The sequence below is a fragment of the Cryptomeria japonica genome, chromosome 3 (assembly GCF_030272615.1).
Source record: "Cryptomeria japonica chromosome 3, Sugi_1.0, whole genome shotgun sequence".
Taxonomy (NCBI): Eukaryota; Viridiplantae; Streptophyta; class Pinopsida; order Cupressales; family Cupressaceae; genus Cryptomeria; species Cryptomeria japonica.
The window spans coordinates 340,863,550-340,929,953 of NC_081407.1; the positions used below are offsets into that span (position 1 = coordinate 340,863,550).

The 66,404-nt window shown below is 33.8% G+C and overlaps 1 protein-coding gene across 1 annotated transcript; it reads left to right on the top strand.

The window, feature by feature from the left end:
- Positions 1 to 45,978: 45,978 nt before the first annotated feature.
- On the top strand, positions 45,979 to 58,982 carry LOC131029369 (uncharacterized). Its single transcript, XM_057959831.1, has 4 exons — positions 45,979 to 46,388; positions 46,521 to 47,658; positions 55,626 to 55,775; positions 58,854 to 58,982. The coding sequence occupies exons 1-4, from the start codon at positions 45,979 to 45,981 to the stop codon at positions 58,980 to 58,982; spliced, it is 1,827 nt and encodes a 608-aa protein (XP_057815814.1).
- Positions 58,983 to 66,404: the final 7,422 nt, after the last annotated feature.

Here is a 66,404-nt window from a genome sequence, read left to right on the forward strand (position 1 = left end):
AAAATACAATCAATGGAAACACCCAACATAGGGGAAATCAATGAAATAAATAGATTAGAAAATCATAAGCTGCGATGAAAGAATACTCAAAACAAGCATTCATGGCTTCTGGGAAAATAAGACCCAGACATAGTCATAAGAGTCAATACAATCCCCAATAAACTCTCTGAATGAATTCAATACTCCTAAAATACCATGGAATGTAAAATCTCCAATTCTAATAGCCATACATAGGCACAAAATGAAAAATAGAAAAAGGAGACTTCCGACAATGTCTGGCTATGAGAAATCACAAAGATAAGAATATTACAACTCTCGACAATCACAATCACCACAATACTTCACAAAGATAAGTATAAATTTTCAAATCCCACAAACTTCATTCAGAAAGCCAAGAACACACAACCCAAAAACTCACAGAGCCATCTATTCATGAGAATAACAAAATCATGAAAATAATAATTTTCCCCAGACTATTAAATAAACTATATATTATAAATTTTATGAAAATAAATTTACCTCCAAAATTTATACTATATGAAATATATTTTCCCCAAGCTCTCGAAGATAATCTTTTCTACATACACGGTGCATACAATTTGAAACAATCCAACTTGCAATCCTCAAAATCAAAATCTTCAATCTCCCAATCCATAATCTGAAGTCAAAATCAAATAAACTGGGAGAAGAATTCCTAAATGGTGACCCGACAAAATGCATAACTACTAATTAAATAGAAATTCATTCCAAACCTAGCCTCAAAGTCGGCCAATCAAAATAATAGAATAAATAATATTTCTTACCAACCCTTCCACATACCAAGGTAAATGTTAATATAATAATATTCAATTTACTTACCCAATAAACTCAAGCAATCATACAATAGGGTAGGTAGGATAAATAATTATTGAGATCAACCCAAGAGGGTAAATAACAAATAACAATATAAACAACCAATCATAAATAAACCCATGGGCATAATTAAATATAAAGCCCAATAAATAAAATAATCAAAGGTTGTATAGTTAAATATTCCAAATTAATATTAGAGCCCTAACTTTACAAATAGATAATAATTCCAAAAGGCCAATTAATAAATAATAAAATAACTACTGAATATTTGATAATATAAAATCACTTATCAAATAGAAATCCAATATTGCTCTTCCCATAATATTATATATTAATACCAACTATTTATTATTATAAAATAATGTACTCATTAATTTAATTCGTCATTATTAAACTATATAAATAAATTAATCAATAATCATAACACTCCAAACAAACTAAAAAATGATAACTCAAGAGACCACTTGATACAACTCACACCAAGACACTAAACTAATAAGGGCGAACAACTTAAACCTAGATTGTAGAATGAGTTTTCATGTCATTTCTGATCAACTTGTCATTGGAATAAGAAACACTCAGACATATGAAGCTAGGTGGCATCGATGTCTTGTACCTACAAACCTTTCATCACCAACACAAGTGCAACAACATATAGCATAACATATATCATAAAATAGACAAACAAGTGAAAGGAGATCACAACATCATATCATGCTCACGAATGAGTGATATGAAATTGAGTCCCTTATCATGAATGTAGTGGAAGAAACTCACAATCAACAAGCATTAACATCCTCATCATCATCATAGATAGGATTAGTACATAATAAAATACCATCAAAACATCATTAAGTAGACTACGCTATATAAAAGAGATCTATTGTTATTCAAAAGAGCTAGATGTCTTAGGGAGAGGCACTACAGTGTACTTGGTTATTTATATTATGAGTGTAATTCTCAACATGGTTTTTCTCACCTTGGGTTTTTCACATATAATAATGGTGTTCGTATGTTTTTTGTTTATCTCGCATTAATGTTTAGCTAGCTAATGGTAATTGATAAGCACTCATTATTAAAGAAGTTTAAGGATTTCATCAAGATTGATTCACCCCCCTTCTTAGTCTTGTGGTGTTTTGAACAACTGGTATCAGAGCAAGGTTCTTCCAAGATAAGTATAACCACTTGAAGAAGATCCAAGATGGCATAGGAGAATAGTTACAAAGCATCAAAGTTTGATGGCACACATTATTTAGCTTGGAAGATGTGGATAAAATATCATTTGAATTCTCTTCCAACTGGAATATGGGATAGTATTAAGACTGGTTATAATATTTCAACTAGTGGTCCTTCTACTTTAGATGAGGTCAAAGATCATGAAAATGATTCCAACGCAAGATATGTAATTCCTATTACTTTAAGTGACACAGAGTTCTTGATTGTCATGGGAAAAAAATATACAACTAGATATTTGGGATAAGTTGAGAAACATCTAGAATGATATCAAAAGACCAAGCAAGTCAAGATGAAAAAAATCTAAAGTATAGATTTGAGACATTGAGGATGTCTAAGGATGAGAATATTGAAGGTTACCTACACCGAGTGAATTAGATAGTAAGTTCTATTAGAGGTATTGGAATAACATTGACAAAAAATGAAGTTGTGAGAAAAGTAATAAGGATGTTACCTAGATCTTATAAGCATAAGTTGTATGCTATTCAATAAATCCATAACATGGATACATATACATTGGATAAACTCTATGGATTCATCTTTGCCTTTGAGATATCGAAGCTTGTGGAGTTGCACAATGTCAAGAAGGAATCTACATTCAAAGCCACCAAAAGGATTGAAGATATACTTGAAACAAGAAATGATTTGGGTGGTGTTGAAACAAATTTGTGAGAAGATTGAAGAAAGGATATGAAAAATACAAAGGTAAGTTTCCTTTCAATTTTTTTGTGGAAGAATTGTTCATTATCCTTTTAGATGTACTTTCAAGGAAGATAACTATAAGAGCAGATGATGATGAAAAGAGAAAGGATAGATAGTTATAGAAGAGATGACAAAAATAAAAGGATAGATGACAATGACAAGCCTAAAAAGATTTTTTGTTCAATGGAGACCTATTCCTCTGAAGAAGAAGATTGTGATGACTCAAATGATGAATCATTATTTTTTGCCATAAAAAAAAGGATGGTGAAAAGTTTAGTAATCTACATCATGATAAGCTTAGTGACATTCTTCTCATCATCCAGAGTACTAGACTTTTCAATATCCTCTTATTTTATGGTGAAAAATAATGATTCATCACAATCTTCTTCTTTAGAGGAATAGGTGTTTATTAAACAAAAATACTTTTTATGCTTGTCTCTATAATCTATTGTTTTATTTATGTCATCTCTTCTATAATTATCCATCCTTTTTCTTTTTATCATCATCTGATATCTTATGGTATCTTCTTTGAAAGTACCTCTAGTAGCATAATGACCAATTCTTCCATAATTAAAAAAATTGAAGGGAAACTTACCTTAGTACTTTTTGGATCCTTTCTTCAATTTTCTCACAAATTTTGCTTCAACAACATCCAAATCATTTGTTGTTTCAAGTATATATTTAAAATTCTTGGTGGATTTGAATTTAGCTTCCTTCTTAACATTGTGCAACTCCTCAAACTTCAATATCTCAAAGATAGAGAGAAATCTATTAATATGATCCAAGGTAAATGCATCCATGTTATGGCTTTATTGAATAGTAAACAACTTAGGTTTGTAAGATCTTGGCAGTTCCCTCATTACTTTTCTCACAACTTCATATTCAGTCAGTGTCATTCCAATACCTCTGATTGCACTTACTATCTCATTCACTTGGCTTAGGTAACCTTCAATGTTCTCATCCTTAGAAATCCTCAGTGTCTCAAATCTATACTTTAAATTTTGTATCTTGACTTTCTTGGTCTTCCAATCTCCTTCATAATTTTTTCTCTACTTATCTCAATTTTCCTTTGCAGATTTGTAGCCCATGACCTTCAAGAACTCTGTGTCACTTAAAGTATTAAAAAATTGCACTTCTTTCCTTGGCATAACTTTTATGATCCTTGACCTCATTTGAAGTAGAAGGACCACCAGTCGAAGTAGTATAACCAGTCTTAATAATTTATCACATATCACATAAACCAAGTAGGGGGAATCAAACGATATTTTATTTGTGCCTTCCAATCGAAATAATTTGTGCCATCAAACTTTGGTTATTTGTAACTATTCTACCATGCCATCTTAGAACTTCCTCAAGTGTTTAATCTTATCTTAGAAGAACCTTGCTCTGATACCAATTGTTTAAAACACCACTAGACTAAGAGGGGGGTGAATAAATCTCAACCAAGTCCTTAAAATTCTTTAATGACAAGTACTTATAAATAATAATTAGCTAACTAAACATCAATTATTGATAAAAAAACAAACAACAAACACATGAACACCAAGTGAGTGGGGGTAGGGTCATAAGGGAATCAAGTGGTAAAATGATCCTAGCCTACATGGCTAACCTTAGAGTTCAAACCTCAAGCTTTATAGAGGTGGTTGTGGTATATCATGGAATGGTGATTGCAAAGGATATGGGATTAAAATGAATCATTATTGAGGGTGATTTTAATAACACCATAATTACTCTTCAAAGGAAAGTTAAGTCAAATTGGAAATCAAGACACCTCATCTCCAAATGTCTTGATATTCTCCCCATGCCAGGCCATGTCAAAATCAATCACACATAGTGGGAAGGAAATAAGTTAGAATTAATCTTAACCCTTTTTCCAATCACATTAAAATATGGATAGATTTGCATGAAGTTCTTGCTGATATTCATGCCACTATCCTAACTGACATAAGTCCTAATGGTTTAGAATAATCCCCAAGATCACCTTTTTACTTCTTGTCATATCCACCTTATCTAATAATTATTTATTATTTTGGTGGAATGTATTTAATATTGGGATTACTTATGCCTACCCCAATAATGACCTATGTTGTCCATTTCTTACTATTAGTTTTTATTTTCCATCTATGGTTTCAGCCTCAGGTTTCTCTTTGAAAAATATCACTGTGGGTGGTGACCTAATGCAAAATGAACTACAAAGCTATGATGACTTAAAGAAAAATGGAAAGTTGTGGCTTAAGATGGTGAAAGTAATCTAGTGGACTATGTGGATAGAATGAAGGGTTTTGACCCTACCCTCTTAGAGTAATTTTCTCTTTCATGGGAGAAAGGAGAAGTTAAAATTAGGGCATGATCTTTTCAATTTTTGTGGAGACCATTACTGCTATTATGGTCTACCATTAGATGGTGTGAACTTCCCAAAAAATCCTAAGGGAACTTATAAGGATGATTTTAAGAGATTTTTCAAGTTGGGTGAAGTTGTTTTGAGGCTTAAGAGTGGCTACAACAAAGAATATCTTCTAGGGGTTTAGAAAGATGTGACAATTCTGCTCATGAATTATTTCATATTAGATGGGAGGTTCAAGTGATTTCACACCCAACTCTTTCCCATGTTGAACCATCTGAGGTATGGTATTTAAATTAATTTCTCATTCTAGGTTTTCTCCTTATCCCAATCAGTTGTTTCAACTAGAGCCAAAAATACTCTCCCTCTTCATCAAGGTTTAATTTTGAGACTTTATAAGCTTCATTTGGTTGTGACTTTGTCTACCGAGACCCTTTTGATATCCTCTAGCCCCATTTCCTATTCCAACTTGGTGGGGGAACCTTATAGAACCCATGTTGCTAATACTGACCCTAATCGAGCCTCTTCACCTAAGAGTAAACAAATCCCTACCCATTTCAACTCTCTTCATGTGGCCAAGCAAAAACATATCGTTACTCTCCCTCCTAATAAAATTTATTTACTAGGCTCTGAGGAGGAAGAGTAATTTTAGGATTCTAATTCTTCCTTGTCCATGAGTTTAGAATAGTTTTTGGTTGAATCTATGAAGAAGGCCCCTTTCACACCAAATCTAAGCTCGTCATCCCCTATCTCTAGCGTTTTTATCCTTAAGTTGGATTCCCCTACTCTAGTAGATAAAGTTAATGGTTTGGGAGAGGATATCAAAAGACAAGATGTTGCCATCCATTAGCTCCTCTCCCAACTAAATCTAGCCAAGAAAAAAATTGACTAGTTGGATGTGGTTGCTAAGGCGTAGGATTGTGGCAATAGTTGGGCTATTCCATAAAAATATGTGAAGGTGTAGATAGTCATCAACAACATGGTAGAGAAACAAGGACATTGGGTGATAGTGGAGGAGAAAACTAAAGAGATCAATGCAAAAATAAACCTGAGAGACAAGAGGAAGGACATTGAATATTTGAAGGAAAACCATAAGTCCTTGAAATTAAAAGTTGAGGAGATGACTACCCTGAGAAAAGAAATGGCATTAAATAACTTTGCCTCTCTACATGCCATACATGAGAAGATTGAAAGGAAGAAGGTAAAGAGGAAGAGACATATGGATTCTATTTCTATGTCCTCTAGGAATGAATCCAACAAAATTTATCCTTTACTGATAAGTTAAAGCGTTATGCCATGAATGGCATGATTATAGTTCCCCCACTTAGTAGACCATTCCTTTGTGTCTGTGGCAGGTGATAGGTTGTCTATTTTTTTCTACCTAGTTGTTTGCAGTTTTGTTATGGTTTTATACCATTTTTTTAATGTTTTTGGTTTGGTTTGTCATTAGGCTTGCATCCCTCATGTACCCCAAGTAGTTGTTGCATGTTTAGCAGTCATGTAAAAGGTTTGAGTCTATCCCACTTTAATCATTCAAAACATAGAAATTTTATGTGGAAAACCTAATATGGTAAAAAGTATGGTGTGAATCACACTCACTATATAAATAATTGAATACAAAAATTTAGGCTCAAGGCAAAGAAATTATACTGCTCCTAATTCAGATTTGTAGGATAAGGTGCACAACCTTACGGAAAGATAAAAAGGAATTGCATATTGAAGCTCACTGCTTATGGGAAAGATACAAAGGACTAGCTGTATTGAGACACATAATGCCAGAAAACATATAGATCTTCACAAGCTACCAAAAGGAATCACTATCTTTCAGCAAGCATAGATAAAAGATGAATTAAACTGAGTAGGATCTCTTGATCATAAACACATCAAAAATTAATATTTTCTCTTCTCCTTCCACATATACACTTCTACATCACCCTCAATCAATCCACACACCTATTTATATTAATTTGTTCACCAAAATACTCAATTAGTTCAGCCACGGACAAAGTAAGCCTAAATTAGATAAAGTTGGCCACCATGAGAAATTGCATTAAATGTAGACCAATTGAAGAGATAAAGGGGGCCCAAATACATCACAACATGTATTCCTAAGTTTATTCTAGTGAACTGCACCCACCAATACATTCTCCAAAGTCAACATCAATTGTAACATGTAGATCAACAATAAAACACATTAACTAGTTGGCCCAAAAAAATTATCCAATTCAAATAACTCAAAGAAGATCTTCACATGCCATGATAAAACCCATAACAATACTTATACTCAATCTCTAATGCATATCTAGATGAAAATAATATGATCAAAATAAGATAAACCAACTAAGTAAGTCATAGATCAATATAACAAATAATGCCAAACCACAGATCAACATATCTTCACTTGCAGAGAAAACCAACACTTAAATTCTAAACTAGAACTGTACACAATCAATATGAATGTCCTCCAAGATACAACACATGAACCAACACTGGTCCAAGTAATGTGATGCATTTTGTGAGCCAGTTCTAAAAGATAGCCTCATTGTCAGCAAACATCAACAACTAAATTCATTATTTGAAGAACAAAGCACCAAAAAATATACTAGTACAACATCCATAGAGCATAGACATTAAATCCAAAACTACAAGACATCAACTACAAAGGTGGTAGAATGATGAACATTCTCCCATAAAAACTTTAAATACCCTTTCCTACATTTCAACTTTCACTATTGCTAGCTTCCAAAAACATCACATACTCACTCAATGTCATGACCAAACACCAAAACAACATGTGAACACTTATTTTTGAATTAACATTCCAAGCAATAATCACATTGATAACAATGACTACAATTAAACTAAGACATAGTTGAACATCAACAACTTTTTCATCACCTTTGTCATCAATACACACAGGTGTGACACCAATGACAAGATCATACAAACTATAAAAAATCTCCCATGACAATAATTTGACATTAATGACAGCACATACTCATATTTGTAATAGAGAGTTGTAATTGTACCAGTTATAGAATGTGTATAACTTTTATTGAGAGAAATTGTTACTCTGTTATATGATATTTTTTAATAACCTTAATGTTAGTGTCTATCGGATACTACGTTGGTTCTCATATTAAGGAGTTGGTGCCCTTAAATTAGGTATTTGGTGATTCCTTTAAAGGATTGGTGTACTTAAACATTGTAAGTGGTTTTTGTTAGGATTCTCATAGATACTGAGAGGGGGGTGAATCAGTATCTGACTGGTATGAGCAATTTCTTAACTTAAAACATGCAGAACATATTAATACTATATACCGGCAAACAAAAAGTAATGCAATAAACAGAGATAGAAACAACCACATGAAAAACACACCATAACACAAAGGTTTAACGAGGAAACCCGATGTGGGAAATCCCTCGGTGGGATTTGTGACCCACAATATTCACTTATTGGCCAATAAGAGAATATTACTGCTACAAGAGGGGTTTGCACATGCAGGAAGGCCAAGTGCCTAGAGCTCACTACTCAAATACAAAATAGGAAGTCTCATTGACTTACAAAATGGATTATATAAATCCAGTGTCTTATACTGCTTCAAAATAGCAACTATAATGCCAGATCCAGTACCGATTTCTGCTCTGCTTCTTACATAAACCCTTAACCTAAAATTCGCATAATAGGTCTACCTTATTTCACCTAATTACATTCTTCCATGCTTACTTAAATGTTCTACAATAATCTCTTATATATGTGAGTCATTTTACAATGTTACCAAGTTGGCTTATAATGATTTTACAATAATAAACAAAATATATTACAACAAAAATCCTATCAGCCTCTGTACCGGTATGCTTCCTTTCACTGCCGGTGCCAGTGGTCTGAGTGCTGGTGTAGAGTCTGATCTTGCTACTACCAGTGGAATGCCTTACTGGTGTCATAGGATTGTAGGGTTGGCATCAATGACAAAACCTTCAATCACCTACGGTGTCTCATTGGAGTGTGCATTTGCCAACAATCTCCCCCTTTGGCATTGATGGCAACACTCATGAGAAAATTCAAAAAGTGTATCCAAAAATTGTAATCCAAAAATGTTAGTGTACCAAGAATATGTGAGCTCCCCCTGAGCAGATGAGTCTTTTGCTGATTATATTCTCATACTACTACTCCCCCTTTGGCATCAATGACAAAGGTTGTCAAAGTGTCAATAGAGTTGTAGTTTCCTATCTCAACCTTGTAACTGGGTGGTTACAATTTGAAAAACATTCACCAAAACCAAATTTAGGGTTTCAAGAAACTTTTTACTATCTTTTATTGCTGCCTTTGTTCTTTGAACTGTACCGGTGAGGTGCTGCATTTGCTCTGCTGGTGTTTTTTGTCCTTGTACTAATGCCTCAGATATTTCTTTCCTTAAGCATGCTAGGTAGTCCAATTTTGGACTTAGTCTTAATCTTAGATCCTTAGCCTTATTTTTTATTCTCTCCTTTTCTCTTTCTAGCTTTAGTAATTCTTCCTCAAAACCTGTTATCTTTTGCTCAAAAACTAATAATGTATTAGATGAATTAATAAATTTGTCAACAAGTTCATTAATTTCTTCCTGTATCTTGCTCATTTTCTTGTCTATGTCAACTATCAAGAAGTTAGTCTTACAAATGTCATTGTATCGAGTCTTAAATTCCTTCAATGTGCTGCATAGTTCAGGTAGAAGTGTATCAAATTGCCTTGTACACTTCTTTATTTGTTCCTCAAAGAATTTCTGTTTTTCAATTTCCAACCTCTCTTTGAATGCTTCCTCCTTTATTTGTTCAACTGTCACTGTGTTGTCCGTAATATACATAGGTAGAATGTCAAGTTGACTCAGAGAATCCTTATTATCTACATTGCATTTTGGAGCTATCATCTTCAAAATTGGAATTGTGTCATCTATAGCTTTATATGCCTATGAACTACAATCTGTTATTTTCTTTATAGAATCTAAAAGAACTTTAGTTACATTTGTTGTCTTGAATCCTATAGAGGAAGAGCCAACATTCTGAATTCCACTGGTGGGGGAAATAACCTTGCTTTTAGTGACCTCTGATAGGTCAATTTGTGTTTCCATTTCCTTAAGCAAAGGTTTTTGTTGCTCTCCTATTGTCGGTGGCATTGTTTCCACATTAACCTGTTGCTATTTTGGAGCCTGTTGCTCTGCTTGTTTCTCTGTTTGTTGATCTATTTCTATTTTTGTTTGAGTCTCTACCTATTGCCTCGTGTTATCATCTGCCTCTTTTCCTTTAGTGCTATCAGTGTTATCAGTTATCGGTGGCTCACTAGCCATATCTGTCTTACCGGTTGTGTCCTTGTCTATCATAACGTTGACTTTCTGAGTATCAACATCAACTGTGTATAGTACCTCAGAATTAGGATTTGTATCCTCTTGTGATACATCCATACTCTCATCTGCTAGTTGATCTTCATTTGTTGTTGTCAGTGGAGTAATCAGAGGTGGTGGGGATAAATTATCTCTTATTTTGATGCTTGCAGGTCCACCAACCTTTCCTTTTCCCTTATCCTTGTCTTTCTGATATACCTTGATTGGTTTAGGGTTTCTATACTCTTCCTATTTTTTCTTCTCAACAAGGAATATATCCCATGCATTTTCAGTTTCTTCTATAACCTCATTTACTCTTCCAACCATTAGTGTAATATGTCGATGTGCAGTAGAGAATACTAATCGGTTAGCCTCTACAATTAGATCATCTATCTCCTTCAATGATTTCACTGAGTAATTTTAATTTTCTTGTCAAGCTCTACAACAACTTGCCTTCTTGCTTCCAGTCTCTTGAATAGTTCAATTGGTAGTTCATCTACAACTTGCATCAAGAACTTCTTGTAGATATCCAAGTGTAAAATAACATTGTTTTCAACTTGCTCTTCATCATCAGCTGATAATGTATCATATAAATTTTTTATGTTCTTAAGCTTTCCTTCCTCTGTTATTTCATCCAGTAGTTTGTCAATTGGGGCAATGTTTTGTTTAGTTTTCTTCTTGGGTGTACTTAACTTTTTCTTCTTTGTCGGTGGCCTTACTGCTTGTTGTTTTTGTCTGGTTCTTCTAGGTGAAGGTGTTGATACCGGTGAAGGTTCCCTTTTCCTTACAACTCTTTTAAATGCTGCAGGCATATCACTCTCTGAAGAAGTTGCTACTAGTGAAAGGTGAGTTTCAGGCTGCAATGCTTCTAGCTCATCTTCAGTGATACCGGTTTTCTTGAGTACATCTTCTTTTATAGCCTTTGCCTATTGGGATCCTCTTCTTACGGTTGCTTCAACCTTCTTCACTCTCTTCTTGGATTGAATTTGACTTTCAATGGTTTCAGCACTGCCAAATACCTCTTCCTTAGGTTCCTTGGGTGCTTTCTAGAAGGGCTTTTGCATTTGTTTCAATGATGTGATCATCGGTCTCATAACCCATTTTAGTAACCCAAATTGTTCTTGGGATAACTGCTTCCATCCAGATCTCATCCTTCTTAATCACAAAGCATATATCATCCTTATATTTGTTAACAATTTCCAGTGACAGTCTGACTCTTGTGTTCATTCTGGCCTTTAATGCTAGAAAATACTCATTGATATTCTTTTCTTTGTTTTCACGGATGTTGTTCAACAAGTCAGATAGCTGTTTCCCTACCGGTATGTCAAATCCAAGGTTCTTGTTACCTATACCAGGCACTTGTTTGGTTATATGTAGCATTAAGCATACAAGTAAATTGCCAAATCTAAATGTCCCTTTCTTATCCTTCTTGATCTTTCCTATATTATCAATCAATTCATCCTTTAGCCATTCACATACATCAATTTTCACATTATCCTTAACCATGTCATGAGCACTTTTTATGCATAAGCTAGAAACTCAATTATGTTTGTTTGCATGAGTTGTTTTGTAACCTAGAATCATGCTAATAAATCTCACATTTATGTTAGTTACATCATTAACCCTCAAAGATCTTTTGTCGGATGTTGCACCTGTTAGGTTCATTACCAGGTCATTTGAGACCTTCTTTGTCTTGTCTGGTTTGTTACTGGTGGAGGGTAACCCTATTACAGCTTTCACAACTTCCTTGGTAATTTTATGAACCGAATCTAGCCAAAAGAATGCACCATGTACCCTGCTCAATACTATCCTAATAACTTCCTTAGGGAAATCTGGAATGCTGAGGATTTCAGTGAATCCTAGGGTTTCAATAATTTTGTGTTTAGGTTTCACATTACCAGAATCATCACATATGACAGTCTTGTACATTTTTTTGATTTCCTCATCACCTAATTCTTCTATGTGGCAATGGGTGTACATTCTAGGGTCTTTTGCAAAAACTACTCCTTTGGGGATTTGGGAAAATGTACCAACATTATCATCCTTTTTAGCTATCTTGGGAACTAGCTAAAATACGGGCCTAGGGCGTTTGATTACTTGAACTACAGTAGGGTTTGTTATGAATTTAGGTATAGAAGAGGATGCCATGATTATAAATACCTTTTTCTGCCTTTGGAAGGATTGATTGCTGAAATGTTTTGCCTCTTTGCTTGAAATACCTTAGCTCTGGAAATTTTGCGCTCTTCGAATGTTTGAATTCTTGGTGAAGTGAAATGGAGCCACAAACACTAATTTATAATGTTAATTTGCCATCTACCACATTTAATGCATGTCGGTTAAGTAGTCACTTAACTTTGTCTGCTAGTATAGAAGTAATTTCAACTTCTTACCATCAACCGAGGGAATAATAGCATATATCTTATTTGATTGCCAAACCCTCAAGGGAATTTTCTTCAATTAGATGAAGAGTCTCCTGCCGATGGAGTGATACTCTATTCTGCTGGTGGAGGATTATTCCTGTCAACATTCAGTTCTGATTTCCTAATCCATTATTTTGAAAATTCATGCTTAATTTCTTCAACCTTTTCTTTTCCTTTCAAACTAGGACCTTTGTTGTTTACCGGTGAGGACTTGCTTCTACAAAATTTAGCAATATGCCCAATTTTGTTACATGCATAGCAAGTCACATTATTTTTTTGAATAGCCTTTCCATATCCTATGCCGGTTTGTGTTCTGCATTGATTAGATAAGTGTCCAAATCTTCCACAAAGATTACATCTTACATTCATTCTGCAATTTTTAGAATTATGACCAATTTTGTTGCATTTTGAACATTGACTGGTGGGTGTATTGGTATTCAGATAATTTATAGATCTACATTGATTCGCTCTATGACCATACTTATTACAGTTAAAGCATTTTCCATTGAATTTATAAGTAGTAGGTTGTCTTACTAGTTTGCTAAGATCATGTGTGTTTGCAGTATCAGAGGTTTCACCAACTTCAAAGCCAATTCCACAAGTGTCACCATTAGGTTTCTGAATCTTCAAAAAGTCACCAAGTTCTTCTGAGCTTTTCTCAAATTTTTCTTTGTGCTGATTTGCAATATCTAGTTCTCTTTCTAAGATCTCTTTCTGCATCATGAGTTCATTGGAGTCATTTTGTGTATGCATCAGATTTGTCTTCAACAAATCATTTTCATAGCTAAGTCTTGTGTTCTCATTTACTGCATCACTTAGTCTTCTAGTCAAATCTTCTTCATTCTTCTTTCTATCTTCAATTTCCTTACAGAATCTCATAGTCATATTGCGCATCTCATTCTTCATTGTCATGTTCTCTTGTTTCAGCTTGCATATCTAATCATTAAGCGATTCCTTTTCATCATTCTCATTTTGCATCTTTTCACATAGTTCTCTTCTCTTATTTCTTACAATAGTAAAATTCTCTTGAAGTGCTTGAATGATATCCTAAGCTGCCTTTAGATCATCTTCAAGTTTGATATTTTTCAATTTTTCTATATCATAGTCTGAGAGAGCTGCTTCAAGTTGCTTCATCAGATTTTCCATCTCTACCAGTGTCAAGATCTTCCTCAAGCTATTAGGCTTCTGAAAATAGAGGACCAAGCTCTTATACCAATTGTTAGGATTCCCACAGACACTGAGAGGGGGGGGGGGTGAATCAGTATCTGACTGGTATGAGCAATTTCTTAACTTAAAACATGCAAAACATATTAATATTGTATATCGGCAAACAAAAAGTAATGCAATAAATAGAGATAGAAACAACCACATGAAAAACACACCATAACACAAAGGTTTAATGAGGAAACCCGGTGTGGGAAAAACCTCAGTGGGATTTGTGACCCACAATATTCACTTATTGACCAATAAGAGAATATTACTGCTACAAGAGGAGCCTGCACATGCAGGAAGGCCAAGTGCCTAGAGCTCACTGCTCAAATACAAAATAGGAAGTCTCACTGACATATAAAATGGATTATATAAATCCAGTGTCTTGTACTGCTTCAAAATAGCATCTATAATGCCAGATCCAATACCGGTTTCTGCTCTGCCTCTTACATAAACCCTTAACCTAAAATTTGCATAATAGGTCTACCTTATTTCGCTTAATTACATTCTTCCATGCTTACTTAAATGTTCTACAATGATCTCTTATATATATGAGTCATTTTACAATGTTACCAAGTTGGCTTATAATGATTTTACAATAATAAACAAAATATATTACAACAAAAATCTTATCGGCCTTTGTGCTGGTATGCTTCCTTTCACTACCAGTGCCAGTGGTCTGAGTGTTAGTGTAGGGTCTGATCTTGCTAGTGTCGATGGAATGCCTTGCCGATGTCACAGGATTATAAGGTTGCCATCAATGACAAAACCTTCAATCACCTACGATGTCTCATTGGAGTGTGCATTTTCCAACAGTTTTTAGATTGTGAGGCTAGATGAGGACAATAGTTTTGGCATTTCATATAGATTGCATTAATAAAGTATAAGTGTTGTCATTGATGTCATTTGTAACCATTGATGGAGTTGTATTACAACCGGTAGTGATGTAGTAATGCAACTGGTAGTTGAGTAGTGATGGAAACCGGTATTACTATTGTAGTAGTGAGATCAACTGGTAACCCTTATCTATTTATATGCCAAACCCTAACTGATGGAGCTTGGTGAATCGGTTGTGCTTATCTATGATCAAATAGTGATCAAATATTATTATGTCACATATACATGTTGAGCGTAATGAGTTTCAAATTGGTTTTTGGTACATATAGATAGCTATTTTATCTTGGGAATGAGCGAGTACATTGCATAAAGTGTAAAACGGGTGATGAGTTATAGTATTCGATGAGCAGTGATCAAGGAGTAGTCGAGGTTATCTAGGACAATGTGTAGATGATTGCTATGTAATCCAACGGTCATGTTTGAACTGATTTGTTTGTAATCTCTATGAGATGTTATATTTTTTGATGTGTTACCAGCCTATTGTTTTGCTTATAAGGTCGATGAGTTGTTTTGTATTAGTTTTGGCAATTTTGGTTAAGTGTCAATGTGATTGATTGTCGAACCAGAAGGAGTATCTACACAAAAAAGGATCTAATCAAGCAAAATAGTTCTATTACTAGATCAACATAAATCATGTTGTTCTCTAACAATTATAATAGTTGAATCCCTTAACCGAGTAAGTTTTAACAAGCTTGGAGTTTTCTAAATCCTCTAACTAGGTGATCCATTAGCTTGGATTTTAAATCCTCTATCAAGGTTACTCCTAACAGGGTATTTTCCTTTAATAGGGTATTGTAGTCAATTCCTTAATTGGATCTATTCCTAATAGGACATTTTTGTAAAGTTTTTAACAAGGCTTGGCTCTTAATAGGGCGAACTTCAAAAGAGTTCAAAATAATTGTGGGTAGTCATCCCCACCAAGGTTTTTTCCATTTGGTTTTCCACGTCAAAAATCATTGTGTCAAGTGGTGAATGGTTTTTGTGGTTATGTTTTGATAAGGTTAATATGTTTAACTGGTAAAGCCGCTTAGATATGTTAAGATGACTGGAAGTGATCTGAAATGTGCTATTACTTATGTTGGTAAATTTCTTTCATGTTTTAATTAAATGGTTTGATAGTTTCAGATCTATTACACTGTTATTTTGGTATTCTAGTCAACCAATAAACTTGACAATGTTGTTGCAGTTTATTGTTCAGTGTTTAAATTGATTAGTTCAGTAATTGATTCATGAGTTGGGTTTGAGTTTGGTGAAAGTTTAGTCTATTTTCTATCTAGTGATTCACCCTCCTCCCTCTCAGTAGTTTTCCAGATCCTTATTGATTCATCATATCATCAAATAGATCATAGCAAAATTTCTCACTGTGGTTTTTCCCATCTTGGGTTTTCCATGTATATCATGTATTATGGCTCCTGTGTGTGAATGATCTCTTTTTGTTTAAATCTATCATGCTTATAATTTTTTTAAAGGTTTGAGGATTAAAATTTTAATTGGTCTATTGATTCACCCCGTCTTTGTAGAAAGTTGTGTTCAACAATGTGTTAAAATTTCCACTATGCACATTCATGCAAGCTTACTTCTATATGATGAAGTTATAGTTCATGGATGGGATGACGATCCATTTTTTGTGAGGGATTATCAATTTGTATAATTGGGTGAGACCTTTTTTCTATTGATCCTTATTTCTATATCTTTATAGTTGTCCTCTAAAGAAGAAAGAATACTAAGTTAAGGAATAAAATTCAACATTTTCAAACTCTTTAAGGCACGTGTTAAAATTTGTAGTATGCATATTCATGCATGCTTGCTTCTATATGATGAAGTTATAGTTCTTGGTTGGGATGAGGACCCACTTTTTGGGAGAGATTCTCAAGTTTCATAATTCATTGAGACCTTTTCCATTGATCCTTATTTTTTTATATATTTATACTTATGTGTTTCTTTTCATATGTTTTTTTTGGTTCTCTATTTCACTTATGGATTTGGCATGATTTGATGTAGTGCTTTGCAATCGTTCTCATCATGTTGACAAAAATAATAGGTTTTTTTCTTTATATTTTTACTCACTTTTCCTCTAATTAAGTCATTTATTTTGCATTCCTCTATCATATCTTCTCTTGTCTCATGTTTTCTCTAGATTTATCCTTGTGTTTCAAATTTTCTTGGTATGATTCTTCTTCTCTCATTCACATTTCATCTATATTATATTTTACCCCATTATACTTTTTGTGTTATGTTTCCCCACTTGGGGGTATTTCCTCTAGATTTATTGGCTCTTCTACTTTTATTTTGTACTTTAATGTTCTTCCCTATGCTTTTAATGTCATTATCTTATGGATAAATGCTCAATTCTCAAGTATATATATATACCAGTTTCACAATCTTATCTCGCAAAATTATTATATATTTTTGTCATATTTTAATGCTCTTAACTTATGGAGCTAACAATCTCATCTATGTTTATCATGTATAGATATCTTATGTTCTTATGAGTATGTTACATGTATGATCGTGTTTACATAATACGCAAAGTCCATATTTTATCTACATTTTTCATTTGCAATCTGACATTTATATTTATAATCACATGGTTATTACACATGTATGTAATAATTTATGATAGACCTATTTTGGAGAAACATGGGGGAATCATGATTTTACCATATAAGTTATTTCATATTCATATTTCATTACCTTATTACATGTTTGTCTCATAATGTTATTTTATATGATGATATCTTTACTTTTCTCTTCTCCTCTAGTTCCTTGCATTTTTCATTTACAACAAACTAGAGGGACATACTATATCAATGTAATTATTTAATAGCTATGGTAAAATCATGGCTATAGTGATTCTTCATGGATTCTAATTTGCATGATTATGATTATAGTGGTCAAAGGGACACCCTCTATAGTTAAGCTTATTTACTTATGTAGTGACTTTTTGTAAGTTGTACACTATCTTTTGACTTTTGAAGATGGGTATAATGGTCCATGGAGAGATCTTACATGTTATCCTCTCATGATTGCAGTGATCAACTTATTTTCATCTTGTCTCTATTCTTTATGTTGATGGCTTCCTGTTACCCTTAAAAAAAATCACTTTAAATTTATAGGCATTGGTAATCATTTATGCTAGAGACCAAATTTCAACTCATTGTTATAAGCTACTCAATAAATTCCTTTTATTTTCTAGTTTATGAGATGGAGTTCCCATTGCAAAGAGGATGCATCAAATAGTTATTTCCTTATTTGTCTCCATTTATGAGTGTTTGAAATGATTAAATTCACGTTGATTGTTTTCTTTACTTTGGCATGCATCTTGATAGTTAGTCCTTATCCAAGTCAAAGTCTAGGAAAAATTGACAATCTTTCCCATTAGCTTTGGACTCATTTTGACAATTGGCATATTTTTTCACTAAGAGTTGGAATTTTCCTTGAACCTAGCTTGATTCTACCTCTATAAATTATTTTCTACAAAGTTTTATTTTGCAGTGTGAAATTGCACCTAATTTGATTTTGTAGCATAATGTTGTTTTCCTCTGGCAAATCATTAGGTTGTTATTTAGAGGATCCAGTTAATATTGAAGGGGGGGGGGGGTGTTGGGGGTGAATCATTATTAACAATAAACTGAAATCTTAAACCAAAATAGATCACAATCAGTACTGATAGCCACTAAAATCAATCTAATTAGATTTACCAAACTGCTCATTTAACCGTTCCATATCATGCATGCAATAAAAATATATCAACTTAACACAAACACAAATCAAACACCATATGAACACCAAGATTTTCACGTGGAAACCCAATGGGAAAAACCAAGGTGGGAATTGGTACCCACAAGATAATGCACTTTTTTGGAATGCACAATGTTAGGAGCCTATCTCGGTTAGGAGCAGACCCTGTTAGGAGTCATCCAGTCAAGGGATTTACAATATGATCTCTATTAGAAGCTTTGACCTGTTAGAAGAAACCTCATAGGAGGATTTAAACTTAAGTTATTAAGCTACATGGTTAAGGGATTTACATGGACAAGGCCTATTAGGGCCTACCTAGTTAAGGGATTTTCAACCTGCTGTAACTATTAGGGAACAATAGATGAAAGATATGGAAATAGAACTTCTTTCTTGCTTGTTCAAATCCACTTCAGCTCCAATCTGATTCACTCTTGCATAAACACACCTCTGGTTTGGCTACACGCTCTTTTCTCAGATTACTGACATAATAAACTTCATCAAAACTGACCTAAATACACTTTACATCTTTGTCGGTTATAAAAAAATAGATACATCAAGATGAAAATTAATTTACATCATAGATCACCATAGATCATTACAAATCATCATACAGATTATTAAAACAAATATCAAGACAATTTCAACAACTGAATAATCATAACATGATATCGCACATCGATCTGATAAGCAGTAAAACCCTTAAAATATTCTTCTATTCTCTTCATTTTTTCCCAAGAAATTTCATCCTTATTAATGCCAAAATAGTATTTTAATTTCTCACATGGTTTATTACACATCATCGTCAAGTTATGAACATAATGAAATTCACTGTCAAACCATAAAGCATCACCGGTTAAGAGATCTTGTTACTTGTTCTAAAACCCTACTGAAAATAGAATAGTAAATCACAAAAATGACCTTTGGTTATCAAAACATGATGTGGTTCTGGTCATAGACTCATTACAATGATATAAACACATGTTTCAAACCGCAAACCTAATTCCTCATCAATATTCATAACCAATTGCTTAAGTATAACACTATTTCATGTTTACTAGTTAAAGTCTTGTTTACCAGATTTTCTGTCAGCTGCACAGTTCATTTCAGCAACTTAATCCATTACCAGTTAGGTTACACTAGTAAACCTAGATGACAAAGTAATCAAGAATAAACAATTGCCATAGTTGCCATCAGTGACAACACAAATAACTGATCACCAAGTCACCAACCAATATCTCAATCTATACCGGTCATACATCACCACGCCATCATTCTCCTTATTATATCAATTATATCATCATCAATGATCCTTTAATATATAATCACAAATAGTCCTTCAATATATCATCACCAACAGTTCTTCAACTGATATGTCAACATCATCATCAATTATGCCAATTATGCCAACATTCTCCCCCTTTGGCATTGATGGCAACACTAAAAGAAAATTCATCATGCTTCACTTTCTCTTCTCCTCTTTTGTATGATCTTTTGCTTGTTATATTACTTCTCCCATGTCTACTCCCATTCATCTTACTTCTCCCCCTTTGATAGCAATGCCAAAGGTGCAAATGCATCTTATAACATCATTGGTCTTGTTGATGTCTCCGTCATCTCTCCTAACCTCATCTTAGTTGCTCCCCCTGAGGAGTATCACACATCTCATCAATCTATAGTGAAAAATATACAATAAGTCCATTGGATTGATGCATCACCTACATCTTAGTTGATCTTGTGAAGAGGTCTCACCCCTAATTTACCTTTGAGATATTCAAAGATCACCTTAGGAAAAGGTTTAGTGAATATATCTTCTAACTGCTCTTTGCTAGACACATGTTCCAATCTCACTTGCTTCTCCTATACTCTCTCCCTCAGAAAGTGATATTTCAACTCAATATTTTTAGTCCTTGCATGTAGCACAAGATTTTTAGAAATATTTATAGCACTAGTGTTGTCACAATAAATAATCACCGGTTCAATCATATTCCACTTAAAACCTTCCAAAACATGTCTCATCCAATAGCTTGTGTACAATTCATAGATGAAACCACATATTATTCTTCTATAGTTGACTATGATACACATGTTTTCTTTTTACTAGTCCAAGATACCAGTCTTCCTCCAAGAAGAAAAGCTCCACCGGTTGTGCTTTTCTAGTCATCAATATTTCCAACCTAGTCTACATCTGTGAAACCTTTCAAAGAAAAGTTACCTCTATAAGGATACCATAAACCATAATCAATTGTTCTTTCCAAATACCTGAATATCCTTTTTACTACAACCATGTGTCTCCCCTTGTGACTCTTTTGAAATCCAGCAACTAAACCAAAAGCATGTGCAATATCCAATCTACTATGAACAACATAATGCAATTTTTCAATCATAGACCTGTATTCTTTCTTATCTACAGAGGCTGAATCATCCTCTTTTGATAATTTGCAACTTGTCACCATTGGGGTACCAACCAGTTTGTAGTCTTTCATCCCAAAAGTCTTCAAAACTTCTTTCACATACTTATTCTGACAAATAAAAATTCTGCCTTCTAGCTATTGCACTTGTAACCCTATGAAAAAAATTATCTCACTATTCATAGACATCTCAAACTCTTTCTTCATTTAATCAGCAAAAGTCATACAGAAATCATCATCTCCACCAAATATTATGTCATCAACACAAACTTCTGCAATTAACATTTTGTCTCCTTCATTCTGTAAATAAACATTACTATCCTCATTGGTTCACTGGAATTTTCTTTTAATCAGATGTGCATACAGACTCTCATACCATGCTCTTAGTGCTTGTTTCAATCCATATAATGCCTTGTGTAGCCTACATACCATATATTTATCCTCTGTCAAAGAAAACCTATCTGGTTATTCTATATACACTTCTTCTTCAATAATATTGTTCAAGAAAGCTGATTTAACATCCATTTGATAGACCTTAAAAATTTTAAAAGTTGCAAAGGCAAGTAAAATTCTAACACCTTCAAGTCTTGCCACCGGTGCAAAGCTTTCACTATAGTCTTCACCTTCTTCTAATGCATACCCTTTGTATGCAAGTCTTGCTTTATTTCTCACAACCTCACCATCTTCATTTAACTTGTTTCTAAAGACCCACTTTGTAGCAATCACATTTTTGTCTTTCAGTCTAGGAACAAGAGACCATGTGTTGTTTTTCTCAATATGATCTAGTTATTCATTCATTTCATTAATTCAATCATCATCTTTCAATGCTTCTCTAACTATCTTTGGTTAAACAGTTCAAATTAGATAGGAATTTCCTCTAATTTTTCTTCTAGTTAGCACACCAGCATTCTTGTCACCTATAATCTGGTCTTCAGAATTATTTATCTTTAAATATCTTGGGATTACCAATTTTGGTGAAATGACTTCTTCTTTATGTTCATCATCTTCCTCATCATCTACCAGTTGAGCACCTATTTTTCCACTTCCGGTTCAATAAACACTAATTTTTCTTCAACATCGGCAGGCTTAGATCTATTGATCTCATCATTTTTGTCAAAGAATTCATCAACCTTAACATTCACACTCTCAAATATCTTCTTTGTCCTTCTATTGTAACACTTAAAAGCTTTTCTCTTCATGGAATAGCCAAGAAATGTTCCTTCATCACCCTTTGCATTAAATTTACTAGTAAAATCATCTCTTTTAATAAAACATTTGCTCCCAAAAACTATAAAGTAACTGACATTATGGGTTTTGACATACCAAAGATCATAAGGTGTTTTATCATTACCTTTCTTCACAAGAACTTGGTTCAAAGTGTAAATAGTAGTGCTAACTGCTTCTCTCTAAAACATCTTCGGTACATATCCTTGTATCAACATAGTCCTAGTTGCTTCCAAAATTGTCATGTTTCTTCTCTCAGAAATTCCATTTTGTTGTGGAGTCCTAGGTGCAAACATTTTCCTCTTTATTCCATGCTCATCACAATACTTCACAAACTCATCAAAAATTAATTCACCACTCCTGTTAGATCTCAAACATTTTAGGCTATTCCTGGTTTCCTTTTATACTAACACTTTAAAGGCCTTAAATTTACTAAAAGCTTCAGACTTTCTTTTAAAAAAGTGACCCACATCATCCTTGAAAAATCATTAGTAAAAATCATAAAATACTTATCACCATAAAAGATCCTAGTCCTCATAGGACCACATAAGTCAGTATGCACTAAATCAAGAATATTCTTAGAAGAAAAGGATTTACTCTTAAAATATGTAGAAGTCATCTTACCCATCTAAAATTCTTTACATAACACATTGTTTGGTTTAACAAGATGTGGCATAACTCTCAGCATACTATATTTGCTGACCCTTATCAATTTATCAAAGTTCACATGACAAAGCCTTTTGTGCCATAACGAGCTATCCTCAACTCTAGCCACCAAACAACTATTCACATTAGCATTCAGATGAAATAGATTACCTCTTGTTTCTTTTCCAGTAGCAATCAAATCTCCTTTGCATCCCATGATCTTGCACACTCCATTATTAAATTCAAGGTGATATCCTATGTCATTCAATTGTCCAACACTTAGTAAGTTAAATTTTAAGCCTTCTACCCAATAAGCATCATCTGCATTACATTTACCATTCAAAGAGATAGATCCTTTACCTTTAACCACACAAGGTGAGTTGTTACCAAATCTTACCACACCACCATCAGATTATTCAAGAGATATAAATTTTCTTTTATCACCAGTCATGTGGTGTGAACAACCACTATCAATTATTCATTCATCACTAGAGTCAAACGGAGATACCAAATCCTTTTCATCAGACAAATCTTCTTTTACAACAACAAAGACAATCTCGTCATTGTCATCAACTTCAGATTCCTCATTAGTCACTCCTTCATCAACCGCAACATAGCATTTTTTCTTCCTTTTTCCTTTATATTTCTTAAACTTCTCCTTTCTATCACTGTTAGGACAATTCACAGGTATATGTCCAATCTTATTGCAAGAGAAACACTTAAGAGGTAGTTTACCTTTATATTTACCAGCTCCTTTCGAAAGTCTCTTAGCTAGAAAAGCTTCAAACTCCATCAAGTTGTCTTCATCATCCACATCTGCACTGCTACCACCATGACTTGATTTGCAATCATAATTGTGACATACATCTTTTCCTTTTATCACAGGTGTACCGGTTACAAATGCCTTTAAAGCTGATTCAAATGACTTAGAAACACTATTTTCAAAACTATTCAACTTAAATACAGTTAGTTTACCAATAACTGAATCAACAGTGACCTTATCACTACTCACTGACCTTAACTCTTGAATAGTAGAAACTCTGATTGCATAGGCAGGTAAAAGAGTTCTAAGCATCTTACTTACAATAGTATCATCCTCAATCTTTCCTCTAGCACTTTTAAAACCAGCAACAACCTCTTTGATCCTCTGTCGATACTGAGCTATATTTTCATCTTCTACCATTATCATATCATCAAATTTACCTCTAAGGTTCTCTTCCTTAGCTTTTTGAACATGTTTATCACCACTTGAAGATTATTTCTAATTTTTCCCAAACTTCAAATGAAGTTTCTAATCCATGTACATCAATGTAATCAGTATCAAACAGTACACTTACAATGGATTCGAATGCTTGATTATTTTCTTGTTTCTCCCTAAGTTGATCTAGAGTTAGAGGACCGATAGGGGGAACATATTTAGTAGTAACATGTTGCCAAAACTGAGAACACATACCTTTGATATAAATCTTCATTCTATATTTCCATATTGTGTAGTTGTCCTTAGTAAATTTTAGACCCTCTATCATTTTCTTTTGGATCATTTCCTCAAGTTGTTAATCTTCCTACACATAGAGAAACTATTCCTCTAATACCAATTATTATTTAGAGGATCTAGTTAATACTGAGGGGGGTGGGGTGAATCAGTATTAACAACAAACTGAAATATTAAACCAAATTGATCAATACCTCACCTAAACACATCATAAAAGTATTGATAGCCATTGAAATCAATCTACTAATCAGATTTACCAAACTTCTCATTTAACTATTCCATTTCATGCATGCAATAGAAAGATATCAACTTAACACAAACAAAAATCAATCACCATATGAACACTAGGATTTTCATGTGGAAACCCAAATGGAAAAAACCACAGTGGGAATTGGTACCCACAAGATAATGCACCCTTTCACAATGCACCATGTTAGGAGCCTAGCCCAATTAGGAGCTTACAATGATGCCCGGTTAGGAGCAGACCCTGTTAGGAGTCACCCGGTCAAGGGATTTACAATATGACCTTTGTTAGGAGCTTTGCCTTGTTAGTAGCAACCTTGCAGGAGGATTTAAAATCAAGTTGTTGATCTACTAGGTCAAGGGATTTACATGAAAAAGGCATGTTAGGACCTACCCAGTTAACGGATTTTGAACCTGTTGCAACTATTAGGGGACAATAGATGAATGATCTAGAAATAACAGTTCTTGCTTTCTTGTCTAGATCCACTTAAGCTCCAATCTACTTCACTCTTGCAAACACACACCTCTCATTCAGCTAGCCACTCTTTTCTCATATTACTAACATAATAAACTTTATCAAAACTGACCTAAATACACTTTACATCTTTATCAATGATAAAACCCTAGATACATCAAGATTCAAATGAATTTACATCATAGATCATTACATATCATTACAAATCATCATATAGATTATTAAAACAAATATCAAGACAATTTCAACCATTGAATAATCATAACAGGACACCACATATTGATCTGATAAGTAGTCAAACCCTTAAAACATTCTTCTATGCTCTTCGTTGTTTCCCAAGAAATTTCATCCTTAATCACACCAAAACGGTATTTTAATTTCTCACATGGGATGTGACACGTCACCATCAATTTATGAACATAATGAAATTTGCCACCAAACCATAAAGCATCACCGATTAAGAGATCTTGTTACCGGTTCTAAAACCCTGCTAAAACCCTACTGAAAATACAACAATAAATCACAAACATAACTTTTGATTATCAAAACATGATGTGGTTATGGTCATAGACTCATTACAATGATATAAACACATGATTCAAATCACAACACCTAATTCCTCATCAATCTTCAGAACCAATTGTTTAAGTACAACACTTTTTCATGTTTATCGGTTAAAGTCCTATTTTCCAGGTTTTCTGTCAGCTGCACAATTCATCTCACCAACTTAATCCATTACCGGTTAGGTTACACCAGTAAACCTAGATGACAAAGTAATAAAAAATAAACACTTGCCATAGTTGCCATCAATTACAACACAAATAACTAATCACCAAGTCACCAACCAATATCTCAATCTATACTGGTCATACATCACCATGCCATCATTCTCCTTATCATATCAACTATATCATCACCAAACAATCCTTCAATATATCATCACCAACAGTCCTTCAACTGATATATCAACATCATCAGTTATGCCAATCATGCCAAGATAGGTATTGTGGAGTGACATGCTTTATTTTTATAAAATTGTATATATGACACTGTAAGTTATTAATAAACTATAAAAATTCATTAGAAGTAAAGAAAATATACTAATCTAATTTATAATTTTAATATCTATTATTTTATAATATTAGTATAAAAAATATAAATTGATTTAGAATATTTTTAAAAAAAATAGATTTAATTATTTCTAACTTTTTAAATAATTGGATATAAATTTTTAAAATAATTTCTATTTTTTTATATAAATTTAGAAATTTTATTAATTTAATTTTTTAAATAGCATTTAATAGCATTTAATATATATTTTTTATCCAGAATATATGTTTATATTACTATTTTTGTAAAAAGATACATTCCAAGTTTAATACCATTAGAAAATACATTCCAAGTTTAATACAATTAGAAAATTCTACACCAAACCCTACCACCCCCACACATTTCACCACCATTAACATAGCAACATACACATACTACCCCTAACCAAAAAATGAGAACATTCTCTACATTGCCCACAAGTCTAGTAACCCCCAACATTTACATACATAAAAACTCCAATTTTAGTGAAATTATTAATAATATTAATAATTATTAATTGATTATCATTATTTTTATTTTATATTTTTAGTTCGATTTGAAATTAATAAAATAGGATACATCCTTTCTTTCATATTAGATCATGATATATTTTATTTTTTTAGTGATATTTTTAAAAATTATAATTTTTATGAAAAATAATTACTTAATTTAAATTATATAGAATAATATTTTAAAATAAAATAATTCAATTATTTGTATTATGAAATTATTTTAGTGAATTCTTAAATCAAAAATAAAAAATGTTTTTTCCATAATTAATATGTATAATTGAAAAAATTCATAAAAATATTTATAAATAAAACATTCAATATAAAATTGTTCATATTTTAAATATTTTTTGACAATTACTATTTTTCTTAAAACATTGAATGAAAGACATGGAAATGACCAAGCCGTCATAAAATTTATTTTTTGACAATTAATATTTTTCTTAAAACATCAAATGAAAGATATTGAAATAACCAGACCGTCATAAGAAAAATTGGCGGTTAATATTTTTCTTAAAACATCAAATAAAAAAACAACATTGAAATGACCAAAGCGTCATAAATTTTTTTGATAATTAATATTTTTGTTAAAACTCAAACGAAAGACATACCATACAAATTTCATTTGATAAAAAGGATGACCGTCAAATTGTAGGCCTGGACCCTTTTATCCTTATTAGTAAAACGTAATGCCGAAATAAAAAAGTTGACATATAAAACGTAATGCCGAAATAACATCAAATTTGAACGACAATTGCAAAAGCACGGGAGAAAACGGGAGAGGAAACGAGGAGTTCATAGAAATATAAAGAGGTATTTCACAGCAGATATATGCTTCATAGAAAAATTTTAAAACCTGTTGCAGAGAGAGGCGAGGTGTTTGAAATGGAGGTTTGAAAAATGTTTGAGCAAAGATTAAAGTAAAGAGATGTTTTTATTAAAGATATTAGATTTTTGCAAGTTTATGATATTGTGTATTGGAGTTTGTAGATTTCACTATATTATTTCTTTTAAAACCAACATTTCTATCATCTATTATAAAAGCAGATAGTTTTTTTTGTTTTTTTAAGTTTAATTGAAGCGGGATTCTAATTTCTGTGGAAAATGATCTTTAATCCTGTAATATTTTTACCTCAGAAACAAAAATCTTCACCAAACCTAGTTTTTTCACTTTTGTTTTTGTTTTTATTAGTATCCCTTTATCCTCTCCCTATGTTGTAACCAGTAGATATATATAATAATATTATTGGAGATGAGGTTGAAATTCCCGAGAAAAGAAAAGACATCAATTTACTATGTACAAATACAGTCAGAAGTGAAATACAACCCTATCAAAATTTGAGCTGTACCGATAATTCTTTAATCATTTACTCTTTGATATTGTTATTTGCAGGTTATTAGCTGATTAACTGCAGACTGTTATCGACTGAAGAAGACTTATGTGTGTTCTGGGGGAAGCAATAAGGTAGATACCCTCTTACTGAATTGGGATTCAAAGAAAAAGATATTCATTTAGAGCAAGAACACATTATATAAAATAACACTAAGCCTCCAGAGAGAAATTCCAAGGAATTTGTGCACGGAATGGATGCATATCGAGAATTTCGCAGATTTTCTGTCGTTAATCGTGGTCTCAACCTTCCTCAGACGGGGTTCGTTTTAGACAATAGGCCTATCATTGTAACAAACCAGCATGATCCTGAAGAGGATTCCACAGCAGAAAGTAATATATCTCACCAATCCTTTGTCGGGAGTAGCAAAAATTTATACCCAAATCAGCATGTAATGAAAAAACAACGGACGAGTGACATTGGAATGACTTTTCAAAAGAATAACCTTTTCCCAGAAGCAAATCAGCGTCTAACTGGGATACAGATGGATATGGAAGGATTTTCCCAGAGTAATATTCCATTCCAAAACCCTAATGGTAACAATCAACAATGTCTTCCTAGAGTAGAAAGCATTAGAACCCCAACAGGCCGGTCGGGAAAGAGAATCCCATGGAGCTTGAATGAGACCAGAGATCTTGTCAAACTCAGAGTAGAAATGGACAAGGATTTCAAGCTTAACAAGAAAAAACATCAACCATTGTGGGAACATATTTCTTGTGTATTAAATTCCTTGTACCCATCTTGCCAAACGACAGCAATTACTTGTTCTGATAAATGGAAAAACACTCGAAGGGAGTATATCAAATTGAAGAATTGTGGGAAGCCAATGGAGGATTATTTTAAAATCATGGATATGCTAGAGAATACTAAGAGCAATAATCCTGCAGAAGCCATTGGGGCTGTGACATGGACATTGGCTGAGATATGTAAGCTTGTGGAATGCAGGCTAGAATTGGATCCAAAATTCAGAAGTTTCCAACATTACCATAAAGATATATGGGAGGAGCTATCTAACAGATTGCATAAGAAGCTCAATTTGGCCACTTCTGATAAGAACCCAACTGTCTGCAGTGAAAAATGGAGAAGTATTGTTAAGGAATACAAGCAAATGAAAATTGAAGGGAAGCCAATTGAAGGTTACATGGAACTGGTACAGATACTTGCTGAAAACTGCAAATGCATTGTAATACAATATGGCACAAACAAACATCAGATTGCTATTCATAAGACTGCAACAGTTGATGACATTAAGTTAGCTATTAAAACAGTATGTGGGTTACAGAATCATGAATTGCCTTTTTGGTTGGAAGACCAGAATGGAATTGCTCAACCAATTGACAAGGCCATGCCTGGCAATAAAGTATATAATCTACGCCTTGTAAGGTGACCTCCTGTCTGAGAACATTATCATCAGCTTCAAAGCAAACTTCATTATGCATTGATCTGGAACACAACTATCTGCATGCTGGATTTCAACCATTTCTAGTAATCTTATATAATGGATTGTTTTTTATTAGTTATTTTGAGCATTAATTATCAGTCAGTCAAATTGACAAGTTATCCTTGATTAATTCTATTTTTTAATTTGTTGAGCTTTGTAACTAATCTATTATCTATTAAATTTTAGAATTTTTGTTACATTGCCACTTACAAATCTGGTTGTCCACTTCCAGATAAGCATAGATTTCGTTAAAACACTAGTGTTGAACTCGGTTAAAATATATTTGGTTTGCTTTTGCTTTGATTATTATAATCAGTTTCTATTAGATTGAAATTTATTTATAGATGTTTATTTATTTTAAACAAAATTAATGATGATGATGGTGGTTGAATTTCACATGTTAGGTACGAGAAATTTAACATATATTATATAAATATAATTCAAGGCTCTTTATAACAATGTATGGAAATGAAAATTGATCTTTTTATAGTCTATAATATTGAGAAATCTGTTTTATTATCTACAAATGATTTATAGTACTCCCTGAGAGTTCTATAACTGACATGCAATAAATAAGAATAGTTGTACTTTTTTTATCTTTAGTACTATTCTATGATCAATTAATATGTATATTAATAGTTTTGTGCATATTCATGAAACTAAAATACGTGTAGTGTTTGATCAAAAAGATTATAAATATATATGCCTATCAACTATTCAATAGAATGTTTAGGTATTGTTCTAAATTATATGACATTGTTTTTAGTTATTGATGTATTTAACACATTATAATATAACTTTTATGTTATGCGGAAAAAGTATTCTACTCTATGATATAAGATATTTTTCTTGAACATAGAAAAAAAAGCTACATTATGGAACATGTGTTTTTTTGCACTTAAGTATTCGTTTGCAAATTTCCTATGTTTCATAGAATTCCTAGGATGAAGATGAGAGGGGATGGTCAAGAACATTTTGAGATAGTAGGGGATGAGAAGTATTTTTTTAGGGGTTAGTAAAAAACAGCAATGGAAAAGTTGAAATATATAGGAAATTTCAATTATTTATATTATGATGTTATTTTAAGTTGGGTTATTCAAATTCTTAGTTTATGATTATATTTTGATTATGTGCATGTGCAAAATGATTTGAATATGTTTATAGATCTTTAATACTTAAAATAAATTTGAAAATGAATATATATTGAAGAAGATAATGCATGGTGATTTTGTATGGTGAATGAAGTTAATTGAAATGCTTGGTGTTATATGATAATTATAACTTCATGTTACTTTGGCTATGATGTTATGTTTTATTGACAATTTTAATTGAGTGTAATCTGACTTTAGACTCACAATTGTACCATTAAATCCTTATTAGAAATTATGTACTAAAGGGAACATATTAATCATCAAGTGGGAGCAAGAAGTTGAGTTAAAAATATGGGGAAAAGATCATTTGATGAAATAAATGTGTTCAATAAAATACAGATATAGATATATATATATAGATAAATTGGATGCCTAAATTAAAATAATATTTGGTTCTAACTACAATAGTGTATGTCAAGTGGTAGGTTATTCACTTATTGATAGCATCTATATTTGGTGCTCTCTTTTCAGTTAACTACCACAAATAAATTTCTATCTAGCGTAAACATATTGGTCTTGGTATGGCCAGGAAAATTAATTCATTGTGGAGACCAGTATTAGTCCAATAATCTGCATTCTTTGTTGGCTCAGCTGTGTATAAGAAATATGAACACATGTTTCTCCTTTCTTAATGTCAATGATACTGGGGTTTTCCAGAGCCCTATGCTTCTATCCGGCATAAGGATTCAATATTCATTGCTTAATGGGATGCCTTTAAATGCTGCAGTAGTCACACGGATATATCCTTTCATGTGTTACCAGGACTCAGACTTGCATCCATTGAGAACCATGTCAGCACTAAGAAGAAAATCTCTTTCAAGGTTAGACAGTTTGATGCAATTGGCAAAGAAAGGAGAGATGAATGCAACATTAATGTAAAGGGTATGGACCAACATGTGGAGGCATGGGCTTGCATCCTCGGTAGATGCAATTGGTTGTATAAATAGGCCTGGGTAGTTCTCCACCAATAGCCAAGAAAAATTCCTGTAGGTAAAAAGATCAGTCAAGAATCTGTAGGAAGGACAGTGCAAGAAGAAAAAATTAAAGAAAGTCTTTTCAAGGAATGAATTAGAGCTTATCCTGCAGCACTGGCATGCCCCCAAATTTCCATCTTGGACAGAGGCAGGGAGGATGCAGGCTGAAGGTTGTGGAACGGACCTTATAACCGCCTGTTGTATCTGCTAGAATGTTTCAAAAGCTTTTTCAACAAATCCATTTTGAGGGTAGCCTGCAATAATAGCATTCCATGAGGAGGTATTGCCAACTATTCACCTGCTGCCTATTCTCCCACATTTTGGCATTGATATCCAGCATAAAGGTGTGTTGTTGACGCCATTAGTCAATTTATTTTTTGATAGTTAGGCATTTTAATATGTTTTAGTTATTAGTATTAATTCTAATTGATATTATTTCTCTGAAGCTTGCACTTCCATCCCTATGTTTGGCATCCATCTATTGGATATTTTTTAATAAAAAAAAAAGTTATTCTCTATTCCTGTTAGGTGCTGAGATCAGCATGTAAGACTGTAGGTTTGGGTAATGCTCGATCCGGCCTCATAGGTTCTAGATACTAAGATTTTCCAAAGATGACGTGCCTTTATGTGCAGTGCTTCAGAATTCTGGTTGCGTGAGCCCTAAACCGTAGTTGTGAGCAGGTCATTCTAATGTTACTTGCCACTAATGATGAAAAGAGGCAGATAAATAATAGAAGCCAAATAGGGATCATAAAATGATTGAGATAAAACAGAGAATGAAATAAAGTTCAGGAAAAGGATATATATATATATATTTCCAAACACATAAAATCTGATTTCATAAAATAAAATGTAAGAACTGCTGCTCACTGATTACACAGCTGAATATATTATATGAACTCCCCTGTTTTTTTTTATATTAACTCCTCTGTTCTTGACTACATTTGCTGTTGCAGCTATACCAGAAACTTCTGCCCTCTTTTTTTTTAACAAAATAAACTCATATATTTAAAACTGTCATGCTCTACATATCCGTGGCTATGATAAAACTTCTAACTCTTCCAAGTATATCAAGCGAAGGAGGGAAAACCAAAACACTGAATGCAGATTGCGTATATAAATCAATGTGGTAGTTGCGATTAGTATTTAACATCCCCCCTTAATCACAATTGTCATCTATAATTTTCAAATTGTCTCGTTGATGCACAAAACTTAACTTTCTTTTTCCAATGTTTTGGTGAAGATATCAGCAAATTGATCTTCTGACCTATAATGTTCCAAAATAATTTATTCATTGTTGATCAACTCCCTGATGAAATGATACCTTGCCAAAATAATTTATCCATTGTTGATCAACTCCCTAATGAAATGATACCTTGCCAAAATAATTTATTCATTGTTGATAAACTCCCTGATGAAATGATACCTTGCCAAAATGAAAAACATAACTTGAAGTGCTCTTCCTATCATCTATAATCCCTGCACAATCACTTTCAATGTAGCCTATCAGCTTGAATTCATTTGTCCTTGAGTAGAGAATTCCATAGTTCCTTGTTCCACTAATATATTTCAAATCTCTCTTTCTAGCTTGCCAATGTGAAACTTTTGGAGACTCCATGAATCTTGAAATGAGGCTAACTGCAAACATTATATCCGACCTTGTGGTTGTTAAGTACATAAGACTTCCAACAAGTTTTTTATACAAAGTTGGATTATATAAGCTCCTTTGTCATCTTTACTCAACTTTAAAATATCATTACTCATTATTGTTGTTGGGGCTGATTTGCAATTCATCATATTGAACATCTTTAAAATATCATTTGCATACTTAGATTGTGAAATGAAAATTCCTTTATCATTTTGACTTACTTCAATGCCAAGAAAGAATGACATCAAACCCAAATCAGTCATCTCAAAAAAAAAATTCATAGCTGATTTAAACATGTCAATTGATAAATCACTCCCGAATATCAAGTCATCAACATATAAACAAACAATTATGATCTCACCTTGGTCATTCATGTTGGTATACAATGTAGGCTCACTGATGCACCTATTAAAGCCACTTTGCAAAAGATAAGAGTCAATTCTGTTATACCATGCTCTTGAGGCTTGTTTGAGTCCATAGAGTGCCTTCTTGAGCTTGTAAACCTTGTTTTCATGACCCAAAATCTCATACCCTAGTGGCTGCTCCACATAGACATCTTCTTCTAATATGTCATTCAAAAAAGTTGATTTCACATCCATTTGATATATTGCCCACTTGTTTTGAGTTTCTGTGGCTAATATTATTCTCACGGTGTCTAAATGAGCCACGGGTGCAAATGTCTCATTGTAGTCTATCCTGGGTTGTTGTGAATAACCTTTTGCTACAAGTCTTGCTTTATGTGTTTTCACATCAGCATTTGCATTCAATTTTGTTTTGTAAACCCCCTTTACTACTATTACTTCTTTGCTTTGTGGAAGAATCACTAAATCCAATATTTTTTATTCTTTTCAATAGCATCTATTTCTTCATCCATTGCTTTTATTCATTTTTCTTCCTTAATAGCTTCTTCAAAGTGAATTGGATCATTTACATATGAGTATAAAACAAAAAGAGAAGTCTGACCTGCATTAATTTCACCTTTATTTTTCTCATAAATCTCCCTTAAACTTATGATTTTTTGTCTTCTTAAGCTTGACAATATGGGATTGGACACGTCACTTGAATTTGTTGAATGTGTGCTTGATGGTCCGGCACCAAGAGTGCCAATTGATGCTAGAGTGTGTTGCATATTTGATGGTGTATTTTCTTATGTTTGTGGGGCTATCCTTACACTTGAAGTTGTCATTTTTTGTCCACTTTGTTGACCTTGAATAGCTATAGGAGGACTCACATTTGAAGGAGTACTAGATGGTATAAAATCTTAATTTTATTCTTGTGGTAAGTTGGCTATAATATTGATTATTTTATCCAATGTTGCATCTTCTATGAACTGCACATGTTTGTTGATTATAACTTTTTTGTTGATTGGAATGTATAATTTGTAAGCCTTGGATTCATCACTATATCCCACAAATATACATTTTTCTCCTTTGTTGTCCAACTATCTTCTCAATTCATCTGGTACATGTGCATAAGCCACATATCCAAATACTCTCATATGAGAAACATTATGTTTTCTTCCACTCCATTCTTCTTCCATAATCATATTGGTGACACTTTTTGCAGGACATCTATTAATTATATATTTTGTACATGCTACAGCTTCAGCCCAATACTCATTTGACAAATGTTTTGTCTTCAACATGCTTCTTGTCATTTCCATTATTGTCCTATTTTTCCTTTCAATTACGCCATTTTGTTGAGGGGTATACTTTGTAGTGAATTGTTTTTGGATTTCATGGTCTTTGAAAAATCTTATGAAGTCATTTGAAATGTATTCACCACCTCTATTTTTTCTTAATGCTTTGATGTAGTGCCCACTTTGTTTTTCAACAAGAGCCTTGAATTGATGAAAATAATCAAACACCTTGTGCTTATTTTTTAGAAAGTAGACCCATATCTTTCTTGTGTAAACATCAATGAATGTCAAGTAGTAGTAGCTTTCACCAATTAAGGGTGTTTGCATTAGTCCACATAAATCTGAATGAACAATAACCAATGGTTTGTTTTCCCTTATTGACTTTCCTACTGGAAATGATTCTTTATGTTATTTACCCAAAATGCAACCTTCACATATTCTATTAGGTTTGTCTATTAGTGGCAACCCCTTCACCATTCTCTTCTCATGCAATAAGTTTAAGCTTTCAAAGTTGAGATGCCCAAATCTTAGATTCCATAACTAATTTTCATCTTTAATTTCAGCTTCATAAACTACTTGGTGGATTGCTGCAACTTTTTCTTCATGCACTTATGGGCTCATTGAGGGGTGTTCTTGTTAAAGTTTTAACTAGAGAAATACAATATTCAAAAATCTGAAACTCAGAAAACTCACAAGTACATGATACACAAAAATTATCCTAAGAAAACCCTCTACCTGAGGGTAAAAAACCCAACCACACCAAAAATGAACCTTTTATTATGATCACAAATCTAATATAAATATTATGTAAGCTCAGAACTAAACACGATTGATATCATATTAAAATTCATAGTAATATGAGACTCTTCAAAAGTGATTGAATCTACTACAAAACAAATGACATATAAATTACGAGAAACTCCTCATATCAAAGACTGTAGATACAAAAGAACACAAATGTTCTCACTGAATAACTTCATGTCTTCAATCTAAGACATTCGCAACACTTCAAGAATTACCACAAAAGATAACATAAAATGATGTAAGATCGTAGCATAATATGATCTCCAACAAAAGATCAAACATTACATGGGATGATAGAATAAGAACGAAAAGAATCAACATATTTGTATACCCTGGAAACTGACTAAAATAATTGCCGAGAAAATCAAACGCTACGCATGAAGAAGAAGATTGGTTACACAACCGACACAGGAGGGAAGGACAACGGATATGCCCCATGATGGAGAATAAATGGCTGCCAACATAGAATAACTCCACATAAGCAAATGAAGCACAAAAAAATCTCTCTTGAAGCTATAAACCTTCAACACTACCTCTTAGCAAGAGAGAAATATTCAATATTGTAAAGCGGAAAATCGAACCCCAGGTGTTCCCCCCACTCCAAGGAGAAAGGAGGTCACTAGGATTGACAGTTTTCACTTAGGGGAGACTTTACATTCAAAAGAGGGGTTGAAACACACAAGATCCAGTCCCACACAATGCAAGATTGGATTCTAAATGAGTTTCAAGGGTTGTGACAGCAAGGCTACCCTCTTTTGTAAAGAATGTAGATAGAAGGATTGAGCTAGGAATGCATGTAAAGTGAGAAAGATTCACTTATAAACAGAGATAGGAATATAGGATGAAGCTGCGGACCTGGAATTAGCAGTAAAATATTGAGACGATGTTGTCCTACAAATTTGAGCGAAAGTTGACGAGAAGATGGCGCCCGGCGTGCACACGGTCCTCCGAAAAATCCGCAAAACGAAGGGGGATCTGTTCGTCTCTGCACAAGGATTCCAGATCTTCAATTACAGCCACGTACCTGCAACCTACACATAGAAAAGAGAGGATGATTGGGGGGTTAGGGATTAGGGGTTTTCCCTTAGGTCAAACCCCAGTTTTGGAATTAACCAAGAAATGAGAATGCTGTAAATGTAAATGATTGTAATGTAAACAAGTACTGATACCTTGTTGTAAGAATGTTTGTATTCTTACATGTGAAGGTGTAAATGTTGTTGTATGTTGTATGTTGTATGTGATCTCCTCTTCAATGGTTGAATCCTTGTCTTGAATGCAACACTTAGCCTTGAATGGAGACTTAGAATGCTCAATTGCTTGAAGGAATGCTTGAATGCTTGAATGCTTGAATGCTTGAATGCTTGAATGTTTGAGTGTTTTAATATCGCTTCCGCATCTTGCACACATATGTCCTTCCTCCCCAAAATGGGAGAGGAAATGTAGTTTATATACTTGCTGATAGACTGATTTTTTTGACCTTAGGCCGACCAGGAAACATTATTTCCCGAATTGCAAACATAAAGACCCGAGGCCCAAAAGAGACCGGGCCCAAAATAGGGCCAGGGACTAGGGCATTAGGCGCCATGGTCCTGGGGGACCAGGGCGCTGGGCACCATGGTCCCACCTCCCAGGATAGCAGGGTGCAAGGAGGGATCATGCCAAGGTGCAGAAAAATGCAGTTTTCGGTGTCATGAACAAGTTTCGGGGTCTCCATTCAGGTTCAGTGTTGCATCGCCATCGTGAAGACCCAAATGCAGTTGAAATTGCAAGTGTCACAATTTTAGGATGTTACATTTAGCCCCCACTTTAGCGGGAGTATAAGCATACACCCATGCTTCCGGTAAAGTACAAGGAAACAACATTGAAAGACTTTCACCATGTCAAGGAGGCAAGACACACCAAGCCCCCAGTGGACTAAGGATCTTACGACTTTGATTGACAAAGTAAAAGGGAAGATCATGAGGGAGAACCATGACTGTCAGTGGTAAGGTTCCCTCACTATGAGTCATGCAAGAGAAATACCAAAAATTTTCAAGGCAAAGCTAAGTTCGCCAAGAAATTTTCAAGTATCCTGAAGGGATAGACGGGGTGTATGCCCCCCTACATTAAAGCGATCGCACACACCTCAACGGGGGTGATTGCTTTAAGGTAGTGATACACATAAGAAATGAGAAGGGAAAGGAGCACGTTATCACAAAGATTTAGCCCCCAAGTGTGAGATAAACCCAAGGATAATGGACACAAAACACAAAGCACAAGGTGACTTCGCTTTCCTCGGGGTCAGTATGCTATATGATAATTCATGTATATCATATGTATGTATGCATAATTGTTCTTCATTCCCTGATCAAGGAAGGTCACTTGGAAGAAGGGAACATGTGTCTTTTGAGTCAACATGAGAGAGACCAAAAGAGATCTCAATGCTTTGCATCGTCCTCAAGTAGACAACACTAAGGACAACAAATAGAAGAATGAGAATAACACATAGAAGAAGTAACAAAAGAGAGGAGGAGAGAGTCTGCTATGGTAATGAAACTAGTCTAGCATGTCATCCACCCCCCGATCTTGCTGATCAATATTTCGGGAAGGCAGGAAACATGCTAGAGGAGGAACATTCAACACAGCAGATGGAGCTATCACAAGATCCAAACAAGGGCTATGTTCATGTTCCAAGCCACATTGTTCTTGTCTAGGAGCTAGGATAAGTGCTTTAGAAAATTCGTTAGATAAATGGTTATCAATATCAACAAATTCATATTCACTATCAGAAGCAAGAGAAGTAACATTTTCATCATGAATAACATTTTCATCTATATCATCATCAAGATTTATAAAAATAGGATCTTTAACTCGCACGGGATCAAAACCATCATGCATCTTATGTTTAGGAGATTTTGGCTCAATTTTCAGCTGAGGAGAAAATGGAAGAATACTAGCTGAAGGTGTTTTTGGAGATTGCAAAGTTTGAGAAGCAGCTGCCTGAGCTCTAAGACGACGCTTTCGTCGGCGTTCACGCACAGAATGATTTCATCTAGTCTTAGTAGGAAGTGGAGAAGATTGAAGAGGAGGAATGTTCTCATCCTTATCACTTGGGTGTTTAGGTTGTGGTCTCTTAGGCTGGATAATAGGAGAAGAGGAAGGTCTCTTCTCTTTATAAAAGGAAGGAGGAGGAGCTGCTCCATATAAAGGAGGAATATTTGGTTTAGGAAGGAGACCAAGTCCATCATGATGAGGAGGTATAGGCCTACTTTTAGAAAGTTATTAGACATAGACACAGTCACATCCATAGGAATGGGTTGGGAATCTTCTTGAGGAAATACATTAGCTTTATCTTTCAAAGGAAGAACTTCCTTCTCAAGAACAATAGGAATATCAAGTTTGGGTGTTCTAGGTTCACTTAGAGATAGGATCATATCTGTTTTCCACTTTTGATAAGATTTGAAAAGATGATCACTTCGCGGAGGAAGAGATTGGAATTGTTTAGGCCAAAAATAATCAATAGGAATGCTAGAAGTTCTTTCAGCTGGTTTAAAGAGACTATGATTGACAGTAACAACTTCACCATTATGGGGAAATTTCAAACACTTGTGAATAGGAGAAGCAATAGCTTTCATGGAAGATAGCCAAGGATATCCTAGCTTCACACGAAATTGTTCGGATGATGGAATAATAGCAAAGCTCACATCAAGGGATTTGTTATGGACCTCAATAGGTAATGTAATAGAACCAAATTGCAGGAGAAGAAAATGCATCAAATAATTTCACAATCACATTTGTTTTGTCATAGATCACTTGATTCAATTCCAAAGTAAAAAGAAATTCTTCAGTAATAACATTAACCATGCAAGAAGGATCAACAAGCACTCCACGGCAAGGTGTATTCTTGACTTTTGCAACTATATATAAAGGACCATCAGGTGCCCTGATAGTTTCACTAGGATCAAATGTGATGGAAGGTTCTTTAGGGTTTTCTTGCTGCTCTACAAAGTTAATCACATTCAGAGTCATAGACACAAGACCATCAGATGAGAAAGAGGAATCATTAGTCTCAATCACATTAGAGGTATGAGAAGGTAATGGATCAGTAAAAATCTTAAGATTTTGGTTAGGAGGAGCTACAGATGTGTTGCCTTTATCATTCATACCAGAAATAGAGATAGTATTATTATCAATCAAATCTTGAATTTTACCCTTTAAAGCAAAACATTTTTCAGTATCATGCCCAGGTTGACGATGAAATTGACAAAAAGATTTTTTATCAAAATAGGGTGAATTAATCTTTGCAGGATCTATTTGCTTTATAGGAGGGAGAGTAAGCACATTTTGTTCCAATAACTTATTCATAATACTATGCAATGATTCATTCAAAGGAGTAAACTTTCTTTCTTTCTTGAAAAACTTAGAAATAGGAGGCACACCTGATGCTGCATTCACATTGTTGTTGATGATGTTTTCATTGAACTTAACGAACTCTCTATTCGGTTTAAACTTTCCGAATGGTTGTTGACTACTATCACCCTTATCACTCAGAGCCATAGGATTTGCTTGTTCCATTTGACTCACAGTCGGTTGATAATTGTGAAGAGTTGCACACAACTGTTGGAAAGAAGTAAACTTAGAAAATAGAAGTTTTTCTCTAATATCTTTTTGTAAATTAGAAAAAAAGATTCTTTGAATATCATTGTCAGGCACTGGAAAAGAGATTTGAGCATACAAATGCTTATATCTACCAATGAAATCAGTCACTTTTTCTTTAACACCTTGTTTACAATGCATTAAATCAATCAAAGTAACTTTAGGACTTATATTGTTTTGAAATTGTTGAATAAAAGCATTTGCAAGTTGTTTGAAAGAAGTAATAGAATAAGAAGGCAATGAGCAATACCATTGTAGGGCTTTATCTCTTAATGTCCTAGTAAACAGTTTTGCGAGCAACCTTTGGTCATAAGCAAAATCGGTACATATTGTTTGAAAAGTCTTAACATGTGTTAGAGGATCACCTTTACCATTATAAAGCTCCAAATGTGGGATTTCAACATGCTTAGGAGGGATAGCTTGAACAATGTCAAGAGAAAGTGGGCTCGCAACATCAAATGTGGGCAAACTAAACTTAGATTGATTCATAGAGGCAATTTGTTGCTGTAAAGAAGAGATAGTTTGTGCAAGATTGTTAATGGTCACTTCAGTCGAAGAGTTCATATTAGACGTGTTAGATTGTGATGGAGGTATTATGTTATTGAAAGAAGGTATTGATTGAGAGTAAGGTGGCAGGACACTATGATAGTTAGTCATAGGAGATGGTTGGAAAAGAGGAGCACTACAAGGAGGAATGGAATGGTTGAATGAATTGCCCCCTTGCGTCATGCTCATTTGTGGAGATGTAATAGGAACACTTATTGAAGGAATGAATGAAGAAGTTGGATTGAATGAAGGAAGAGGGTTAATTGAAGAGGAAGGATTGCCCCCATGACTGGTGATCATAGGCAGAATGTCTTGTATAGAAGTAGTCATTATGTTTGATGTAAAGGTAGGTATGCTAGCAATAGAAGTTATCAACAGAATAGAATGATTGACTTGAGTGGGAGGTTGTGTATAACCTAAAGTTTCGGCACAACTCTTCATAGGCATCAAATTTGAATCCACAATGTGTGCAATACCATGCAAAATATCAATTCCATTCTTATCACTTTGAACCATACGTTTTAGACCCTCAATTAATGAAAGAGCTTGACTATCGGGATACTCTTGAGACATCCATTGCTGAAAATCATCAAATTGGTTATCCAATTTCGAAAGTTGTTCTACAGAAACCTCATGGAGAGCTTCTTCATCATTAAGAGGATTAGAGGAATTACCCGTGTCCTCGTTAAAAAGGCCATTCAAATTAGGTTCCATCTCTTCGGTAATTAAACCTTGGAAAGACTTAATTCTAAGGCTTTGTCTAACGAGAATAGTGTAAGTAGGGCTTATTGTTGTAAAACTCATGCACTAGAGAGGGAGAGAAGATTTTGAATTTAGAGGTAGTAAATTTCAAAAAAATCAGCCAATCTCCTAGATTTAGGCTGTTAAATGCAATCACGACAATCTCCCGAATTTTCGAAAAAAAAGTCAGGGACCGTGGCGAACGGAGTGCACGCGGTCCTCGCAACTTTTTTCAAAATTTTCAGGGATGAAAGTTATGATGATTTTAAAGCTAATCTGAAAAAATTGAGTGATTTTACGATCTGTAGAAAGGCCAAATTAAAGTTGCAATCTCAAAATTGAATCCTACCCAGATTGTTAAAAAATGCAAAATTTGAATTTTGAAAAAGAGATGGAAACTAAAACTTTGAATTTTATGATTTTAGAGGGAATACTAAGAGCAATTCAAGCTTTGAAATTTAAAAGTTGACTCAATTTCACGCAAAATTCAATTTTGAAAGCGGAAATCAAAGTTGTTGCAATTAAACACTTAATTTCAAAAGTCACAAATTGCAAGAATTTGAATAAAGCACTGAAATTTTGAATGAATGCCAACACACTTTTTAGATTTAGGACAGTAAGAAACACAATTTTGACACAAAATTTCAATTTCAACAACTTTTGAATGATTAGAAGCCTTAATCCAAGCAATCACTAGACCAACTTTGACTTTAATTTTGAAAGTGTTAGAATTGATGAAATCAGCCAAGATTCTGGATTTTAGCAGAAAAATATAGTAAGATCTAACCCCCGAAATTTCGAAAAAAATGTCGATGACAATGGCACTCGGGGTGCACACGGTCCTCGCAACCTTTTTCCAAATTTTTAGGGATGAAAGATATTATGATTTTGTTGCGGAATCCAAAGTTACGGCTGATTTGGAGATGTTTGATCAATGAAATTATCAGTCAAAGGTTGAATCAAGAGGGTTTTAAAAATTAGGGTTTTGACACTTAACCACTTAATTTTCAGAATTAAAGCACAAATATGAATTGACAATTTGTAATAGAAGGGTAGATCTAAAACAAGCATTAACAATTAAACATTTCACAAGCTCAATTACTAAAAAGAAAATTTAGGGTTTTTATGCAATTAACCTCTAAACTTTTGCAAAAGATCAAACATGGAAATGTAATTAAGGAAGCAAATTTTTCAGATATAACCATGAATAATCAAAAAGGATGTTCAGGTCGGGTTCACCAAAATGTAAAGCAGAAAATCGAACCCCAGGTGTTCCCCCCACTCCAAGGAGAAAGGAGGTCACTAGGATTGACGGTTTTCACTTAGGGGAGACTTTACATTCAAAAGAGGGATTGAAACCCACAAGATCCAATCCCACACAATGCAAGATTGGATTCTAAATGAGTTTCAAGGGTTGTGACAACAAGGCTACCCTCTTTTGTAAAGAATGTAGATAGAAAGATTGAGCTAGGAATGCATGTAAAATGAGAAAGATTCACTTATAAATAGAGATAGGAATATAGGATGAAGCTACGGACCCGGAATTAGCAGTAAAATGTTGAGACAATGCTGTCCTGCAAATTTGAGTGAAAGTTGATGGGACGATGGCGCCCGGCGTGCACACGGTCCTCCGAAAAATCCGCAAAATGAAGGGGGATCTGTTCGTCTCTGCACAAGGATTCCAGATCTTCAATTACAGCTGCGTACCTGCAACCTACACATAGAAAAGAGAGGACGATTGGGGGGTTAGGGATTAGGGGTTTGCCCTTAGGTCAAACCCCAGTTTTGGAATTAACCAAGAAATGAGAATGCTATAAATGTAAATGATTGTAATGTAAACAAGTACTGATACCTTGTTGTAAGAATGTTTGTATTCTTACATGCGAAGGTGTAAATGTTGTTGTATGTTGTATGTTGTATGTGATCTCCTCTTCAATGGTTGAATCCTTGTCTTGAATGCAACACTTAGCCTTAAATGGAGACTTAGAATGCTCAATTGCTTGAAGGAATGCTTGAATGCTTGAATGCTTGAATGTTTTTGAGTGTTTTAATATTGCTTCCGCGTCTTGCACACATATGTCCTTCCTCCCCAAAATGGGAGAGGAAATGTAGTTTATATACTTGCTGATAGACTGATTTTTCCGACCTTAGGCCGACTAGGAAACATTATTTCCCGAATTGCAAACATAAAGACCCAAGGCCCAAAAGAGACTGGGCCCAAAATAGGGCCAAGGACCAGGGTGCTGGGCGCCATGGTCTCACCTCCCAGGACAGCAGGGTACAAGGAGGGATCATGCCAAGGTGTAGAAAAATGCAGTTTTTGGTGTCATGAAAAAGTTTCGGGGTCTCCATTCAGGTTCAGTGTTGCGTCGCCATCGTGAAGACCCAAATGCAGTCAAAATTGCAAGTGTCACAATTTTAGGACGTTACAAATATGTCATCACATGACAAGTACACATTAATGTAAAGGGTATGGACCAACATGTGGAGGCATGGGCTTGTTCCTCTCCATGGCATTTTGTTGGTATTCATGTCAAAAGTGTGTTGTGGTGACTATATGTTTAAAGTGACAGATAACATGTTGTTAAGTCACTTAATATCACTTATATGTTCGCATTGATGTTTAAAAAGTAACTTGGCCTTATGATGTTCTCTAGGCACCAAGTTGTGTTTTTGGCCCTCCCCATGGTGAAACTATTACATGACAAATACTTTGCATTATATTATATCTATCAGTGGTTTTAGGGCTTCTTGAATATAATGATGCATATTTGCTAAAGCACTCATTTTTCATTCATTCTTTTAGTGTTTGGTCTTCACATTTGGGGTTTCATCTGCATGAAAAATAGAGGCAGTTGCAACAGTTTTCCTGTGCAAATTTAATGGCAGTTAATCTCAGTTTGATGGCATGGATTTTTGACATCTTTCTTCCAATTCTTGTGGTGTATCTATTCCTTCTTCTTTTGTTATTTGATGGTCCTTATCATAAACTGTTTAAGAAAAAAACTAAAGTGATTAAGGATTGATTCAGTGGTTTTTAGTATGTTTATCATTTATTATTAAAAAAAACCAATTGACATTCGTTGTAAATTTGGTTTTTGGGTTATTGCATTTAGTCATTGACCATTTGATGTTAAGTAAAATAAAGATAAATGGTTTTGTGTATACGACAGTTTGAGGGGATTTTCTTTTTAGTTTGTTACTACAACTATATGTTTGAGAAAAGAATGACAGTTTTATGTTCTTATATGATTTCAGTTGCATCAGTATTTGGTAACTGTGATAACAGTTACAGTTATCAGTTCCTTGAATACAGTTGATGCAAGAAACAAAAGAATGTGTCTTCTTCAATGAAACCTATTTAATCATGAAGAGGTTTTCATCTAGATTAGAAGAAAAAGAGTTATATTTATATGAGCATATCTTTACTTAGTTGGCTGTAACACATTTGTATAAAGTTTGTGCATAATGATATTATGTATGTGAACAATTTTTTGTTGTTCTCTACATAATATTATGATGTATAATCTTTCTTATTGTATTTGGTATTTTTAGATCAGTTGCTTCAAACTCTTATAAGTTTAGAAGAAGTTATGAAATAAAACAGAGATAAATCTCTATATGAATTGGAACTACTTTGAGAATATTGTTTAAGCCAGTGAGGCATGTACAAAAGACTACCAGTGAGGTAGCATTGTCAGTGAGACATTTGTACAAAGAATTTTAATAAGCCAGTGAGGCATTTAAAAAGTGGTTTTTTACCCTAGAGGGTTTCCACTCAGGACAACTTTGTGTTCTCAATCTGTGTGTGTGCTTTACAGTTTATATTGATAGATTGTTATTAAAGTAATTTGCATTTAAGTTCTTTTGAATTTTATTTTTCATAAGCATTGATTCAGCCCCCCTCTCAATGCTTATTGTACTCCTACAATTGGTATCAGAGCTGGACCCTTGCTGAGGGATTTCCTGGTAGGAGTACTTTTGTGGCAAATCAAGACAGTTTGTCCACAGCTAGGACACCTTTGTTTGATAGCATATTACCTTTGTAGGCTATGATGTGTGGGCTGCAGTTGAAACTGCCTATACCTCTGACAAGAAAAAGGCTTATGAATGTGATGCTAAGGCGTCAAATGCTATATGTTGTGGTCTATCAAATGATGTGTTACTTAAATAAATGGATTGCAAAAATGCAAAAGCCATATGGGATAAACTATCCAGTATTTATGAAGGTGATTATAAAGTTAAAGAAGCAAAACTGCAGATCTTTAGGGCTAGATTTGAAAGTTTGAAAATGACTGAAGATGAGAAAATAGCTTATTTTTTTCTTAGGATTTCACAAATTGTAAATTCAATAAGAGGTCTTCATGAAACTCATGGGGAAAAGGCTATTGTTAAAAAGGCTCTAAGGTCTTTGATGCCGAAGTATGATTCCAAAGTCTCAGCTCTAGAAGAAAGAGACTTAAATAAACTTACTATAGATGAAATGCATGGTGTTTTAACTGCTTATGAAATGAGAATAAGTGAAGACATTCAACCTAGTAAAGAAACTGCATTCAAAACTCTGAAAAAAGATAATGATTCATAGTTAGATAAACCTGATGATGAGACAGTCTTTGTTAGTAGACTTAAAAGAGGGTCAAGTAGATATAGAGGAAAACTACCTTTCAAATGTTTTAACTGTGGTAAAATTGGCCACTATGCTGCTCAATGTCCTAGTAAAGAAGAAACTAGTGAAGATGAGGACAACAGAAAGTTAGGAAAGAAAAAAAAAATTCAAAACAAAAAGAAAACCTTCTTTAAGAAAAAGAGCTTCTATGCAGATGTCATAGATAGCTGTTCAGGTGAATCTCTTGTAGGAGATGAAACCTTGTTTATGGCTATTTTATCTCCAAATGTGACTCAGGAGGACACTCCTTTTGAGCATTCTGAATCAGAAATCGATCTAGAAGGAGAACTGAAATGTGCCCTCAAAGAAATCAAAAGATTGAGAAAAGAATATGTTACTCTAAAGGATCAATATCAAAGTGCTAATGAGTGCATGTCTGGTTTAACTCTTCAATTAGCAGAAAATAAAAGGATTCTTGAAGTTACTCAAGGGAAATTGAGTGATAAGGAAAAAGAATGTCTTTCTTTAGAAGAAAAGGTTGTCTTTCTTCAAGAAAAGTTGAAACAAAGTGCAAGCAATTGGAATTGTTCTGTCCCAACGAACAATGTTAATGATTGCAAAGGAAAAGGCATCCGTCAAGCTGCTGAAGGAGAATCCTTAAGTAATTTTGCTATCAACAAGACTGCTGAAAGAACTAGTAAGTTTCTAACACATGGCTTTCATTTCTTTGGATATTGTTTTAACTGTCAGCAATATGGGCATAAAGAAAATACTTGTAGAGTTATGTCTATAAGAAAGTCCAATTTTGTAAATCAAAGTTTATACAACTTTCTTAGCACTATTAGATGTTATCACTGTAAAATCATGGGACACATTGCAACTGTTTGTAACTCGGGTGCTTTTCAACAAGTTCATAAATCTATCCAACTAGATAAGTCCAGGATGATTTGGAAACCCAAAAAGAAGATAGAAGCTTTAGTTGTTCAAACTGCTTTACACTCTGTCAAAAAGAATCACTGGGTTGTGGACAATGGGTGTTCACATCATATGACCGGAGACAAAAGTAAGTTTGTTGTTTTTGAAAATTATTCACAAGGATCTGTTAGGTTTGGGAATGATCATTGTATTCCTGTTATAGGCAAAGGAACTATTTTGTTGGATAATGATACTCCTTTGCATGATGTATATTATCTAGAAGGTCTGGCTCACAATCTTCTTAGTTTAAGTCAGATCCGTGATAATGGATTTGTAAATGTTATTGCAATTTCCAATTTAATGAACAAGTTATATGTTAGATAGTGTATTTTTTATTTTTTGTATTGTTACTATGACAATAATAATATCGTCATTCTTTTCTGTAGGTCTGAAGGATGAACATGTATCAATTTTTAATGTCATTCCTTTTCTTTTGAATGATGTATATATAGCAAGGCAGTCACGATCAAGTGGCACCTTGAATGGACATGTATTTTAGACATGTCCGACCAAGATGTCACTTGGTCGTGACTGTCTATCGATATAACTAATCGGTGCCATTTGTATATGTTAACAGATCAATATAAACATACCCGATAATGAATCGGTGTTAAAGCAGACTATAATGGATCGATATAAATAATAACAATAACTAATAGCATTATATGCTATTGAGTTAATACCCTAATAGTATATTAATGCCGATTCATAAATGAATCGACATTAATATGCTATCGGGTTACTAGCCTGATTGCATTTAGATCGATGCTTAACTATGTCAAGCAGGTCGTCGATCTAATCCATCTTTATCCAATATCAATATCATAACCAAGATCAAAGTTACAGTCTGATAAACATATTCAGTTTGGAAAGCATAAATCAGATAATCTAATAGCATAGATGAGTAAACCAAAACAGAATAGAGGAGATTAACGAGTTAGGAAAATCTTATCTTGCAGAAGCTACTAATGCATTAACACTCCCTCTTAGCTTTGGAAGATAGATAAAGTAACCTGCATCACATTTATTTTTCCATAATGTCAGTCTCCAAGAATATATATCATCTATACATATGATATGAAGTATCATCAGGACATAATATACAAATATAAAGTATCACTCTAAGCATGTGACATAGAGTATCACCTAACCATGTGATATAAAGGATTCATCATTTCATTATGACAAGATATCACCTAAACACGTGATATCAGTATTGCCTAAACACGCAATACTAAGGATAAACATATGAGGATGGTTAGATTCTCATCTTATCCAGGTTGTGATATGTGCACAAACATTTCTTACAAATATTTTATCACAACATCATCATGGCACATCCATGACATACCAGAGATCCAACATGATAACTAGTTTAGAGAATCATAAGATCGTCACCTTATGATGTCTACATACAAGTGTTCATAATCTGAGAGATCGTCACCTCTTAGATATGAACACAAGGGGTGAAACCTAGAATGTCACAACGTATTAAACATCTTATTTACAAAGTAGATTACCTTTCTATCATACCTAAACCTTTTCTGAAGTGATCAACCTTCACTCTGGAAAGTGGTTTGGTCAGAATATCTGCAATCTGATCTCCTGTGCTAACATATTCCAATTTGATCACATTGTTGTTTACCATCTCTTGCACATAAATTGACCTAAGGCATTGACAACATAACATATATCTGGCCTTGTATTCACCAGATACATCAGGGACCCAATCATCTGTCTGTAGAGTGTAGGATCAGTGGATTGTGACGCTACTGCTGCTTCCCTAAGTTTATGTAAATTTGTTTCCATGGGAGACGTCATAGGTCTGCAATTATGCATTCTGAATCTCTTCAAAATTTCCAAGGTATACTTCCCTTGGTTTAGTATAATATTGTCAGAATTTTGCCATACTTCCAATCCTAAGAAGTATGAAGGAGTCCTAAGTCCTTTATATCAAATTCTTTGGATAGATCATTCTTGCATTGATCTATAAGATGATCATTTCCTGTGATTAATAAGTCATCAACATATAAAATCAACATTAGCATATCATCTTTATTTCTTTTATAGTAGAGATTAGGATTTGCATCATTTTTATAGAAGCCTAGTCCTAAGAGATAGGTTTCAATTCTTTCATACCATGCCTTGGGGGGCTATTTAAGCTCATAGAGAGCTTTCTTGAGTCTACACACATGAGACTCTGCATCATAGATTTCAAACCCTTCAGGTTGCTCTAGGTAGACTTCTTCTGAGATCTCACCATTTAGAAATGTTGTCTTAACATCCATTTGGTGTACCTTCCATCCTTTTGCTACTGTAATGGCTAATACAGCTCTCACTGATGTATACCTGGAAATAGGTGCAAAGGTTTCTTCATAGTCTATTCCCTCCCTTTGTGAGAATCCTCTGGCTACAAATCTGGCCTTGCATTTCTCAATATTGCCGTCTGCAGCATGTTTGATTTTGAATAAAGGTTTAGATGAACCACATATTTCTTGGTTGGCCTAGGAACAATCTCCCAAACATCATTTTTCATAATGGATTGATACTCTATAGACATGGCATCCTTCCATACTTGATGTTTAAGTGCATCTGATACATTGTTTGGCTCGATTTTAGAGAGATCATTCATAAGAGCAACATAGCTAGTGAATTTATTAGGTCTTTTGCTTTCCTTGAAGGTTCCTGAAGGAGTGGCAAACTTCTAAGCTTCTACTACAGTCTTGGTGGCCCATAGAGGTCTTTTCTTGAGGTTTTCTCTAGGTGTGTTTGAAGTTTCACCTATGGTTTCCTCAAGATTCTCCCTCTGAAGCTCAGGAGTGGGGATATAGATTTCTGGCTCTATTGTACTTAGGGCTCTTTTGAAAGCTAAGTCTTCTTCAAAGATTACATCCCTACTAAGTTCAATATTTCTCTGACCATGTATATATATTCTATAGGCTTTGGATGTTTCACTATATCCTACAAGTATCCCCCTTTTTCTAGAAGGTTCTAGTTTTAGTCTTTTCTCTTTAGGTACATGTATATAGACAGGACACCCAAATATCCTAAGGTGGCTGATATCTGGCTTTAGTTTGGTAAATACTTCCTCAGGAGTTTTATCTTCAAGATGTGAGTGAGGAAATCTGTTTTGGATATACATAGCAGTGTTAGTTGCTTCTGCCCAAAGATTGATATTTAGATTTTGGTCAAGAATCATGACTTTGGCAGCTTCTACAATTATCCTATTTTTCCTCTCAGCTACCCCATTTTGTTGAGGATTATAAAGTATTGTTAGCTCCCTCTTAATCCCTGAGTTTTTACAAAAATCTCTAAATAATTCTGATGTGTATTCCCCCCATTATCGGTCCTTAGAGTTTTGATTTTATTACTTGAGTAGTTCTCTGTTAGTGATTTAAACTCTTTAAACCTACTAAGGATCTCTTTTGATTCTTTACACTTCAAAAAGTAGATCCAAGTTTTCCTAGAGTAGTCATCAACAAATATTACATAATACAAACATCCTCCTAGAGAGGGAGTGGACATAGGTCCACATACATCAGAATGAACTAACTCTAATACTTTGCTTATTTTCCTAGTACTGTTATGGAAGGCACCCTTGATATTTTTACCTAGGGCACATCCCTTGCATGCCTTTGAATGATATTGTTGCAACTTAGGTAAACCTATGACAAGGTTTCTCATAGATGACAAAGCTCTATAATTTAGGTGGCCTAGTCTTCTACGCCGGACCTCATTTGCATTTGTTGCTTTGTGAATTAGGGCTATGTTGGGCTTTGTGCACAGCTCATACAAATAGCCTTGTCTTTGACCAATGACTTTAGCTTTCTTGATGGAAGAATTTTTCGGCCAAGCCGACACCTTGTTCTCCATGAAGGTTACTTTATATCCATTATCTTCTAGGGCTGATATGGAGACTAGATTTCTCTTGATGTTGGGGACATACAATACTCCTTCGAGTTGCAATGATATGCATGTCTTCAGTTTGATGGTGGAGGAACCAATTCCTCAAATTGGATGTGAGGAATCATCTTCGATGGTTACTTCCTCTTCATTATACTCTGTCATGGAGTCTAACACTTCTCTAAACCCTGTAATGTGTCTGGATGAACCATTGTCGATCACCTAGGAGTTAGACTTATTTGATGCATGGCTTGTAAGTGCTGACCAGAGGACATAGTTTTGGGAGTTATCTTCTCTTTTAGATTTTCCTGCTCTGGCAAATGTGGCTTGTTTGGCTCTCTCTGGACATTTTGCAACAAAGTGCCCAAACTTATCGCACCTATAGCATTGAATATGTGATAGCTCTCTCTTTCAAGTGTTCTTGCCTTGATGACCCTCCCTCTTCCTAAATTGCTTCTTCTTGGTTGTCTTATTTGTGTTAGTATTTAGGACTTGAAAGTCTTCATCTATGTTCTTTTGTTTTATTCCCATCTTGTTCAATCTTGATTCTTCTTGGAGACAATCGTCCCTTAATCTTTCAAACTTAGGGTATTTGGACCTTGCACTGATGTCTTGGATGAATGTACTCCATCCACTAGGCAACCCATCTAGAGCAATGAGTGTTAACTCTTTGCTTTGGATCTCATAATCCAGAGTTGCTAGTTCATCTCTTAGAGTTGATATCCGCATAAAGTAGGCATTGATTGTCTCCCCCTTGTTCATGGTGATATGATTTATTTCTTGTTTTAATGCCAGAGTTCGACTTGCATTCGATATCTCAAATGTGCTTTCAAGTGCTTTGAACATTTTATAGGTTGTCTGATGTTTTCATATGATGGGCATTATGTTGTTTCTCACCCCATCAACTATTATTTTGATGCTTTTTCATTTCCTTCAATCCATCTGGTTTTGTCAAGTTCATTTTCAAGTTGATCATTTTTTGTTTGAACAAATGAATCCACTTTGTTCTCCTTTAAGATCATCTAGATTTTGAACTTCTAGGCTGAAAAATCATCACCACCTCCAAGTCTGTCTTCAAATCTGATAGCACTGGCCATTGGAGAAATGTGATGTAGTATATAACCTTGTTCTTAAATTATTCACAAAATTGAATAGCCTCAAGTTCGATCAACTTGGCTCTGATACCATGTAAATGTTATTGCAATTTCTAGTTTAATGAACAAGTTATATGTTAGATAGTGTATTTTTGATTTTTTGTATTATTACTATGACAATAATAATATCGTCTTTATTTTCTGCAAGTCTAAAGGATGAACATGTATCGATTTTAATGTCATTCCTTTTCTTTTGAATGATATATATATAGCAAGGCAGTCACGATCAAGTGGCACCTTGAACGAACATGTCTTTTTGACATGTCCGACCAAGATGTCACTTGGTCGTGACTATCTATCGATATAACTAATCGGTGTCATTTGTATATGTTAACAAATCAATATAAACATACCCGATAATGAATCGGTGTTAAAGCAAATTATAATGGATCGATATAAACATACCCGATAATGAATCGGTGTTAAAGCATATTATAATGGATCGATATAAACAATAACAATAACTAATAGCATTATATGCTATCGGGTTAATACCCTGATAGTATATTAATGCCGATTCATAAATGAATCGACATTAATATGCTATCGAGTCACTAGCCCGATAGCATTTAGATCGACGCTTAACTATGTTAAGCAGGTCATCGATCTAATCCATCTTTATCCAATATCAATATCATAATCAAGATCAAAGTTACAGTCTGATAAACATATTCAGTTTGGAAAGCATAAATAAAATAATCTAATAGCATAGATGATTAAACCAAAATAGAATAGAGGAGATTAACGAGTTAGGAAAATCTTATCTTGCAGAAGCTACTAATGCATTAAAAGGATTTAATGTAATTTTTGATACTAATGGCTATGAAATCAAAAAGAAATTAGGTAAAACTATTGCAGTTGGGTTTAGAACTAGTGGAAACATATACAATCTTCATGAACATACTAGCTATAAAGAATCAAATGTATGTTTTATGAGTCAAATTGATGAAGTCAAACTTTGGCATAGAAGGTTAGGACACAAATTATGACAATTTGATTAAGATCAATAAAAATCAGAATGTCAGAGAGATGCCTTTCCTTTCAAAACCAGACAATATTATTTGCAAAGAGTGTCAAGAAGGAAAACAAACAAGAGTGAGTCACAAGCCTAAGGAATATTCATCTACCAAACAATTGCAATTAATTCATATTGATTTATGTGGACCTACAAGGATAAAATATTTGAACAATGAAAAATATTTTATGTTGTTTATAGATTACTACACAAGGATGACTTGGGTGACATTTCTGAAACACAAGGCAAAAGCTTTTAGTAGGTTCAAAGTGTTTAAGAAAATGGTTGAAAATGAATTAGATTTAACTATAAAATGTCTTAGGTTAGACAAAGGGGGAGAATATACTTCGCAGGAATTTATTGAGTATTGTGAAGAACATGGTATAAAAAGGTAATACTCAACTTCCAGAAAACCTCAGCAAAATGGTGTTGCTGAAAGGAAAAATGAGACTGTAAAGGAGATGGCACGAACTATGTTGCAAGATGCAGGTCTCTCAAATATCTATTGGAAAGAGGCAGTTCACACAGTTGTCTATATTTTGAACCGAGTTCAATTGAGATTAAATACCAAATGCACTCCCTATGAACTATGGTATGGTAGGACAACTAATGTGGGTTATTTCAAGATTTTTGGCAGTAAATGTTATATTAAGAGAGACAATGATAGCATGAGTAGTTTTGAATCAAGATGTGATGAGGGTATATTCTTAGGATATTCCACCCATAGCAAGGCTGACAAATGTTATAATAAAAGGCTCTAAAGAGTTATTGAAAGTGCTAATGTAAAAGTTGATGAAATTGATCATACTCTTGATAAAATATTTGATGAAAACATAGTTGAAATTCCATCTAACTATGAACAAAAAACTGAAAATGAAACAAAGATTGATGAAAATAATGAACAAGATCAGTCAAATGGTACTGTTGAAAATATGCCCTTTACACCAATTAGATCAACAAAGTCATTGTTTAAAAATCATCTTCAAGAACAAATAATTGGGGATACATCTTCTAGAATGATAACAAGAAGAAAGGCTGCAAACACCAATAATCAGGTTTACTTATGTTTATTGTCTCAGGTTGAGCCAAAAAATTATACAAATGCTAGTAAAGATAGTTTTTGGATTAAAGCTATGAATAAGGAACTTGATCAGATTGAAAAGAACAAGACTTGGAAGCTTGTTCCAAGGCCTACAGATAAAAATATTATTAGAGCTAAATGGGTTTTTCAAAATAAGTTGGATGATAAAGGCAATATTGTGAGAAACAAAGCTTGACTTGTATGCAAAGGGTATTCTCAAATTGAAGGTTTTGACTATGAAGAAACCTTTGCCCCAGTGGCTAGGCTTGAAGCTATTAGAATTTTTCTAGCTTTTTCTATTTATAAAAATTTTAAAGTGTTTCAAATGGATGTCAAAATAGCCTTTTTGAATGGTGATCTAGAGGAAAAAGTATATATGGGACAACCTGAAGGTTTTGTTTGTGTAGGTAAATAAACCTATGTCTATAGGTTAAGAAAAGATTTATATGGTTTAAAACAGGCTCCACAAGCTTGGTACACAAAGTTAGACAAGCATTTGCAGGAACAAGGATTCTCAAAAGGTGTAGTAGACAACAATTTGTATTACAAGAAGAAAGATGACAATATTCTGATTGTTGTAGTCTATGTTGATGATATTATTTTTGGCAGTGATAATGATGATTTCTTCTCTAAATTCCCAAAGATAATGAAGTCCAAACTTAAAATGTCTATGTTAGGCAAACTTTCATTCTTTCTGGGATTGTAGGTTAGTCAACTTGAAAAAGGCATATTTATTTTTCAGACTAAATATGCAAAAGAGATGTTGGTAAAATTTCAAATGAATTATTGTAAACCAGTAGGTACTCCTATGGAAACTTGTTATAAACTTCAGTAAGAAGTTAATCAACCTGATGTAGATCATACAATGTATCGGTCCATGATTGGAAGTCTTTTATAATTGACTACTACAAGACTTGATATAATGCATTCAATTTGTTTAGTCTCTGGGATTCAATCAGCACCTAAACTATCTCATCTAAATATTGTTAAAAGAATCATGAAGTATATTTTTGGAACTCTTGATTTTGGTTTGTGGAATCCAAAGCATAATGATTTTACCTTAACAATCTATACTGATGCTGACTAGGCTGGTTGTCTTGATGACAGAAAAAGCATTTCTGGGGGTGCATTCTTTCTTGGCGAAAGATTAGTTGCTTGGCACAGTAAGAAACAAAATTCAGTTTCCTTATCCACTGCTGAGGCAGAATACATTGTTGCAGCAACTTGTTGTACTCAGGTACTCTAGATGATTCAAACATTACAAGATGTCTATATTGATGTGCTTAACCAATATCTGTTTTCTGTGAAAATTCTAGCGCTATAGATATTTCCAAAAATCCTGTTCAACATTCCAAAACTAAGCATATTGACATACAATATCATTTTTTCATGAAAGGGTTTTTGCCAATGATGTGACCTTATAGTATGTGTCCTCAACTAATCAGGTGGCTGACATCTTTACCAAAGCTTTACCAAAAGCCACTTTTAAATTTCTCAAGGGAAAACTTGGTATTTTCCTCTCAGTTTTCTTCAGTAACCATGATGTCTCCTTCATGGAGCAAGGGGGAGGTTTTTTATGATGACTATTTTTTCCCATGGCATTTTGTGGCATTTCTAGATCTCTCACATACATGTGGATGCATTATTGTATCTCAGCTATTCTTGTGTTCCATAGGTATGCTTCAAGATTATTTTCAGCCCTTGTGGTTCTCGCTCATATACTTATGTTGCATTCTTGTATCTGTGATATTCTTATGCACCATCTATGTTTGTGAGCATTTGTTTTCTTTCCTTCTCCTTTGGCATTGGTGCCAAAAGGGGGAGAATAGCAAAGAGCAGAGCAATAAACACTTGTGATAGTTATTAAATACTTGAGATAGTTTTTGAGCAGCGAACAATGATAGTTACAGTATTTTGACCAATAGTCATGACAGTGAATGATAGTTACAGTATTTTGTCAGACAGTTTTGTGCAAGGATGATAGTTTGGAATTTTCTCATTTTGACACCAATGCCAAAGGGGGAGTTTGTTCCTCTCCGTGGCATTTTGTTGGCATTCATGTCAAAAGTGTGTTGTGGTGACTATATGTTTAAAGTGACAGATAACATGTTGTTAAGTCACTTAATATGACTTATATGCTCGCATTGATGTTTAAAAAGTAACTTGGCCTTATGATATTCTCTAGGCACCAAGTTGTGTTTTTGGCCCTCCCCACGGTGAAACTATTACATGATAAATACTTTGCATTATATTATATCCATCAGTGGTTTTAGGGCTTCTTGAATATAACGATGCATATTTGCTAAAGCACTCATATTTCATTCATTCTTTCAATGCTTGGTCTTCACATTTGGGCTTTCATTTGCATGAAAAATAGAGGCAGTTGCAACGATTTACCTATGCAGATTTAATGGCAGTTAATCTCAGTTTGATGGCATGGATTTTTGACATCTTTCCTCCAAATCTTCAGGTGTATCTATTCCTTCTTCTTCTATTATTTGATGGTCCTTATCATAAATTGTTTAAGAAAAAAACTAAAGTGATTAAGGAACAATTCAGTGGTTTTTCAGTATGTTTATCATTTGTTATTAAAAAAAAACCCAGTTGACATTCGTTGTAAATTTGGTTTTTGGGTTCTTGCATTTAGTCATTGACCATTTGATGTTAAGTAAAATAAAGATAAATGGTTTTGTGTATATGGCAGTTTCAAGGGACTTTCTTTTTAGTTTGTTACTAGAACTATATGTTTGAGAAAAGAATGACAGTTTTTTGTTCTTATATAATTTCGGTTGCAGCAGTATTTGGTAACTATGATAACAGTTACAGTTATCAGTTCCTTGAATACAGTTGATGTAGGAAACAAAAAAATGTGTCTTCTTCAATGAAACCTATTTAATCATGAAGAGGTTTTCATCTGGGTTAGAAGAAAAAGAGTTATATTTATATGAGCATACCTTTTACTCAGTTGGCTGTAACACATTTGTATAAAGTTTGTGCATAATGATATTGTGTATGTGAACAATTTTTTGTTGTTCTCTACATAATATTATGATGTATAATCTTTCTTGTTGTATTTGGGATTTTTAGATCAGTCGCTTCAAACTCTTATAAGTTTAGAAGAAGTTATGAAATGAAACAAAGTGGAACTATTTTGAGAATATTGTTTAAGCGAGTGAGGCATGTACAAAAGACTACCAGTGAAGTAGCATTGTCAGTGAGACATTCATTTCAGTCAGTGAGACATTTGTAACGAGCATTTTAATAAGTCAGTGAGGCATTTAGCGAGTGGTTTTTTACCCCCGAGGGTTTCCACTCAAAACAACTTTGTGTTCTCAATCTGTGTGTGTGCTTTAAAGTTTATATTGACAGATTGTTATTATAGTAATTTGCATTTAATTTCTTTTGAATTTTATTTTTCATAAGCACTGATTCACCCCCCTCTCAGTGCTTATTGTACTCCTACAGGGCTTCCATCCTCGGTAGATGCAATTGGTTGTATAAATAGGCCTGGGTAGTTCTCCACCAATAGCCAAGAAAAATTCCTGTAGGTAAATAGATCAGTCAAGAATCTGCAGGCAGGACAGTGCAAGAAGAAAATATTAAAGAAAGTCTTATCAAGAAATCAATTAGTGCTTATCCTGCAGCACTGGCATGCCTGCCAATTGCATTCGTATGACAGTTTCTAAAGCCTTATTAACAAATCTATTTTGTGCATATCCTGGAATTTTAGGATTCACGCCTGCCAAGTGTACTGGCTTGAGAGTTTCGAAAACCTATTAGAATAAAATACATTCTTTTGGATGGGCAGGGAAGGAGGATAGCGATCGGGGAGACCACGTTCTTGTTAGTTAGTCATTTTGCTAAGGAGTTCACATCTTTGCATACATGTCCACCGGGGCTGCTACAACTACAATGTCCCCAAATTTCCATCTTGGACAGAGGCAGGGAGGATGCAGGCTGAAGGTTGTGGAACGGACCTTATAACCGCCTGTTGTATCTGCTAGAATGTTTCAAAATCTTTTTCAACAAACTCATTTTGAGGGTATCCTGCAATAATAGCATTCCATGAGGAGGTATTGTCAACTATTCACCTGCTGCATATTCTCCCACATTTGGCATTGATATCCAGCATAAAAGTGTGTTGTTGACGCCATTAGTCAATCTATTTTATGATAGTTAGGCATTTTAATATGTTTTCTAAGTTATTAGAATTAATTGTAATTGATATTATTTTTCTGATGCTTGCACTGCCATGCCTATGTTTGGCATCCATCTATTGGATATTTTTTAATAAATTATTCTCTAATCTTGTTAGGTGCTGAGATCAGCATGTAAGATTGTAGGTTTGGGTAATGCTCGATCCGGCCTCGTAGGTTCTAGATACTACGTTTTTCCAGAGATGACGTGCCTTTATGTGCAGTGGTTCAGAATTCTGGTTGCTTGAGCCCTATTCTGGATCTCACAGCACGGAGACTAGGAAAAACAAATACAATATTAAGAGTCCACATTCGAGGACAGCAGATTTATGCAATTGTCCACATCTAACACAAATTTAAGGAACGTGGGAAACAATGGACAGGTGTTTTTGTCATAATTATGCGAGGATCAATTTTAACAGCGTGTGATCACAGAAGAAGAAATTACTAATCTCTAACATTCCTCCTTAATTTCTTCTATAAGAAATTACTAATTTTTTCTATTACCAGCTTCAGCATCCATTAAATCTAGAGTTTGCCTTAGATACTCAAAATTCTCCTTAGTAATGCTTTAGTGAAAATATTTGCTAATTGATCTTCAGATCTACAGAATAAAATATAAGATTTCACCATTGTTGACTAGCTCTCTAATGAAGTGATATCTTGTATCATTGTACTTGTTCCTTTGGTGAAAAACAAGATTTTTTGATAGTGCAATTGCTGATTTGTTGTCACAAAAGACTGGTGTTGGCTCCTCTTGTGCTTGAAATAGATCCTTCAATATTCTCCTCATTTAAATTGCTTGACATATTGTTGATGTGACTGCTACACACACAGCTTCAGCTGATGAAAGTGTCACTATAGCTTGCTTCTTTGATGCAACCAATCAAATCAAATTCATTAGTTTTGGAATATAAAATTCATATCTCCTCTTATTCTTACAACATATCTAAGTATCATTTTTCCAACTTGCCAGTGAAAGTCTTGAGGTAAATCCATAAACCTTGAAATCAAGCTAACACCATACATGATATCTCATCTTGAATAGCTATGAGATACATTAGATTCCAACAAGTCTCTTGAACAAAGTTGGATCAACATTCTGAATTTTCTTAATACACCCTTGTCATACTTAGATTGACAAATAAAAATTCATTTATTAGATTGAACAACTTCAATGCCTAACTATTATCTCATCAAATCCAAATGTGTCATTTGAAACTTTTTCACCATTGCTGACTTGAACATGTCTACACACAAATTACCCATAAAAATCAATTCATCAGCATATAGGAAAACAATCAAAACTTGATTTTGATGATTGATTTTTATATATATATAGGTTCGCTACTATGTTTATTGAATCCTCTACTCAACAGATATGAATCAATTCAACTATATAGGGGTTGTTTCAAACTATAGAATGCCTTTTTCAATTTACACACTTTACTTTTATGCCCATATACCTCATAACCAAATGGTTGTTGAACATAAACTTCTTCTTCAAGAATTGCATTCAAAAAAGCTGATTTCACATCCATTTGAGAAAATTTCCAATTTTTTTTGTAACTATTGCTAAAACCATTCGATTTGTATCTATTCTACCAAATGGAGCAAATATTTCATTATAGTCTACAACATATTATTCTACAAAATATTTTTCTACTAATCTAGTCTTATGTTTGACAATTTCACCTTTTGCATTAAATTTGGTTTTATAAACCCATTTGGCACCAATGCAATATTTACCTTTAGGTAGATCCATGAGCTCCCATGTATGATTTCTTTCAATGGAATCAATTTCTTCATCCATGACTTTGATTCAATGTTCCTCCTTAATTGCTTCTTCAAAACACATATGATCATGAGAGAACAAAGAAAAACTTGACCAAAAATCTAAACTTTCTTCTCCTTGAGCATATATCTCTTTCAAACTTCTCATTTTCTTACCTTTTAATAAGGAAAATGTAGGATTGGACTCATTACCTACTTTTACAATGGGATGCTCTGCATGACTTGATGATTGACCTTGCACAAGATTTTTGGGTGGAGTGCTCGATTGATCACCTTGCTCTTCTCCTTCTTCTTTACTATTTGGTATTTGTGCCCCAATTGTGGCTGCACTATCAACATTTCCATCCCATGCTTCTTCCTCCTTAAATATGACATCCTTGCTAGTAATCATTTTATTTGAAACTAGCTTATATAATCTGTAAGCTTTTGATTTCTCATTATACCCAATGAAAATACATATTTCACTCTTATTACCCAATTTTCTCCTTAATTCACCTCACACTAAAACATGTGCAACACATCCAAAGATTCTAAGATGAAATACAAAATGTTTCTTACCAGTCCATGCTTCTTGTGGGATTCTATCTTTAACACTTTTTATGACACATTTGTGTTTAAAATGTATACTGCACATGCTACTACTTCAGCCAAAAAGTCATTAGACAAGTTTTTAGCCTTTAGCATACTCCTTGCCATTTCCATTATGGTTATGTTTTTCTTTTCCTCTACACCATTATGTTGTGGTGTGTATCTCATTGTGAATTATTTCTTGATCACATGATCTTCGCAAAAATCCAAAAAATTATTAGAGTTGTATTCACCACCCTTATCAGATCTAAGTATCTTGATCAAGTGTCCACTTTGTTTTTCTTCCATTGATTTGAACTTCTTAAATTTATTGAAAGCATCAGATTCTTCTTGAGAAAGTATATCCAAGTTTTCTTGCTTGAATCATCAATAAATGTCACAAAATATAGACTTCCTCCTAAGGATGGAGTTTGCATTAGACCACATATGTTAGTGTGAACTAACTCTAAAGGCATTCTTTCTCTATTTGAACTTCCTACTAGAAATATTTCTCTATGTTGTTTTTCCATTATATAACTTTAACAAGAATTAGCAAGTTGCATGATGGGTGGCAAAACTTTTATCATATTATTCTTGTGCAATAAACTCAAGCCATAAAAATTAAGGTGTCCATACCTCAAATGATAGAGCCATATCTGGTCTAAGATTTCTACCTTGAAATTAACTTCCTCTGCTCCTTGAATACCATGAATCAATAGGGAGGACATCTGATTCTTGATTATCTAAACCTTGGTAATCAACCTGTCACTTGGATTTCTATCTAAGATTGTACAAACATCATTGTTAGAGAACACTTTGTACCCTCTTTCAATTAATTGTCCAACACTCATTAGATTATGTTTTAATCTAGGCACATAGTAAACATCAAGAATATACTTTTTTCTCCATTTTTAGTCAATACATGTATAACACCTTTCCCATAAGAAGTGGGTAAGAGGTGGAGTGGGGGGGGAACGAGAAGCGAAGTGGATAGGAGTTTGCTCCTCCCCCCAATAGTCCAGATGCCCCAATTTAATTTCAAATTTCATAGAATCATCTAAATTAGAATATAACTCTCTATTTTCTATGATGTGGTTACTACATCCACTATCTAAATACCATACACCCTTAGATTTCTTGTGCCACATTGCAAGCTATGAATAAACTAATTGAATTATTATTAGATCTACATCTGAATAATTTGCACCAGGTTTATCAAATTCTACTTGTTTCTTGTTACAGTCATTTGCAAAATGACCATATTTCTTACAATATAGCATTGAACATTGGATTTATCAAACCTTGATGATTGTTCTTGAGATTGGTTTCTACTCCCTCCTTTATTATTGAAATTGTGATTGGATTGGCTAGTCCTTTCTGCTTGATCTATATTCATCTCTCCACTTATGCCTCTTCCTCTGCTTGATGAAGCCTAAGCTTTGGATGCATTCTCTGAAGAAGAATTGTTTTTTTTAAAATTATTCCAGGCTCATGAGATAACAAAGAACCCATTAATTCATCCACAAACAACTAAGATAAGTCTTTTAATTATTCAATAGCAACTACAATTGTATCAAATCTATTAGGCAATCCTCTAAGAACTTTTTCAACCACTATTTGATCATAAATGTTTTCACCATGTGTCTTCAATTGATTAACGATGTTCATTACTTTAGTTAAGAAATGATCTATATAATTTGATCCATTCATATGAAGATTTTCAAAATTTCTCCTTAATGTTTGTAACTTAGCTACCTTTACTTTTTTTTTTACCTTGGTAAGCAGTTTGTAAGGCCTCCCAAGCTTGTTTAGACCTAGTTGCTACAACAACTCTTGAAAACACTGAATCATTCTTTGCTTGTTGAATGAAAAACAAAGCCTTAACATACTTCTTCCTATTGTCCTTTAGCTAATCTTTTTTCGCTTGTGGTAATCCTTGATAGGCTGCCTCATCCTATGGTTCTGCAAAACCTTTCTCCACCAAATCCCATATATCTTGAGAACAAACTAATGTAATTATGTTGGCCAAATATTTTCTGTATAATAGTTGAGGTGTTCAATTTGATTTCAAACACCTTCAGTTTGTTGTCCTCTCTTCTCCAATTATCTATCATTATTCATCAATTACTTGTCATTCTATTTACTAGATTTGTAGGGAAGTTGTTTAGCTTCAATATTGTATAAATAAGCATTATTTAATCAATAATATTGAATGAGTTCTTTTGCATTTTTGTTCTGCATCTTTCGTACTTTATTATCTTTGTTTTTTAATTTGGTATTAGAGATAGGTTATTTGATTTTTCTTTTTCCTATATTGTAATGCCATTTTTTAGGAGTTCATTTGAATAGTTCTATTAGGAACTTACCTATCGTACAATCCTTGTAGTCATTCTCGTTGCTAGGAAGAGGTTGTTCTCAACCAAGAGATTTTTTTGAAGTTTGGGGCTTTGGTCTAGACACATAATCTAAAAGAGGAGCTATCAGAGTTTGAGTAGCTAACAGAGTTGAAACAAAAGACAAGGAAGGAGAAAAAGTTGTTGCGAGTGTGTGAGGATGTAAATCAGCTGTGCAACATTTAAAGGTATTTTGTTGTTTTTCATCATAAAAGTATTTGGAAATGGATGTACCTCTAAAAAAATATAATGGTTATAATTTTCACACATGGAAGGTGAAAATGCATATGCAATTGATGAACAAAATTTTATGGGGTATAGTTAATGGCACTAAAGTATAGATGCTAAAAACAAAATTGATTGGGAAAGTAGAGAAGAGAAAACCAATTCCATTATTGGCTTTGCACTATCCCATTCAGAATTAAATCATATTGATTTAGAAAAGTCCTCTAAAGAAATCTGCCCAATGAATTAAATAAGTTGTTTGCAGCAAAAGCAACAAATGCAAACTTCTCTTTGAATCTGCAATTATTTAGATTCAAGATGTTAGATAATATTACTATGTCTAATCATATAACCAATCTAAGATCTCTTATTAAACGACTAGCTGAAATTGGTGTTGTTGGTGTTATATTCTCTCTCATATTTCATCACAAACTTTAGAACATGTTATTTTAGTGCTCTTAGCTAAAGAAAAGACTACAATTAGAAGAGATTCAGGAGAAGACACTTAGCTTGAACTTGCATTATAGACAAAGAAAAGGATGGGAAAGAGAGTGTTAGGTAAGAATGCAATTGAATGTTACTACTGCAAGAAATTAGATTATACTGCAATTAATTGTTAAATTCGTTCAAATGACCTTCTCAAAGGTAAAGTTAAAGAATCCACAAATATAGCTATTGTTGGAGAACCACGAGATGTTGTTAGTGATAAGGACATCATTGAAGATGAAGAACTAGTATTATTTTAAAAAGGCAAATCCTTTGAAGATAGGAAAGGATGCAGCAGAGGCTAGATGGATAATCAATAGTCTGAGGTGATAATAAATCAGAGAAACTATACCTCATTGAGTTTATGAGACATACATGTGAGGATTGGTGTCCAATAGTTCAGGAGAATTCTTGAAAATCTAGAAGTTTAACATCATACCTTTATGAGGGTGATGAAGCACTTCATGCACAAATGATGTGCAATGGTGTTGGGAACCTGGATGATAGTTTCATAACTTGATGATCATTCATGTGTTGTCTTCTAAATTGGTATTAGAATTATTTATTTACTTCAGGTTATTAGGGGAAGAGCATCAGTTATCCTTCATGTTCTAATAACCTAAATTTCTTGCACACCCAACCACCAATTACTATATTAAAAATAAAAAAAATAAAAATAAAAATAAACGCTCATTAATAAATTTCAAATGTACCAAAAGTCACTCATTTTTTAACCTTTTTGGACCATAATTGGCCTAGTTGTGCACCTTTATTGGTACCCATAGCACATGACTAATGGAACGTTTGTGCATAAGAAGTGACATTTTTAAGTGCCTCGTTATTGGTATCACATAAAACTTTGAAAAGTGTCATTTTTGACCCTTGCAATTAGAGAAACTATACCTCATTGAGTTTATGAGACATACATGTGAGGATTGGTTCCAATAGTTCAGGAGAGTTCTGGAAAATCTAGAAGTTTAACATCATATCTTTAGGAGGGTGATGAGGCACTTCATGTGCAAATGATGTGCAATGGTGTTGGGAACTTGGATGATAGTTCCATAACTATATAATTTGGGAGCAAGTTGAAGAATTTTTATTGATCTATGATCTATTTTCGGAGAATAGCTTCTATATAATGAATTGTTTTATTTTATGTTGTTAGTTTGATGTTGTAGCATGAAGAGGGGGTGTTGAAATATAATGCTCCAACTGATCAATAAAACCAGAGTGTATAACAACTGAGGTGTTCAATTTGATTTCAAACACATTCAAATTTTTGTCCTCTTTTCTCTAATGAGTTGTCATTATTCAACAGTTAATTGTTAGTCTATTTAGCAGATTTGCAGGGAAGTTGTTTGACTTCACTATTGTATGAATAAGCATATTTAATTAATAATGGAAAGATAGCAGAAGGTGAAGTCAGTCTCCAAAGAAGTACATGGGATAGTTGGAGATTAATTTCAACACTTTCATGGGCCCTTCCACCCTTACTATTTCATGCCGCTAAGAATAATTCAAATAATTTTATTAAAACATTTTTTAATATAGCAATTTACAATGTCCAAAAAACTGTCAAGGAATTTGTGAAATATAGCCTATCAAAATCTGGGTTGTATAAATAATTCTTTAAGTATTTACCTTTTGATATTGTTATTTGTAGGTTATGTTGGCATGTTAAATTCGGCACAGTTAAAGTTTGAATTTCAATTATTTGCATCATATGAAATAGGATCTCTAAAATTTGAATGAAGTTGGTAACCACAATTAAAGATAAGCTTTTTTAAAAATATAATTTGCATAAAAAATATAATTAAATTTTTTTTACTATATTTAGCTGGCATTTATGTGTTGATTTCCAAATTGGTATCAGAATTATTTATTTACTTCAAGTTATTAGGGGAAGACCATCTCTAAAATTAGAATGAAGTTGGTAACCACATTTAAAGATATGATTTTCTAAAAATATAATGTGCATAAAAAAAATAATTAAAATTTTTTTACTATACTTAACTGGCATTTATGTGTTGACTTCCAAATTGGTATCAGAATTATTTATTTACTAAACTTCTTGCACACCCAACCCCCAATTACTACCTTAAAAAAAAGAAAAAAAGAAATAACTAAAAGCTAATTAATAAATTTCACATGTATCAAAAGCGGCTCATTTTTTAGCCTTTTTGGACCATAATTGGCCTAGTTGTG

Bases quoted from the DNA above. Each gene is read 5' to 3' on its own strand.
- LOC131029369 (XM_057959831.1), top strand. From the start codon at position 45,979: ATGGATTGCAAAAATGCAAAAGCCATATGGGATAAACTATCCAGTATT. The intron at 46,389-46,520 runs GTTAGATAAACC...TCAATGTCCTAG, and splicing joins AAAAAAGATAATGATTCATA to TAAAGAAGAAACTAGTGAAG. The intron at 55,776-58,853 runs GTACTCTAGATG...TAATCTTGTTAG, and splicing joins CAGCAACTTGTTGTACTCAG to GTGCTGAGATCAGCATGTAA.